The sequence below is a fragment of the Sminthopsis crassicaudata genome, chromosome 2 (assembly GCF_048593235.1).
Source record: "Sminthopsis crassicaudata isolate SCR6 chromosome 2, ASM4859323v1, whole genome shotgun sequence".
NCBI classification, from domain to species: domain Eukaryota; kingdom Metazoa; phylum Chordata; class Mammalia; order Dasyuromorphia; family Dasyuridae; genus Sminthopsis; species Sminthopsis crassicaudata.
Window position 1 is genome coordinate 412,835,407 of NC_133618.1, and position 72,089 is coordinate 412,907,495.

Genomic DNA, 72,089 nt, shown 5'->3' on the forward strand with positions numbered 1-72,089 from the left:
TCATTTATTTATATATTTATTTGTTTGTTCATTTATTTATTTAAGAAAACCAGATCTGAGTTATTAATTAGTTCAATTGTTTTCTTTCGATTTTATTAATCTTTGCTTTGATTTTCTAAATTTCTAATGTGATATTTAACTAGATTTTAAAATTTGTTCTTTATCTAGCTTTTCTTTTTTCTTTTTGGTTGCATTACCACTTCACTGATTTTTCTTTATTTTGTTCAGGCAACTATTTAGAGATAATAATAAAAAAAAATTCCTCTAACAACTCTTTTGGCTGCATTTATTTTTTGTTTGATAAGTTGTTTGATAAATTGTCCCAATATTTGATAAGATGTCTTGCTTAAATTATTGCTTCCTTTGCTGATTTGTTGTTGATCTCATTCTTTAAAATTAGATTATTTAATTTCCATTTGGTTTTTAGTCTATCATTCCTTGACTTTTGATTAAATATAATTTTTTGTTGTATAATATCAAAAAGATGCATTTGCTATTTCTGCCTTTCTGCATTTGATTGCAAGGTTTCCCCTCCCCCCAATGCATGGTCAGTGTTTGTGTAGATGCCATGTACTCCTGAAAAAAAGATATATTCCTTTTTATACCTATTAAATTTTCTCCAGAGTTCATCATATCTTAAGTTTATAAAAATTCTGTAACCTCCCTAATTTTTTCTTGTTTATTTTGTGGTTAGATTTTTCTTAATTCTAAGAGGTGGAAGTTTAGGTCCCTTACTAGTATAGTTTTGCTGTTTATTTCTTCCTGCAACTGGCTTAACTTCTCCTCTAAGAATATGGATACTGTACTACTTAATGCATACATATATTTAGTATCAATATCACTTCATTATCCATGGTACATTTTTACCAAGATGTGATTTCTTTCCTTATATCTTTTAATTAGCTCTATTTTTGCTTTTGCTTTTTCTCAGATCAGAATTGCTATCCATACTTAAGTTTGCTTTAGTTGAAGCATACTGCATTCAATTTTAGCCTGTTACCCTTACTCTATATGTATGTCTCTTTTACAAATGTGCTTTTTATGAACAACATATTTCAGGATTCTGGTTTTTCATTCACCTTGCTCTCTTCTATTTTATGGAGAGTTTACATTTATTCACATTTACAGTTATGTTTATCAGCTTTGTATTTACCTCCATCCTCTTTTCTCCCCTCTATATAAAGTAAAGTTACAAGGGTGGAGGTAAAAAAAAAAAAAAAAAAAAAAAAAGTAAAAGTAAAAAAAAAGTAAAGTAAAGAATAGAATCGTGACCCAAGTGACATAAGGTTACCTGACTAAACTCATAAAGATAAAGAACAGTGAGAAGAAATATTAAATATAGCTTAATTAAATCTTAGCAAAATAGAATTTAAAAAATTAATTTTCAATTTTACAAAACTAGGCCATACGTCTGATTAATTCTAACCTTGATGAGATCAGGAATCCTATGTTATTTATTTTTGTTTATTCCTATCCAACATATATAGAATGTTTTAGAGTGGATACTCAATAAGAGTTTTCAAAGGAAAGAATGATCCTACCCCCAATGTTCAAATTTCTTTTGATACTTTTCAATTTAATTAAAACATATATGAGCACCTACAATTTGCGCAGTAATGTACAAAGTACTGCTAAGATAAAAGAAAAAGAAAAAAGAAAAAAGAAAACTGATCCTGCCCTCAGGGGGCTTATAGTTTACTTGGGTAACAAAATATGGACAAATACAACATAATTTCAGAGGAAATATGTTTATTAAATACTTCGAAAAGTTATACAATTTGCAGATGACAATAAGTTAATATAGATAGTTAAAATATTGCAGTTTTAATTGTTTTTTCAGTCATGATCAACTTATTTTATCTCTCTGTTAATGTTCATTTTTACACTGTGAATGGAAGAGGCAGAATAGCCTTAGCCATAGAATAGTGGTGTGGAAGATAGAAAGATCTGGATTCAAGTTTTACTTCCAAACTTTCTGTTGGACCCTGAGCTCGCCACTAATCCTACTTATGCTCCAGACACTCTTTAAAGCTATAAATTTGAAAGAAGATAATTGATATCAATATAATCAGGCTCCTCATCTGACATCTTGTTATATTCTCAAATGTCAGGATAACTCTACACCATTTATCCCTTATAGTGGAAATAATCATAAGCATAATAATCAGCAACTTAGTTTACTTGGAATGGAAAGTAAAATACATGTAATATAAAGTGAAAATGAAAATAAGTCTACCCTAGAAAAGTCTTATAATAATCAAACCTTAGCAAATTAGCCCAACTTGTTTAATCAGGGGGAAGCATTCATTTATGACAGCCTGAATAATCCTCATATATGTTTAAAGCAGCATGTGTCTCAGACTCTTGAGACATAGCATTTCATGTTTGCCATAGATTTGGGGTCCCCTGTTCCATATTCATATTTTTATTTATAGAACACTGGGATCTGTTTTATTCAAAAGTTTACACAAAAAAAAAATCTTACTTATTTTTAAATGGTTTGTTTGCAGCTGGAGAACACCCCCTGACATATTTTAATTCAGATTTCTTCCTCTATCTCTAGTTCTTAAGGAAAGGAAATGAATTATTCTTGCCTCCCTTTAAGTTTTTATATTCACACTGCCTTCACAACTTCATCGTCTCATTTTATTTGGCAGTAAGTTTGTTCCATTATGTTTAAATTTAGCATTGAATATAAATAGGGTTATTCAAACTCAATAAACCTTAGTAATCTTTCTTTTAGTTTTACAGGTGATTTGCAACCTAATTGTTCCTTAAAATAACATATGCATTCTTATTCATAACTTCATATATGCAGTGCTGTTATTAACACCCCTATGTATAAATGAACACACTGATGGGCTTACTTTTCGCCATACAACAGAGCAGAAAATTATATTTTGCACAAAAAATCATTTAATTGATGAGCTAATTCCTGTTACAATTGAATAATTTTCTAAAAGGATTTGAAAATGTGATTCTAACATATTGTTTGCAAAAAATACTCATTTAACAAAAAAAAAATCATCTGAATTTTCTTAGGAAAATACTTGCCCTTTCCTCTCTTCTCTATACTTTCCATATAAAAATGAGATTTTTGCCTTTTAATGTATAAAATCCTATGTTCCATTAAATGTGTGTTCTAATTTCTAACTATAGCATACTATAGTATATACTACATATTACTACTTCCATCAATTTAGAAAACAAATTATTCATAGTTTACTAGATGTATTTTTGTGTTGCTCTGTTTCATAATTTTTCATTCATATACTTTGATGACTTATCAATTTTGAGAGATGGCAAAAATCACTCACTGAACAGCCTTCTGGCAAAAGTTTTAAATTTTCAGTTAGTTTGATTCTCAGACCCTAATACTACTACTACTTTTTTTTTTTTTACTTAAAATTTTATTTATTACTTTGCTCACTATGGGGTGATGGGGCCCTATCTCAAAATTCAGACTTTTTTGGGGGGATTTTGTTTTCAAAGCTAATTTGGGGTTCTGCAAAATTTTATGTTCAAGGTGGTCTTATTTAGAGATAGTTTTAGTCCCTCATGTTGTTTTCTTCTTTCTGTTCTTTATCCAAGTTGGGTCTCTGCTCTTCGGTAAGTACAAGTGACTGTACTCTCTTTGACATAAGAACTGTGACCATGTATTCTGTTCTCTTATAGTGATAAATACTATACTTTTTTTTTCTCCTTTGAACTGAGATCAGAATCCTTTGTGACTAACTATAAATAAACCTCTTCTCATGGAGCCATAAATTAGATTGTCAACCAAAACCATATACATCCAGTACTAAAAACAAAACAAAACAAAACAAAACAAAACAAAACAAAACAAAAAAAAAAAAAAAAAACCTACTGTACTTTCTTTCTGACTAGTTATCCAATGTCCTTGACTCTGAACTTCCAAAAGTGCTGTACTATTTGCAACCTACTTGAAGGCCCACTGATGGTCTAGCACCAGGTATGCTAAATGCTATAAAGAGCTCCATCTTAGTGTCACAGATCTCTCTTGCTGACCTTTTAAATTTTTGTTATTGTTGTTGTTTAGAAAAATAAATGTTTCACTCTGATCCTCTGTTGGCTCTATCACTTCAAAATTTGATTTGGAAAATAGTTTTAAATTTTTTTAATGGGAATATTGAGGCAGTTCAGTTAGATTGCTATCTCTAATCTGCCAAATTGTCTCTGACTTCTAGAATGCCTATGAAATAATGAAAGTAAAGTAAAACCAAGAAAACAATATACACACTAAACCAATATAAATGGAAAGAAAAACTATACACAATGTCAAAAAAAATATGATTTTTTCCTTGCTAAATAGTATTTCTTGTTACATGGGATGATTGAGAGAATGAGAAGTAGGCAGATACTCAAATAACTATGATGATAAAAGAAAAATAAGACATTAAAAACTTATTAAAATAAGGATGTATATTAAACAAAACATTATTAGAAATTATACAAATTTGCATTGAACTTGCAAAAATTTAGCACCTACAAAATAATGTAACCCAGTAGTATGAATTATAAATTATTTATAAATTATAAATAAAAAAACTTGTTATCTTTCATAAACTAATGAATTTCTAATATTAAGACACATATCTAATGTCAAATATCCAGTACAAATATAAACCTTGACATGTCCACCAAAGTTGAACAAATAAGGAATTGTAAATCACAATGATTCATCCATAACTTGTTTTCATACACATACACACAAAAAAAAATCACGAAACTATGAACATTTTAATAGACATGGCTATAACAAATAATCTTTGACTTTATGACACATACACTGAAAAGCTCTCAAAATATAGAAACCAAACCGAAGAAATAAAAATCATTTATTAACAGACTGAAGCATATTTTATCCCATCTGAGACTAGAAAGATTATTGCAGGGATGATTCATTGAATCTAAAGAACCAAATCTTACTTCCAAAATTCAACTATTTTATTTAATTTATTCAATTAAAAAGTAATTTTTTTTCACCTCTAGGGTAATTTTCATGTATATATATATATATATATATATATATATATATATATATATATATATATATATATATATATATATATACATATATATATATATATATGTATATATATATATATATATATATATATATATATATATATATATATATATATATATTATAGTAATAATAAAATTCATCAATTTTTTTTTGAACAATCAATGTACTTGGGACTTTACATGACTTATGCGCTTCTTTTCTGTATACATAATGACAAGAAAGGTAGAGACAAGATGGTGGGGAAAGGGCACATGCTCACTTTAACTCTCCCAAATTCTCCTTCAAACACTTTAAATAATGCCTCAAAACTAATTCTGGAGCAGTGAAGCTCACAAAAAAAAAAATGGGATGAAAAAATTTTCCAGTCCAAAACAATATCTAAGATTGGCAGAAAAATTCAGTCATACTCAAGTGAAAATGCAGCACAATCCATTCCAAGCTATGTCAATGTAGGCTGTGCCACCACTAGGCCTTGTAGGGGATTGAATCGCCAACAATATCTGTGACTTTGAGAGCTCTAGGCCTCCAAGTTTAAGAGAGACAGGCAAATGGTAAGAAGAATATTAAAGAGTCTCTTTGCTACAACTTTATGCAAGACTCTGTTTAATCACACATATAAAAATTCAGATCATAGTACAGTGTCATAATCCCAGGGAGAAAAGGAGCATTAACACAATAGAGCTTGCATCCATGAGGGACCAAGGATCAATCATAATTCCAAGGCAGAAAAGAGTATTTGTCATCACTCACAGACTAGAAAACAGGACAAGATTAGTAAACATAACTTTCCTAAGATAATATCACCTTGGAAGAACTGAAAATAGTAGACTTTCAAAACTAACTCTGGAAATAGCTACACAAAAATCCTAAAGTTTGGAACAGTGTCCATGCACCCAAAAGTTCAACATAAACACAAAGATAAAATTCAGTAGGAAGTCTGAAAAAAATGAACAAATAATAACAACAAAAGAACCTAATAATAGAAAGGTACTATAATGATAGGGAAGATCAAGCCACAAACTCAGAAGGAGATCACAAAGTCAAAACTATTGCTGAGCTTCAAAGAAAAAAAAATGAATTTGTCTCAGCCTTAAAAACAATTCCTATAAGAACTTAAAACAGATTTGAAAAAAATAAAACAAAAGTGGTAGAGGAAAGTTCTGAAAAATAAGTCAATAATTAAATAATTAATAAGTGAGGGGCAAGGAAACAAAAATCCAATGAAGAAAATAAGAACTTTAAAAATATGCTTGACTGGTAAAAGAGCCACAAAATTACTGAAAAGAAAAACTGCTTAAAAATCAGAATTGTCTATATATACAAAAGAGGTAAAAAAATTATTGAAAATAATTCCTTCAAAATTTTAATTGGGTAAATGGAAGCTAATGACTTAATGAGATATCAAGAAGCAATTAAAGTCAAAATTGTGAAAAGGAAATTAAATAAAAGAAAAGAGGAAAAATGTCTTTGTATAAGGAAGTAACCTGGAAAGTAGTTTAAAAAGAGACAATTTAAGAATAACTGGGATACCTGAAAGTCATAATCAAAATGTGTCTAGACAACATCCTTCAAGAAATTGCCAAGGAAAATTACTCTGAACTTTCTAAAACCAGAGGGTAAAATAGAAATTAAAATGAATACACTGATTATCTTCTGAAAGCTGTCTTTAAATGATAGTCAAATTGTAGAGTCCCCACATTAAAAAGAAAATATTACAAACAGTCTGAAAGAAACATTTCAAATATAGAACCACAATCAAAATGACAAAAGCTTTAGCATATTCTGCATTAAAGTAAAAGAGAACAAAAGGGGAAAAATGAGAAAGAAAAATTTTTTAAAGTGAAAATAGTATGTTTCTTTCCACATTCAGATTTGATTTTCTTTCTCTGAATATGAATAGCATTTTTTCATCATGTGTCTTCTGGAATTGTTTTAGATCATTGTATTCCTGGGAAGAGCAAAGTTTTTCAAAATTGATTATTTAAACAGTATTGTTGTTACTGACTCACTTCAATCAGCATTAGTTCATATAAGACATTTCAGGATTTTGTGAAATCAGCCTGCTCATCATTTCTTCTAGAACAAAGATATTTTATTAAATTCATATAACACAATTTCCTCAGCCATTCTTCCAGTTGATGGATGTCCCCTCAATCTCTAACTCTTTGCCACTATAACAAGAACTGCTATAAATATTTTTGTACACATGGCTTTTTTCCCCCTTTTGTATGATTTCTTTGAAATACAGATTCAGTAATGGTATTGCTGGATCAAATGATATGTTCAGTTTTATAGTTTTTTGGGCATAGTTCCAAATTGCTATTCAGAATAATTAGACCAGTTCAAACTTCACTAACAATTTATTAATGTCCTTATTTTTCCACATCTCCATAATTTATCATTTTCCTTTTCTATCATATAAGTCAATCTGATGACTATGAGGTGGTGCTTCAGAATTGTTTTAGTTTGCATTTCTCTAATCAATAGTCATTGGGATCACTTTTTTACGTCTACAAATAACTGTAATTTCTCCATCTGAAAATCCTGTTTATATGCTTTCAATGTTTTTCAACAGGGAAGTGACTTTTATTCTAATAAATTTGACTCCATTTCCTATATATTTTAGAAATGAATCACTATTCAGAAACCTTTATCAGAAATCCTGGCTGTAAAAATTGTTTCCCAGCTTTTTGCTATTCTTATAATTTTGGTTACATTGGTTTTATTTATGTAAAAAAAAAACCTTTATTAATTTAATGTAATCAAAATTATTTATATAACATTTCATAATGTTCCCTATCTCTTGTTTGGTCATAAATTCTTTCCTTCTCCATAGATCGACAGGTAAATATTCATTGTTTCCCTAATTAGCATAAGATATTATTATTTATGTCAAAATCATATACCCATTTTGACTTTATCTTGGCATAGGATGTGAAATTTTGGTCTATGCCTAGTTAATGCCATATTAGTTTCTGGCTTTCCAAGTTTTTGTTAAATGGTGAGTTCTTCTCCTAGAAGCTGGAGTCTATAGGTATCAAACAATTAATTACCTAAATCATTGATGATTGTGTCTTGTGTATGTAACTTTTCCAATGATGTACAACTTATTTCTTAATGTTTACCATCTAGTTTTGATGAATTCCACTTTATAATGTAGTTTCAGATCTCATGTCTAAGACCCTTTCTTTTGCATGTTTCCTATTAATTCCCTTATTATTCTTGACCTTTTGCTTTTCCAGATGAATTTTGTTATTTTTTTCTAACTCTATAAAATATTTGTGGAATTTTGGTATGACATTAAATAAATAAATTAATTTTGGTAGAATTGTCATTTTCATTATATTAGCTTGGTCTATAAGACATGAGACTTCATTTGCATGAAGTGTTTTGTAATTTTATTCATATGATTCTTATATTTGTCCTGGCAGGTAGACTCTCAACCAAATAATTTATATTATCTACAGTTATTCATTTTATTTTTAAATAATTAATTAATTTACTTATTTAATTAATTTTTACAAAAATTTTATCCATAGGTAATTTTCCAGCATTGACAATCGCAAAACTTTTTGTTTCAACTTTTCCCCTCCTCCAGCCCACCCCTTTCCCAAGATGGCATGTTGACCAATACATGTTAAATATGTTAAAGTATAAGTTAAATACAATATATGTATACATATCCAAACAAGTTATTTTGCTGTACAAAAAAGAATTGGACTTTGAAACAGTGTACAATTAGCCTGTGAAAGAAATAAAAAAATGTAGGCAGACAAAAATATAGGGATTGGGAATTCTATGTAGTGATTCATAGTCAACTCCCAGAGTTCTTTCACTGGGTGTAGCTGGTTCAGTTCATTACTGCTCTGTTGGAACTGATTTAGTTCATCTCATTGTTGGAGAGGGCCTCATCCATCAGAATTGCTCATCATGTAGTATTGTTGTTGAAGTGCATAATGATCTCCTGGTCCTGCTCATTTCACTCAGCATCAGTTCATGTAAGTCTCTCCAGGCCTTTCTGAAATTATCCTGTTGGTAATTTCTTACAGAATAATAATATTCCACAATATTTATATACCACAATTTTTTCAGCCATTCGCCAATTGATGGGCATTCACTCAATTTCCAGTTTCTGGCCACTACAAAGAGGGCTGCCACAAACGTTCTTGCACATACAGGTTCCTTTCCCTTCTTTAAAATCTCTTTGGGACATAAGCCCAGTAGTAACACTGCTGGATCAAAGGGTATATCTATAGTTATTTTAAATGGTATTTCTTTATCTACTGCTACCGGACTTTTTTGGTAGTATATAGAAATGCTGACAATTCATATGGATTTGTCTTATGTCTTGAAACTTCGCTAAAGTTGCTAATTATTTCAAGCCAGTTTTTAAAATTCTCTGATTCTCTATCCTATTATCTACAAAGTATGATAGTTTTATTTCTTCATTGCCTGTTCTAATTCATTCTTTTTTATCTTCTCATATTACTAGAGCTAACATTTCTAGTACTATATTAAATAATTGTGTTGATGATGGACATGTTTGCTATACCCCTGATCTTATTTGCAAAGCTTCTAACACATCCCAATTATATATAATGCTTCCTACTTGTTTTAGATAGATATTGCTTATAATTATAAGGAATGTTCCATTTATTCCTATGCTTTCCAGTGTTTTTTAAAGGTTTTTTCTGCATCTTTTGAGATAATTGTTTGATTTTTGTCTATTTTGTCATTGATATACTTCATTATGATGATAATTTTTCTAATACTGAACCAATCTTGCTTTCCTGGTATAAATTGGATCTGGTCAGTATGTATTATCCTATGGATACATTGCTACAATTTATTTGCTAATTTTTAGTTTAAAATTTTACATTAATATTCATTAGGGATATTGGTTTGTAATTTTCTTTCTCTTTTTTGGTCCTTCCTGGTTTCAGTATCAACACCACATGTGTATTATAAAAAGAATTTGGTAGGACTTCTTTGGCAATTGATTCAAAGTAATTTTTATATTATTAAAATTAATTGCTCTTTAAAAGTTTAGATTTATATATTGGATCTATATGTGAATCCATTTAGCCCTGGAATTTTTTTCTCAGGGAGTTCATTATTGACATGTTTGATTTATTTTTGTAAAATGAGTTTAATATTTTATTTCCTCACATGTTAAGTTAGGGAACTCATAATTTTTAAATAAATATTCATCCATTTCACTTATATTGTCAGATTTATCTGCATAAAGTTGGACCAAATAGCTCCTAATGTTTTAATTTCCTCTTCAGTGGTAGCAAATTCACTATTTTAATTTTTTATTGGTAGTTTGGTTTTCTTCTTTTTTTTAAGAAATAAAATTAACCAAAGTTTTATATATTTTATTGGACTTTTTTCATTATTCATTTTAATTATTCATTATTGTTCATTTATTCATATGTTCTCATTATTATAATTCTCTAGAATGAAATTATTGATTGATTCTATGATTTATTATTTGGCCTGCTCATTGTTTAAGATTAGATTGCTTAAAAAGTTTACCTCTTAGATACATGGAGAAGGAAGGAATTTGTGACCAAATAAGAACTGGAGTACCTTATTGAATACAAAATGGCTAATTTTGAATATATTAAGTTAAAAAGTTTTTGTGCAAGCAAAACAAATGCAGACAAAAATTATAAGGGAAGCAATAAATTTGGGGGGAAAATTACTTTCAAGAGTTCTCACAAAGGGTTCATTTCCAAAATTTATAGAGAATTGGCTCAAATTTATAAGAATTCAAAGCATTCTGAAACTTATAAATGGTCAAAATATATGAACAGATAATTTTGAGATGAAGTAATTAAAATCCTTTCTAGTCATATGAAAAGGTGTTCTTAATCACTAGTGATCAAAAAATTCAAATTAAGACAACTTTGAGATACCATTATACACCTCTCAGATGGACTAAAAAGATAGGAAAAGATTATGACAGATCTTAGAGGGGATGTGAGGAAACTGGGACACTGATATATTGTTGGTGGAGTTGTAAAGTGATCCAACCATTCTAGAGAGCAATTTGGAATTATGCCCAAAGGGCTATCAAAACGTGTATACCCTTTATCCAGAAGTGTTTCTACTGGGCTTATATCCCAAAAAGATTATAAAGGATAGAAAAGGTCCCACATCTTCAAAAAGATTTGTGGCAGTCTTTTTTGTAGTGGCAAGAAACTGGAAACTGAATGGATGCCTAGCAATTGGAGAATGACTGAATAAGTCATGCTATATGAATGTTATGGAATATTATTATTCTATAAGAAATGATCAGCAATATGATTTTAGAGAGGCCTGGATAGACTTCATGAATTGATGCTAAATGAAGTGAGTAGAACCAGGAAATCAATATACATGGCAAGAGCAAGATTATGTGAATCAATTCTGATGGATGTGGATCTTTTCAACAATGAAATGATTCAAGCTAGTTGCCATGGTCTTGTGCTGAAGAGAGCTAATATTATTGTTGTTTGCTTGAATTTTGTTTTCTTTCTCATTTTTTTCCCTTTTTTACCTGATTTTTCTTGTGCAAACATATTTGTGGAAATATGTATAGAAGAACTGTACATGTTTAACATATGTTGGATTACTTGTTGTCTAGGAGAGGAAATGTAGGAAAAAAATTAGAATTCAAGATTTTGTAAGGGTGAATGCTGAAAATTATGCATTTATTTATTTTGAAAATAAAAAACTTTAATTAGAAAAAAAAGATTAGATTGTTTAATTTCCAATTAGTTTTTAGCTTGTCTTTTCATAAACATTAATTATACACAATCTGAAAAGGATGGATTTAATATTTCTTCTTTTCTGCTTTGGTTGTGGGGTTTTAATGGTAGAAAACAAGGTCAATTTTTGTGTATGTGCCATAGAATGCTGAAAGTAAGAAATATTATTTTTCTATCCCCATTCAATTTTCTCTAGAAGTGTATAATATTCATTTTTTTTTTTTAATTTGTATTTGGCGGAGAAGCCGGGAAGAAATTTTTAAGCTCTCTCTCATTCCCTTTCTACCAACTATTTAATTCAGCCTCGAAAACAGTGTTTGACTGGTAAAACCCACAAAGTTTGGAAGAACAACAACTTACCAGCAGAAGAGAATCTGGAATATTGCCAGAAAAAGTTTGACCTGAGGAAATGGGAGTAGACCAGCACAGAGCAGGGATAGAAATGGGAGCCGGGTGGCCTCTGTGGTTGGAAGGTTTACATAGAGCTCTCTGCCATAGCTTGACTGCTTTGCTTTCATTGGTAGAGTAGTGGACCAGCTGGGAAGTTGGAGTCTAAGGAAGTGGGTGCTCTGAGGGACGCTAGTGCCTGACAGGATCTGGCTGCACCCACCCAGGACCAGAAGTGACTCAGCACAGACCATAACACAGATGTTTGGGGCATTCTGCAGCAAGGGGCTTGTGGTGGGGGGCAGTCACACACAGCAGGGGCACAGCTCAGGACAGCCTCTTATCTGCACAGTGAGGGGCTCGGCCAGGGGTAGTGGGGATTTCTCCAGCTTGACTACACTCCTCAGGCAAAGACACTTCCAGCGTAGTGAGGGATAGGATGACTGCCAATACTCAAAGTGGGGTTTTGTGGGGGGGCAGTAATACCTTTGCTCCTTAATCACTAGCCCCAAGGCGGTCACCAATCCTCATAGCTGGGCTCCTAGCAGGGCACTTACCCACCCGCCCGTGATACCCAGGCATACTCACTTCTGTGTGGAGCTTTTCCCAGAGCCCTCCCCCAGCTCAGCTGTTCCTTGCATCCCATTGAGAGGACAGATACTGTTCTATATCCATCCTTGCTCTGTAGAGGAAGCTGGTAACCTCCTTGCACTGAAGGCAGACACTGAAGGCTTTTAAAAAAAAAAAAAAAGTAAAAAAATAAAGAAAACGATTGACAGCTTCTATGCAGAAAAAGAGTGGTTTCCAACCCCCAGGAGACTAACAGCAGACAGGCTCCAGACAATACCCCAAATAACATTCTCCTAAAGAGACTATTAAAAAATCTAAAAAGAATTAGAAGAAAAATGGGTTAAGTAAAGAGAAGCTATGCAAGAGAATAACAATGTCCTAAAATGTGAATTAGAAAAGGTAAACGGCTTCCTGAAATGTGAATTGGAAAAGGTAAAGAATTCACAGAAGTGCAGGAAAACAGAATTAGGGAATTGGAAAAGGTAAAGAAATCACAGGAAAGTAGGATCTGTGGATTTGAAAAGATAAAGAATTCCAAAGAAAGTATGATTTGTGAATTGGAAAAAGAAAATAAATCACTTAGTGAAATGGAAAAAAAATTCCATGGAGCAAAACAACTCATTTAAAAACTCAATTGGACACATACAAAAAGAAGTTTAAAAAAGGTAATGAAGAAAATAACTCATTAAAAATCAGAACTGAACAAATATAAATGAATGATTCATTGAGACACCAAAAATCAGTCAAGCAAAACCAAAAAATGAAAATCTGGAGAAAAATGTCAACTATCTACATGCCAAAATGACAGACTTGGAAAATAGATCTAGGAGAGACAATCTGAGTATTATTGGATTTCCCAAAAAATATGATGAAAAAAAGAGCCTAGATACTATTTTACAGGAAATCATCAAAGAGAACTGCCTGGAGGTAATAGAACCAGAAGGTAAAATAGGCATTGAAAGAATTCATCAAATACCTTCTGAAAAAGACCATTAAAAAACAAACAAACAAACAAACAAAAACAAACAAACAAACAAACTCCACAGAACATGGTTGCCAAATTTCAGAACTATCAGACTAAATTACAAGCAGCCAGGAAAAAACAATTTCAAACACCTAGGTGCCACAATAAGGGTCACTCAAGATCTGACTGCTTCTACATTAAAGGATCAAAGGGCCTGGAATCTGATATTCCGAAAGGCATAAGAACTTGGAATGCAGCCAAGAATAAACTTCCCAGCTAAGTTGAGCATTTTCTTCCATGGAAGAAGATGGACATTTAATGAAACAGAAAAATTCCATATGTTTCTAAGGAAAAAACCAGATCTAAACAAAAAATTTGATCTCCAATTGTAGGACACAAGAGAAGCAGAAAAAGGTAAAATGAACTCTTGAGAACTGTATTTCTATTGTGGATATACATTAAGACTGCATGTATAATTTGATTTTAATGATATAACAAAAATATTTTTAAAAATTTAAAAAAATAAAAAAAATTGTATTCATTTCCTTAAGTTTTTTTGTTGCTTATGTTGTGATTGAATTTATCTAATTCTGAGAGGAGAAGGTTGAGGTCCATTACCAATAGAGTGTTGCTTTTTATTTCTTCTTGTAACTCACTTAACTTTTCCTATAAAAATTTGGTTTCTATATCACTAGATTCATATATGTTTATTATTGATATTACTTATGTAGTCTATGGTACTTTTTAGTAGAAGGTAATTTCCTTTTGTGATGTCTTTTCATTATTATTATTATTATTTTGCTTTTTTCTATGACATCAGTATTTGTACTATTATTATCATTATTGTTGTTGTTATTGTTATTTTATTATTACTTAACCTGAAGCATAATATATTCTGGTGTATCTATCTTTTTTGCTTCAGATGTGTTTATTGCAAACAAAATATTTAGGATTCTGGTTTTTTACCTACTCCGCTTACAATTTCAGTTTTATGGGATAAATTAGGGATAAAATTAAGCCATATCAAAGTTCAGATGAGAAAAGGGTAAGTTAATTATCAAAACATTATTTTATTTGAGCCTAATAATGATACTTATTTTCTAATAAGAACCCTATGTTTTAATTAGAGCAAAAAATGTCCTCAATATACAGTTAGTTAGGAAACTAATAAGGCTTGAATAACTTACTTTGTCAAATACTCCCAGGTAGTAAGAACTGCCTAGTTCTACCCATATAAAATAAAGTTCCTCAAGAATGTGATTATCTATTATTTTCTTTATAAAATCCCTAGAAACTCATGAGTGACTAGAGCCACTGTTAATACCAGGCAAATTAGCACACCATGTCATGTATACTCCAGCCTTTATATCCTTATTTCATTTGCTTTACAACCTTAGATTCTGCCTCCTGAGATATTGGGCTCTAAAAGAGAGATTTCATTTTATATTTCCAAAACCATTTGTCTGATTAATTTCCTAAAATCTTGCCATCTCAATATCCTGTTGTCTTCCTTTGCACTCCTCTTTGCACGCCATATATGTTGCCTTTTCCCATTAGAATGTAAGTGTCATGATAGCAGAAACAGCGCTGCTTATATTTGTATCCACACCATTTAGCACAGTGACTGGCACATAGCTAACCTTTAGTAAAGTTTCTATCTATGTATCTATCTATCCTACTCTATCTACCTATGAGTATGATAGCTATTGAAGACTGGGCAAAAACCAAAGATGACTCAAGAAAACATTCCAGTATACAATTAACAAAGCTTCCTATGATGTGATTTATGGAACTTAGAAATACATTTGAGATGAGGTGGAATACTTAAGATTCTTTTTCATTCATTGTACTGTATAATATCAGAGGGAGATCAATGAACTTGTTTTCAAAGTGAAAAATTAAGTCAGATTAGAATTCTATTTTCATTATCACAAAGCACTGAATTAGGCTTTGATGCTACTGCAATTGTTATCTTCAATGTCTCTGGCAGAGAAATAGAGGAACAAAGATCACATTCCATTCACTAAACATAGAAAAAAAGTGGTTTGGTATATAATCTTATCTATTGTCTAGAAATTCACCCTTATCTAATTTCCCCATTTATTAAAAACCAGACTGTTAATGTTAAATGAAGATAACAACAATGGACATTATGTAAACATCTAATAAAACAATTCAGATAGCTAAATTATACCAAATAGTAGAACTTGGAAGGCTGAAAGTAAATTTCAGATATAAAAAGGAACAGAAGGAAGAACCCCCCCCCAAAAAATCTATTAATTAGAGCAAAAAATGTCCTCAATATACAGTTAGTTAGGAAACTAATAAGGCTTGAATAACTTACAGGGAGACAGGGCTCAGAATCAAAATACCTCATAATCTAGTTGTTCAGAAGTCAAAAGTTGTTCACCCAATATGCATTAATTACCTCATCATTTGGAACTTAGGTAAGATAACTGGATTCTAGGAGTTGATTTTTTTTCACTTTCCTATTTTCAGGAAGAAGAAATCTTTTTAGTCCTTCTTCAAATGCCATTAAGTTCATAAAAAGAAAGGTACTTTTGTTGAATAGATAATTGAAACCAATTACATTTTGATTGATCTAATTTGGCATTAGAAGCACTGAGATAGAATTTATTTTATGCTTGCAGAAAGGATGAGATAAGGTGGAAGAATTTATACTGAGGAAATTATGCCCTCTCCTGTAGTGATTTTTTTATCAAAAACTCGGAAGAAGGCATATGTTTCTTGCTTATCACATTTATAGAATACAAAAAGCTAGGAAGGAGGATTCACATGTTGACTGATAGGTAGGATATAAAAGGTACTCAACAGGGTAGAACTTATTAAGATGAAATTTCAAAGGGATAAATGTAAAATAATTTTCTTAGTTTGAAAAAAAAATAAAAGCTCCAACTAATGATGGCATGGCTTGACAAGTACTTCATAAAAACAAAATCTCAGTAGTGTGGAAGATTCTGGAAGACTAACACCATGACAGGTTAGGCAAAAACAAACAAACAAACAAACAAAACAAAAGAAAACTAATTCAGCCTTCATTTGCAGAATGAGAGAAATGGTAGTCTTTCTGTGTCCTGTCTCATTTAAATACATTTAGAGTATCATGTAAATTGTAAATTTCTATATTTTAAAATATGTCCAGAGGAAGACAACTATTCCATATGAAAAAAATGGAGATGTTTATTTTTTATTATAGCTTTTTATTTATAAAACATGGGCATGGGTAATTTTTCAACACTGACCCTTGCAAAACTTTGTATTCCAACTTTTCCTCTCCTTCCTCCTACCCCCTGCCCTAGATGGCAGGTAGTCCAATACTTGTTAAATATACTAAAGCATATGTTAAATCCAACATATGTACACAAAATTATACAGTTATCTTGCTGCACAAGAAAAATTGGAACTAGAAAGAAAAAAATTGAGAAGGAAAACAAAAATGCAAGGAACAATAACAGAAAAAGTTGGAAATGCTACATTGTGTTCCCCCCTCATTTCCCATAGTTCTCTCTTTTCATTGCTGAACAATTGGAACTGGTTTGAATCATCTCATTGTTGAAGAGAGCCACATTCATCAGAGCTGATCATCATACAATATTGATGTTACCGTGTAAAATGATCTCCTAGTTTTGCTTATTTCACTTAGCATCAATTCATGTTAAGTCTCTTCAAGCCTCTCTGAAATTACCCTGCTGGTCATTCCTTACAGAAAAATAATATTCCATAGCATTCTTATACCACAGTGTATTCAGCCATTCTCCAATTGATGGGCATCCATTCAATTTCCAGTTCCTAGCCACTACAAAAAGGGCTGCCACAAACATTTTTGCACATGTGAGTCCCTTTCCATTCTTTAAGATCTCTTTGGGATATAATCCCAGTAGAAACACTGCTGGATCAAAAGGTATGCACAGTTTGATAACTTTTTGAGTATAGTTCCAAACTGCTCTCCAGAATGGCTGGATTCATTCACAATTCCACCAACAATGTATCAGTGTCCCAGTTTTCCTGCATCCCCTCCAAAATTTGTCGTTATCTTTTTCTGTCACTTTAGCTAATCTGAGAGGTGTGTAGTGGTATTTCAGAGTTGTCTTAATGTACATTTCTCTGATCAATAATGATTTGGAGCATCTTTTTTATAACTAGTCATAGTTTCAATTTCTTCATCAGAAAATTGTCTGTTCCTATCCTTTGATCATTTATCAATTGGAGAATGGCTTGATTTCTTATAAATTAGAGTCAATTCTCTATATAATTTGGAAATGAGGCCTTTGTCAGAACTTTTGAATATAAAAATGTTTTCCCAGAATGGAGATGCTTAGAATACAAAATAGAAAATCTAAGTGTTACATTGTAGCTAACTTTAAGCATTTGAAGGGTTTAAAATAGAATTAGATTTTTTCTACTTGGTTCCAAAAAGCAGAGCTATAAGCAATGGGTGACTGTTTCAGAGATACAGGGGAAAAATCTTTTTTACTGGTTAGATATTTCCAACAATGAAGAAGCATACTTTAAGAGATTGCTTTCTCCTAGTCAAGGGTTTTAAGAAAATTTTAGCATTGTCTTTTATAAGTAAATTCTTATCAGTGTATTCAAACTAATACATTCTTCATTATATAAAGTAAATTTTAAAAATATGCATTTTTCCAGTTTCCAATATTTTATCAATTTCATTTACAGAAGCAGATTTTAAATCTAGCCTTTTATGTATCACAGGTGATGTTGGGAATAGCTTTAAGCCTTTTTTTTCTCTCTCTCTCCATCTAGTCTATCTTTTATGGTGCTTTTAAAAAAGCAGTCTTCAATAATTTGAATGCTCTAGTACTGCTACCCTGGAAGCAACATTAATAGATGAAAGAAAATTCCCCTAAAACCTCAAGAAAAAGTATTGAATGACTGGATGTACTTCATTAGGAATTTATGGGGGATAATTGAATAGATTCTCACTAACTGTGACAGTACTGAAAAATGAAATTCTATTCTGCAAGAGGTTGTGAAAGCCCTTTAGACTTTAAATTAGGAGTAATATAATAGAAAAGAATGCCTAACCTGGAGACATTTAAATTGGAAAACAACAAATATACTGATAGAAGGAAAACTGACTAAAAGGAAAAAAACAATTTGTGATATTTTTAAAGAAAGGTAGTCCACTAAAACTCCTACTACTCAGATATTGTTTTTCAAGAAAGTGATACTATGATTGCAAGTGAATTGGATATAAATGAAGCAGACCTATGCAAAGTCACTAGCCTCACTCCATCCTCCAGCCATAGATCAGAGATGGCCCAATGGTCAGTGTGAGATCTTGCTGACTCTCATTGATTGACCAACAACTTTATCATTGTTTGGACCCTAACGGCTAATAGAGTGTCTAAATAGCAATTGTTTCTGTTTTGGCCAGAAACCATGAATTTTTTCCCCATCCTGATTGATTTTTTTTTCTTTTAGGTAAAAAGGCCCTCATTTCTTATCTGTCCTTAATCACTGGATAGATACTACCTAAGTGATTCTGAGACTTGGAACAGATCTTAACTTAAAAAGGTTAAGGTCTCCCATTGCATTCATGGCCATCTCCAGTTATCCTGATGTATATCTTTTTTTTTTTTTTTTTTTTTTTTTTTTTTTTTGCTGAGGCAATTGGGGTTAAGTGACTTGCTCAGGGTCACACAGTGAGGAAGTATCCTGATCTATATCTTGCTACTGAATGCAGATAACTCCGGAGGAGAAAATGCAGCTGATGACTTTTCACAGCCATCCCTCACTTACAATCAATTCACTTGCTAGTCATGGCATCATCTTCTTAATATCATGGTCCATATTGAGAATGGAGGACAAGCAACAACAGCATCAGTCCACTGTGTGATGTAAAGGGAGATGGTGCTATAGTAGTCATAGAGGTGGAAGTAAGTTTTTACCTCATTCTTTACTGAATTCTTACTGAAGTCACCTGTGACTTGGCAAAAGTCACAAATAAAAAGGAATGGTAAATAAGGATAAACTTTCAATTATTTATTTGATCAGTGAGTAAACTTGTTTCTGTGAAAATACAATATATCCTATATTTTAAAGCTCTAGGATACACTTCTATGAACTTCATTATGCCTTAGCAAGCTCATAATCCTGGATGAAATCAGTCCTGGAATTTATACGTCAGAAATACCCTCTCCCCTTGGGGCCTCACCCCTCTAAAATAATAACTCCTTCAAGAACCTCTATTTAAGGAGTATATAATCTTTTCATTTCCCATCAAATAATATTGTTCTGGACTTAGATCATTCTATAAGCAAGTCTTTTTCTTGTAATAACATTTCAGTTCTGAAAATCACACCTCAAAAGTGAAAGCCCTTCCATTTCATAAAAGGGTAGAGAATACCTTCCAGAAACTCAGTTTTTAGAAGGCAACTAGTTACCTTTTCATGTCCCACCAGATTGCCCTCCTTTAAAATTCACTTTCATTTTATTGTACCATTTCTCCAACTCCTCCCTACTTCCTTTTTTATGTGTTGTCTTCAACCATTTTAAAGCAAATTGTTTAATGAGAGGGCTTTCTTTGTATTCCTAGCATTTAGAACAGTAACTGTAATAAGAGAAATTAGCAGATTTTTGTTGAGTGATTAATAATAAGCTTTGTGAGGGGAATTAATGGTAACAGTTGGGGGAGCACCATATATGGTTGTTTCCATGTTTTGTCTGAGTGAAAGCAATTGAGCCATAGATGAGAAATCTCCAATTTTGCTTTGGGGTCTTCACATGAGAAAGTAGTACATGAGTTTATGTGCAAGTGAATATCTATTCTCAGTTTAATTGGATTCAACTTGTGTTTAAAGTGAATATTGGGTCTTGAAAAGGTAAGGTTATATTGTTGTATTTTCTTTTACAGTTATCTATTTTTAGGTCTCAAAACAAACTTCTTAAAAGTCAGCTAGTTAATCCACAACTTTTTCAAGAATGAATATCCTTTTTACCATATATGTCAGTAATTTCATACATGTCACAGTGTACAATTCATTTGATAGAAAAAAATAAATCAACATAAATACATAATAGGTAGAATGATATAGTGGATAAAGAGTAGGAGTAAAAACAGTCCTGGATTTAAGTCCTATGTGTGATCTTAGATAAATCATGTAACCTAAATCCCAGAATATTCTCTAAATTAATCCAGTGAGAAATAGAACTGCATTAGTGGAGAGATTGGAGAGATATTTTTTCCCCCTAAGGAGTTCTCTATATTAATTAAATGACAGGTCTGAAAACCTCTTCCAAAGTAATGATTGCAAAAGGCTACTATGAATTCAGAAAACTAAATAAATGATTTATAAGTTTTAATCACAATAGATATTTGATTTACAGAATGAGGGTTGGGGTAAGTGAGTGAGTATAGGAATGTAAGATATTTATTAACTTACACAAGACTTTTTTTTGTTTGTTTGTTTTCAGTGCAAGCCAACTATAGAACAAATCGACAATGTTTGGTGCAGATGGATTCCAAGAGCTCTTTGCAATAATTCTGAAACCTTCTAAAAGCTAACAACCCACAGACTGGGCAATTAAGACACAAATCATGTTACTACTTTACCTGATCTTTCACATCTAATAATTTAGCAAAATCAGGATGGGAGTTCAGAATGCCCAGACATCCCAGCCCAACATGTTTTCTTGTGCAAATGAAGATCTAATGAATAGCTTTCTGGTTAAGTGGCCCATGCCCTGAAAATGTTGCCTTGGATTTGGCAATTGTAGGAATCCACTAAGATCTTATTTTAAAGGAAAAACAGGTTACAGAATATAATTTCTTTGTCAAGTAAGAAAAATCTCAAAAATATTCCTGGCCCTGAAAAAAACATAAATATTAGTTGTCATTTTATCTATTTCTCAATTTTTGGTTTTTGGAGAATATTTGCTGAGTGGCAGGATATTTGTCTGTAGTAACTGTTACCACTGTTTGTTCTTTGCTGGAAGTTGTTATATGGACCAACAAAATACTTTAACTGTTTTACCTATACAACATATTTTCTAACTTTCTCTTTTATTTTATTTTGTTTGGTACAGCTATATGGTATATAGACAAGAGCATGAATCTTCACTGTCTCCAAGAAAGTTCTGAAATACCCACGTCCTTTTTTTAAAAAAAATTATTTAAGCATGGATTTAATACCTAAACTCCACATTATGTAAATTTACAGCCTCCTAAATATACAACTTTGAAAACAATTGTAATTGACATTGTTACTTCATCATGATGGTGATTTAAAAAATAAATGTGCTTGATAAACAATCAACAATATGTCTGATTCATGGGACCTTTGAAATGACTATGTTTGTTTAGTACCATGTGCAAAACAAAAAGAGAGAAGATAAATAATAATAAAGCCATATAGTATAAAAAGATCCCCTGAAACATAGGGAATTTATTTTAAAACTTTTTGGCTTTGTTCATCCTCAGATTTTTAGGCTTATCCTTTAAAGAATATGAACATTCCTGTATGAAGAGGAATTTTGATGGAAGTGAATATCTTCAACATAAAGAAGATCCAACTCACTTCCAGTTGATCAATGATGGACAGAAATAACTACACCCAGAGCACTGGGAAGTGAATGTAAATTGTTAGCACTACTGTCTATCTACCCAGGATACTTATACCTTCAGAATCTAATACTTAATGTGCAACAAGAAAATGGTATTTACACACATATATTGTATCTAGGTTATATTGTAACACATGTAAAATGTATGGGATTGCCTGTCATTGGGGGGAGGGAGTGAAGGGAGGGGGGATAATTTGGAAAAATGAATACAAGGGATAATATTATTTAAAAAATTACTCATGCATATATACTGTGAAAAAAATTCTAAATAAAAAACCTAAAAAATAAAAAAAAGAATAAATATGGTTGTTCAGCAAAAAAAAAAAAAAAAAAAAAAAAAATAGGGGATAAAGGAGTCCTACCACACTCCTTTTATGACACAGACATGGTACTGATACCTAAACCAGGTAGATTGAAAACTGAGAAAAGAAACTATAGACCAATTTCCTTAATGAATATTGATGCTAAAATTTTAAATAAGATATTAGCAAAAAGACTTCAGAAATTCATCCCCAAAATAATACACTATGATCAAGTAGGATTTGTATCAGGAATGCAGGGCTGCTTTAATAATAGGAAAACTATTAGTATAATTGACCATATTAATAATCAAATTAATAAAAACCATATGATCATCTCAATAGATGCAGAAAAAGCATTTGACAAAATCCAACATCCATTCCTACTAAAAACTTTTGAGAGTATAGGAATAAATGGACTATTCCTTAGAATAATCACAGCATATATTTATGACTGTCAGTAAGCATAATATGCAATAGAGATAAACTGGAACCTTTCCCAGTAAGATCAGGAGTGAAATAAGGTTGCCCACTATCACCATTACTATTCAATATAGTACTAGAAACACTAGCCTCAGTAATAAGAGCCGAGAAAGAGATTCAAGGAATTAGAGTAGGAAATGAGGAAATCAAACTATCACTCTTTGCAGATGACATGATGGTATACTTAGAGAACCCCAAAGACTCTGCTAAAAAGCTATTTTAAATAATTCAGAATTTTAGGAAAGTTGCAGGATACAAAATAAATCCACATAAATCTTCAGCATTTTTATATATCATCAACAAAATGCAACAGGAAGAGATGCAAAGAGAAATTCCATTCCAAACAAATGTTGAGAGTATAAAATATTTGGGAATTCATCTACCAAAGAATAGTCAGGAATTATATGAGCAAAATTACAAAACACTTGCCACAAAAATAAAGTCAGATTTAAATAATTGGAAAGATATTCAGTGCTCTTGGAAAGGCCGAGAGAATATAATAAAGATGACAATACTCTCCAAACTAATCTTTTTATTTAGTGCTATACCAATCAGACTCCGAAGAAACTATTTTAATGATCTAGAAAAAATAACGGGCGGAGCCAAGATGGCAGAGAAGAAACACACGACTCTATGAATGTCCTCACTCCCTCACAAACAATTAGATAAATTAAGCCTCAGAAAAATCCCTGGACTGATAGATACCACAAGGACTGGAAGCACAACTTACCAGCTGAAGAGAATCTGGAATTTAAACAGAAAAGGTCAGTTCCCAGGGGAGGAAGAAGAGAGGCCAGCACAGACAGCTGGATGCTCGCATACTGCGCCGATTGCGCTGGGAAGGGCTCTGGGATCAGAGAAGCCACTGAGATAAAAGAATCTGGCACAGGCTGTTAGCTCTTCTCTGCTTATTATATAGCAGTTCAGAAGAGAAAGCTAAAATACGTTAAAAATTCAGATAGATTAGATTTTCCAGGACCCTGGGGGTGACTCAGCAGATCTCGGCACCAGGAAGCGTGGCCTCAGCTACCTCCTGAGAATAGTTAAGAGATTGACAAGGGGGTGGATACAGCCCAAGGCAACACACACTGCCTAGTTTAGCTGGAGGGAGTGGAACTCAGCTCCAGGAAGTCCCAGAGAAGCGGAACCTTTGAACTAGGGACAGCAGTTTCTGGCAGACACTTCCAGTTTGAGTGCAGGGGCTTTTCACGTCACCTTCTGCAGACATCCACACCCCACTGGGACACATAGGCTAGGCTTTGTGCTGCCTTTACTGTTCAGTCTCAACCTCAGGGAAGCCGCTAAAACACAGCGCCCTCGGGGCATAGCAGTGATAGTCACCTCTGAGGCACTTCCAGGGAGGGGGGTGGGGAACTCTCTCCCAGAGCTCAATCTTAGCTCAGGCGCTAGAACCGCTGCATCCATCCAGTCTGGGAGGAAGCTGGTAAAGAAGTAAATAAATAATTTCCTACCCCAGGGACAGACCCCAAAAGATTTTTAAAATATGAACAAAAAAGCCAGAAAAACCATAGATTCCTTCTATACAGAGAAAGAGGGGGTATCCAACCCCGAGGAAGTTAACAGCAGAGAGATACAGCAGATAACACCCTAAAGGGGAATGATTCCTGCCCCCAATCACATAACTCTCTCCTTGAAGAGACTATTAAAAAATTAAGGGAGTTTGAAGAAAAATGGGGAAAGGAAAGGGAAGCTATGATAGAGAATAACAACGTCCTGAAATTGGAGTTGGAAAAAATAAAGAATTCACAGGAGATGCAGGGAAACAAAATTTGTGAATTAGAAAAGGTTAAAAAATCACAGGAAAGTAGGATTTCTGAATTGGAAAAGATAAAAAAGTCTCAAGAAAATAGAATTTCTGAATTGGAAAAAGAAAATAATTGTCAAAAAATATTAGGGAAATGGAAAAAAATTCAATAGAGAAAAATAATTCATTTAAAAATGAAATTGGGCATTTACAAAAAGAACTAAAAACTGTGAAAGAAGAAAATAACTCCTTAAAAGTCAGGATGGAACAAATAGAAATGAATGATTCACAGAGAACCCAAGAATCAGTCAAACAAAACAAAAAAAAAAAATGAGAAGCTGGAGAACAACGTCAAATACTTACTGGGAAAATCTGTAGACCTGGAAAATACATCTAGGAGAGATAATCTGCGGATCATTGGACTTCCAGAAAACTATGACCAAAAAAAAGGGCCTAGATTCTATTTTACAGGAAATTATCAAAGAGAACTGAACTGTCCAGAGATAATAGAAACAGAAGGGAAAGTAGATGTGGAAAGAATTCATCGAACTCCTTCTGAAATAGACCCTAAAAAAAGAACACCACGGCATATTGTGGCTAAGCTGCAGAATTACCACACAAAGGAGAAAATCCTGCAAGCAGCTAGAAAAAAAACAATTTAAATACCAAGGTGCCACAATAAGGGTCACTCAAGATCTGGCTACCTGCACATTAAAAGATAGAAGGGCCTGGAACCTGATATTCCGTAAGGCAAAAGATCAAGGACTGCAACCAAGAATGAACTACCCAGCTAAGTTTAGCATCTTTTTCCATGGAAGAAGATGGTCATTCAATGAAATAGAGGAATTCTATATGTTTCTAAGAAAAAAACCAGACTTAAACAAAAAATTTGATCTACATCCACAAGACTGAAGAGAAACAGAAAAACGTACACAGAACCCTTGAGAACTGTAACTCCGTTGTGGGTATATAAAAAGTACTCAAGGATAATTTGATTTTACTGATATAAAAGAAAAAAAGGGGGGTGTAGTAAAGGGAAGGAGGTCGTTTCAGAAAAAGGGGAAGGAATGATAAAAAGAGGGAAACTACATCCCAGGAAGAGGCATAGAAAATACACCATATCTGAGGGAACTTAGTGAGGGGAAGAATCATTGTGTGAATCTTATTCTCATCAGGAGAGGCTCAAAGAGTAAATAATTAACATATTTGTTTTTCAGAGAATTTTCTCTCACCTCATTAAAAGGGGGGAGAGGAAAAGGGAAAAGGAAAAGGAGAATAAGTGAAGGCACTTGGAGGGAGGGGGGAGGGATACTAAAAAAAAAGGGAGGGTTGCGCGTCACAAGGGGGGTCTGTAAATTAAATATCGGGGAGGGGGATCAGGGGGGTCAAGGGAAAAAGCATAATCTGGGGATAATTTGATGGCAGGAAATACAGAATTAGTAATTTTAACTGTACATGTAAATGGGATGAACGATCCCATCAAACAGAGACGGATAGCAGATTGGATCAAAAATCAGAACCCTACAATATGTTGTCTACAGGAAACACACTTAAAGCAGGGAGATACATACAGAGTAAAGGTAAAAGGTTGGAACAGAGCCTATTATTCTTCAGGTAAAGCCAAAAAAGCAGGGGTAGCTATCCTTATCTCAGATCAAGCAAAAGCAGAAGTAGATCTCTTTAAAAAAGATAAGGAAGGAAACTATATCCTGCTGAAAGGTAGCATAAATAATGAAGCCATATCAATACTAAACATATATGCACCAAGTGGTATAGCATCTAACTTTCTAAAGGAAAAGTTAAGAGAATTGCAAGAAGAAATAGACAGTAAAACTATAATAGTGGGAGATCTCAACCTTGCACTCTCAGATTTAGACAAATCAAACCACAAAACAAACAAGAAAGAAATTAAAAAAGTAAATAGAACATTAGAAAAACTAGGTATGATAGACCTTTGGAGAAAACTGAATGGCAATAGAAAGGAATACACTTTCTTCTCAGCAGTTCATGGATCCTATACAAAAATTGACCATATATTAGGACATAAAGATCTCAAAATTAAATGTAGGAAGGCAGAAATAATAAATGCCTTCTTCTCAGATCACAATGCAATAAAAGCTACATTCAGTAAAAAGTTAGGGGTAAATAGACCAAAAAGTAATTGGAAACTGAATAATCTCATCTTAAAGAATGACTGGGTGAAAGAGCAAATTATAGAAACAATTAATAATTTCACCCAAGATAATGACAATGATGAGACATCATACCAAAATCTTTGGGATGCAGCTAAAGCAGTAATAAGGGGAAATTTATATCTTTAGAGGCTTATTTGAAGAAAATAGAGAAATATAAGATTAACGGATTGGGCTTACAACTTAAAAGGCTAGAAAAAGACCAAATTATAAACCCCCAACCAAAAATTAAACTCGAAATACAAAAATTAAAAGGAGAAATCAATAAAATTGAAAGTAAAAAAAAACTATTGAATTAATAAATAAAACCAAGAGTTGGTTTTATGAAAAAGCCAATAAAATAGATAAACCTTTGGTAAATTTGATCAAAAAAAAGAAAGAGGAAAATCAAATTGATAGTCTTACAAATGAAAAGGGGGATCTTTCCACCAATGAAGAGGAAATTAGAGAAATAATAAGGAGTTACTTTGCCCAACTTTATGCCAATAAATTTGATAACTTAAGTGAAATGGATGACTTCCTCCAAAAATATAGGCTCCCTAGATTAACAGAGGAGGAGATAAATTGCTTAAATAGTCCCATTTCAGAAAAAGAAATAGAACAAGCTATTAATCAACTCCCCAGGAAAAAATCCCCAGGGCCAGATGGATTCACATGTGAATTCTACCAAACATTTAAAGAACAATTAGCCCCAATGTTATATAAATTATTTGAAAAAATAGGGGATGAAGGAGTCCTACCAAACTCCTTTTATGACAAAGACATGGTACTGATACCTAAACCTGGTAGATCGAAAACTGAGAAAGAAAATTATAGACCAATCTCCTTAATGAATATTGATGCTAAAATCTTAAATAAGATATTAGCAAAAAGACTTCAGAAAATCATCTCCAAGATAATACACTATGATCAAGTAGGATTTATTCCAGGAATGCAGGGCTGGTTTAATATTAGGAAAACTATTAATATAATTGACCATATTAATAATCAAATTAATAAGAACCATATGATCATCTCAATAGATGCAGAAAAAGCATTTGACAAAATCCAACATCCATTCCTACTAAAAACTCTTGAGAGTATAGGAATAAATGGATTATTCCTTAGAATAATCAGGAGTATATATTTAAGACTGTCAGTAAGCATAATATGCAATAGAAATGAACTGCAACCTTTCCCAGTAAGATCAGGAGTGAAACAAGGTTGCCCACTATCACCATTACTATTCAATATAGTACTAGAAACGCTAGCCTCGGCAATAAGAGCCGAGAAAGAGATTCAAGGAATTAGAGTAGGAAATGAGGAAATTAAACTATCACTTTTTGCAGATGACATGATGGTATACTTAGAGAACCCCAAAGACTCTGCTAAAAAGCTACTAGAAATAATTCAAAATTTCAGCAAAGTGGCAGGATACAAAATAAATCCACATAAATCCTCGGCATTTTTTATATCACTAACAAAATGCTACAGCAAGAGATACAAAGAGAAATTCCATTCCAAACAAATGTTGAGAGTATAAAATATTTGGGCATCCATCTACCAAAGAAAAGTCAGGAATTATATGAGAAAAATTACAAAACACTTGCCACAAAAATAAAATCAGATTTAAATAATTGGAAAGACATTCAGTGCTCTTGGATAGGCCGAGCGAATATAATAAAGATGACAATACTCCCCAAACTAATCTATTTATTTAGTGCTATACCAATCAGACTCCTAAGAAACTATTTCAATGACCTAGAAAAAATAACAACAAAATTCATATGGAAGAATAAAAGGTCAAGAATTGCAAGGGAACTAATGAAAAAAAACTCAGAGGAAGGTGGTCTAAGTGTACCTGATCTAAAGCTATATTATATAGCAGCAGTCACCAAAATCATTTGGTATTGGCTACGAAAGAGACCGGTAGATCAGTGGAACAGATTAGATACAAAGGACAAAAAAGGGTACATCTATAGCAATCTAATCTTTGACAAACCCAAAGATTCCAACATTAGGGATAAAAATTCATTATTCGGAAAAAACTGTTGGGAAAAGTGGAAATTAGTATGGCAGAAATTAGATATGGATCCACACTTAACATCATATACCAAGATAAGATCAAAATGGGTCCATGATTTAGGCATAAAGAGGGAGATAATAAATAGATTAAAGGAACAGAGTATAATCTACCTCTCAGACTTGTGGAGGAGGAAGGAATTTATGACCAGAGGAGAACTAGAGATCATTATTGATCACAAAATAGAAGATTTTGATTACATCAAACTAAAAAGTTTCTGTACAAATAATACTAATGCAAACAAGATCAGAAGGGAAGTAACAAATTGGGAAAATATTTTTAAAAACAAAGGTTCTGACAAAGGTCTCATTTCCAAAATATATAGAGAACTGACCATAATTTATAAGAAACCGAACCATTCTCCAATTGATAAATGGTCAAAGGATATGAACAGACAATTCTCAGAGGAAGAAATTGAAACTATATCCACTCACATGAAAGAGTGTTCCAAATCACTACTGATCAGAGAAATGCAAATTAAGACCACTCTGAGATACCACTACACACCTGTCAGATTGGCTAAGATAACAGGAACAAATAATGACAAATGTTGGAGGGGATGTGGGGAAATTGGGACACTAATACATTGCTGGTGGAGTTGTGAAAGAATCCAGCCATTCTGGAGAGCAATCTGGAATTATGCCCAAAAAGTTATCAAACTGTGCATACCCTTTGACCCAGCAGCGCTACTACTGGGATTATATCCCAAAGAAATACTAAAGAGCGGAAAGAGACATATATGTGCCAAAATGTTTGTGGCAGCTCTTTTTGTTGTAGCTAGAAACTGGAAGATGAATGGATGTCCATCAGTTGGAGAATGGTTAGGTAAATTGTGGTATATGAAGGTTATGGAATATTATTGCTCTGTAAGAAATGACCAGCAGGAGGAATACAGAGAGGCCTGGAGAGACTTAAATCAACTGATGCTGAGTGAAATGAGCAGAACAAGAAGATCACTGTACACTTCAACAACAATACTGTATGAGGATGTATTCTGATGGAAGTGGAAATCTTCAACATAAAGAAGATCCAACTCACTTCCAGTTGATCAATGATGGACAGAGGTAGCTACACCCAGAGAAGAAACACTGGGAGGGGAATGTAAATTGTTAGCACTAATATCTGTCTGCCAAGGTTGCATGTACCTTCGGATTCTAATGTTTATTTTGCAACAAGAAAATGATATTCACACACATGTATTGTACCTAGACTATATTGTAACATATGTAAAATGTATGGTATTGCCTGTCGTCGGGGGGAGGGAATAGAGGGAGGGGAGGTAATTTGGAAAAATGAATACAAGGGATAATATTATAATATATATATATATATATATATATATATATATATATATATATATATATATATATATATATATATATATATATATATATATATATATATATATATATATATATATAAAGAAATAGAACAAGCTATTAATCAACTCCCCAGGAAAAAATCCCCAGGGCCAGATGGATTCACATGTGAATTCTACCAAACATTTAAAGAACAATTAGCCCTAATGTTATATAAATTATTTGAAAAAATAGGGGATGAAGGAGTCCTACCAAACTCCTTTTATGACACAGACATGGTACTGATACCTAAACCAGGTAGATCGAAAACTGAGAAAGAAAATTATAGACCAATCTCCTTAATGAATATGGATGCTAAAATCTTAAATAAGATATTAGCAAAAAGACTTCAGAAAATCATCTCCAGGATAATACACTATGATCAAGTAGGATTTATTCCAGGAATGCAGGGCTGGTTTAATATTAGGAAAGCTATTAATATAATTGACCATATTAATAATCAAATTAATAAGAACCATATGATCATCTCAATAGATGCAGAAAAAGCATTTGACAAAATCCAACATCCATTCCTACTAAAAACTTTTGAGAGTATAGGAATAAATGGACTATTCCTTAGAATAATCACAGCATATATTTAAGACCTTCAGTAAGCATGATATGCAATAGAAATAAACTGCAACCTTTCCCAGTAAGATCAGGAGTGAAACAAGGTTGCCCACTATCACCATTACTATTCAATATAGTACTAGAAACGCTAGCCTCGGCAATAAGAGCCGAGAAAGAGATTCAAGGAATTAGAGTAGGAAATGAGGAAATCAAACTATCACTTTTTGCAGATGACATGATGGTATACTTAGAGAACCCCAAAGACTCTGCTAAAAAGCTACTAGAAATAATTCAAAATTTCAGCAAAATGGCAGGATACAAAATAAATCCACATAAATCCTCGGCATTTTTATATATCACTAACAAAATGCAACAGCAAGAGATACAAAGAGAAATTCCATTCCAAACAAATGTTGAGAGTATAAAGTATTTCAGAATCCATCTACCAAAGAAAAGTCAGGAATTATATGAGCAAAATTACAAAACACTTGCCACAAAAATAAAATCAGATTTAAATAATTGGAAAGACATTCAGTGCTCTTGGATAGGCCGAGCGAATATAATAAAGATGACAATACTCCCCAAATTAATCTATTTATTTAGTGCTATACCAATCAGACTCCCAAGAAACTATTTCAATGACCTAGAAAAAATAACAACAAAATTCATATGGAAGAATAAAAGGTCGACAATTGCAAGGGAACTAATGAAAAAAAACTCAGAGGAAGGTGGTCTAAGTGTACCTGATCTAAAGCTATATTATATAGCAGCAGTCACCAAAACCATTTGGTATTGGCTAAGAAATAGACTGGTAGATCAGTGGAACAGATTAGATACAAAGGACCAAAAATGATACATATATAGCAACCTAATCTTTGACAAACCCAAAAATACCAACACTAGGGATAAAAATTCATTATTCAGAAAAAACTGTTGGGAAAACTGGAAATTAATATGGCAGAAATTAGATATGGATCCACACTTAACACCATATACCAAGATAAGATCAAAATGGGTCTATGATTTAGGCATAAAGAATGAGATCATAAATAGATTAGAGGAACAGGGATTAGTCTACCTCTCAGACCTGTGGATGAGGAAGGAATTTATGACCAGAGGAGTATTAGAGATCATTATTGATCACAAAATAGAAGATTTTGATTACACCAAACTAAAAAGTTTTTGTATAAACAATACTAATGCAAATAAGATTAGAAGGGAAGTAACAAATTGGGAAAATATTTTTAAAAACAAAGGTTCTGACAAAGGTCTCATTTCCAAAATATATAGAGAACTGACCCTAATTTATAAGAAACCGAACCATTCTCCAATTGATAAATGGTCAAAGGATATGAACAGACAATTCTCAGATGAAGAAATTGAAACTATCCTTTTCTTGTTTCTTCTCCCCACTTTTACCGAGGTGAGAGAGAATTCTCTGAAAAACAAAAATGTCAATTATTTACTCTTTGAGCCTACTCTGATGAGAGTAAGATTCACACAATATTTCTCCCCCTCTCAAAATTCCCTCAGATATGGTATATTTCCTGGGATGTTGTTTCCCTCTTTTTATTACTCCTTCCTTTTTTCTGATACTACCCCCTTCCCTTTACTACTCCCCCCTTTTTTATATTATATCAGTAAAATCAAATTATCTATGTTGACTTTCTGTATATCCACAACAGATATACAATTCTCAAGAGTTCTTTTTACCTTTTTCTGTTTCTCTTCAGTCTTGTGGATGTAGATCAAATTTTTTTTGTTTAAGTCTGGGTTTTTTTTTTCTTAGAAACAAATGGAATTCCTATGTTTCATTAAACTACCATCTTCTTCCATGGAAGAAAATGCCAAACTTAGCTGGGTAGTTTATTCTTGGTTGCAATCCTTGTTCTTTTGCCTTTCGGAATATCGGGTTCCAGGCCCTTAGATCCTTTAATGTGGAGGCAGCCAGATCTTGTATGATCCTTATTGTGGTACCTTGATATTTGAATTGTTTTTTCCTAGCTACTTGTAATATTTTTTCTTTAGTTTGGTAGTTCTGCAGCTTAGCCACAATGTTCCGTGGAGTTCTTTTTTTAGTGACTTGTTCAAAAGTTGTTTGATGAATTCTTTCAATGTCTATTTTCCATTCTGTTTCTATTTTCTCTGGACAGTTCTCTTTGATGATTTCCTATAAAATAGTATCTAGGCTCTTTTTTTGATCATAGTTTTTGGGAAGTACAATGATCCTCAGATTATCTCTTGTAGATCTATTTTCCAGGTCTATAGATTTTCTCAGTAAGTATTTGATGTTATTCTCTAGCTTTTCATTTTTTCTTTTTGCTTTGATTGACTGATTCTTGGGTTCTCAATGAATTATTAATTTCTATTCCATCCTGATTTTTAATGAGTTATTTTCTTGATTCACATTTTTTAATTCTTTTTGTATATGCCAAATTGAATTTTTAAATGAATTATTTTGCTGTGTTGATTTTTTTCCATTTCACTAATTTCTTTTTTTTGTAGAGAGTTATTTTCTATTTCCAATTCAGAAATCCTACTTTCTTGAGACTTTTTTATCTTTTCCAATTCAGAAATCATACTTTCCTGTGATTTTTTAACCTTTTCTATATCACAAATTATGTTTCCCTGCATCTCCTGTGCATTCTTTATTTTTTCCAACTCAAATTTCAGGATGTTGTTATTCTCTATCATAGATTCTCTTCCCTTTCCCCATTATTCTTCAAACTCTCTTAACTTTTTAATAGTCTCTTCTAGGAGAGAATTATGTGATGGGAGGCAGGTATCTTTCCCCTTTAGGCTGTTATCTGCTGACTCTCTGCTGTTAACTTCCTCAGGGTTGGATACCCGCTCTTTCTCTGTGTAGAAGGAATCAATAGTTCTCTTTAGCTTTGTACTCATTGTTAAAAATCTGTTGGGGTCTAACCTTGGGATAAGAAGTTTATTTATTTATTTATTTAACAGCTTCCTCTCAGGCTGGATGAATGCAGGGGCTCCTGTGCCTGAGGTAAGAGAGAGCTCTGAGAGCGAGTTTCCCACCCCTCCCCGGAAATGCCTCAGAGATGATTAGCACTGTGAGGGTTGCCCAGTGAAGGACCCCACTGTGTGTTCTAGTGACTGCCCTGAGGTTTAAGACTGAACAGTAAAAGCGACACAAAACCCAGCCAATGCATCCCATGGGGTATGGATATCAGCAGCTGACGTGAAAAGCCCCTGTGCTCAAACTGGAAGTGTCTCCCCAGAAACAGTGGTCCCTATTTCAAAGGTTTCACTTCTCTGGGAATTCTGTGGCTGCTAGATTTCCATTGCTTCAGTCTAACCCCTGCACTATGTGCATTAGATGTTGCCTAAGGCTGTGTCTCCACTGTTCAGGCTCTTAACTACCCCAAGGTGAAGCCTTGGACAGCAGAAGGTGTCTTCACAGCCATGGCGAAATCTATTAGGTCACTTCCAGATTGGGGTGGTTCTAGGATCTGGCTTTATATTTTAAAGTGGCTTGATTTCTCTTCTGAACTGCTGTTTTATAAGCAGAGAAGAGCTAACAGCCTAACAGCCTGTGTCAGATTCCTCTATCTCAGTGGCTTCTCTGATCCCAGAATTCTCCCCAGCCCGATCAGCACAGTGTGCTAGCACCCAACCGTCTGTCCTGGCCTTTTTTCTTCCTCCCCTTGGAACTGACCTTTTCTGTTGAAACTCCAGATTCTCTTCAGCTGGTAAATTGTCCTTGTGGTTTCTATCAGTCCAGCGTTATTTTTGAGGCTGATTTAACTAATTGATAATGGGGGAAGAAGGGAGCTTACAAATTCATGTGTATCTTCGCCATCTTGGCTCTGCCCCGGCCAGGTCCTATTTTTGATGGTAATTCAAAGGCAGATGGCCTTCTAACCATGTTGGCTAACACTCCTTTATTTCAAGAAGCACAAGAATCTCGTTCTAAATATCATCAGGTTGCCTGAACTTTTCATTTATAATTTGAAATAACAAGAGAAGAAGATAGGAGCATAGTAAAAGCCTGTACAGCTTGCCTTCCTTTCCATGCTCCTACACTCCCTTCAGGGAAGAACCCTTGTGGTTTGAGACCTAATGAAATTTGGAAAATGGATGTGACCCATTATAAATCTTTTGATTGTCTATCTTTTATCCACATTGTGGTAGACACCTTTTCAGGATTCACATTTGCAATGCCAGCCCCATAAGAGACAACTCGAGTGGTCACCGAATTCCTTATACAAGCATTTGCCATCATGGGTTTGCCATAAGCAATAAAAACAGACAATGGAGCCATAAGCAATAAAAACAGAAATGGACCTGCATATATGTCTAGACATTTTGCACACTTTTGTGCACAGTATAAGATTTTACATACCACCGGCATACCCTTTAATCCTCAAGAGCAGGCAATAGTAGAGAAAAGAAACAGAGATATTAAGATACTTCTCCAAAAACAAAAGAAAGGGGAAGCTATGGGTAACCCTAAAGAACTTCTAAATTTAGTTCTCTATAGCATTAATTTTTTTAAATTTTTGACAAAGATGCATTGGCTCTGGCAGACATGTTTTATAACCCACCCGAAGGACAGTGTCCAGTGCAAGCAGCTCCACTATTTTTAGATAATAACCAGGTGATGTGGAGAGAACCATAAAGTGGTGAATGGAAGGGACCAGATGGGTTAACTGTTTGGGGGAGAGGGTTTGCTTGTATCTCCACAGATGGAGAAGGAATCAGATGGGTGCCAACAAGCTGTATTGTCCTTGTCCATTAGAGAGAGATGGAGTAGACACTTAAAACGAAGGAGAAGACCCAAGAAACATCTGGTGGTTCTGTTGCTGACTGTGCCCACCACTGAAAGAAGCTGACAGTTATGGCATTCGACTCATGGACATCAAAAATTGTTGGACTTGAAAATCCTCAGAAATCTTTGGATTCTCTGAGGCATGATAAGACTTGTAGGACTTGAGAGTCTTCAGTAATCATTGGATTCTCTGAGGCATCATAAGACTATTGTAGGACTGAAAGTCCTCAGGAATCATTGAATTCTCTGAGGCATGATAAGACTGTTGTGGGACTTCAAAAACTTGTGGGGATCACTAGATTCCCTAACATGTGAAGCAATGGACAATAGATTGGTTTTGGAGTATGTCTTGGTTGCTGAAGAAGGCATGTATGTGACTGATGTTTGCATACCCTCCTTCTCTAGGACTTCTGAAAATCTTTTACAAAACCATGTTGATTTATATTGTTTGTTATATCACTAACTTGCATGTACAATTCCTGTTTGTTACCCCACATCAAGCCTGCACTGACTGTGGGGAGAGTCATCACTAATAGCCTCTGTGTTATTGCTATGTACTTGTGTAATAACTCCCATGCTGATGGGTTTGTGCATACTTGTCTCTAATAAGGCCCTTCAACCCAGAAACCCACTAGCAATCCCTACTTCCCTTTGTTGCTTTTCATCTCCCCTGTTGAGAAGTCAGGGGGGCGTGATCACCTCTTTTTTGGGGTTCTCACCTCCCTGAAAAGTCAGGGATGGTGCAACTACCTGTGGTCTAAAACAAAAGAAAGTGGGAGATGTAAAGGGCTAGAACTGAGCAAATGCACTTGGATAATGAAGCATGTGAGACTAATTGCCAATTAGAAGGTTCCCTATTAACTTGTTTGAAGGTTGACCCTCCCCAGCTATTCTGTGCTGACTTGATTGGTGGGACAAAGAGGGGAAGTGATGTGTGGGGGAGGAGTAGGAGGAAGAGGAAATTGAGATGCTCATGCTCAGTCTCTTGTGGTATTGGAGCAAGGAAGGTGTGTGGGGAGATTGCTAGATTTAATCCCCTGACCTTGACTGTAAAAGATCAAGAATAAAGACATTTGGTGATCCTGACTCCAGCTGATTTCTGGGAAAACAGAATTCCAGCACCACGGTTCTCTCTCTCTCTCTCTCTCTCTCTCTCTCTCTCTCTCTCTCTCTCTCTCGCTCTCTCTCTCTCGCTCTCGCTCTGTAGATGGCTCTCTTCATCACTGAACAACTGTAATTGATTTGAATTATCTCATTGTTGAAGAGACCCACATCCAACATAAGTGATCATGGTATGATCTTGTTGTTGTCATGTATAATGATCTCCTGGTTCTACTGATTTCATTTACTATCAGTTCATATAAATCAGTCCAGGTCTCACTGAAATCATCCTGCTGGTTGTTTCTTACAAGAAAATTATATTCCATAACATTGATAAACCATAATTTATTCATCCATTCTCCAATTGATGGACGTCCTTTCAGTTTCCAGTTTCTTGCCTCTACAAAAAGGGCTGCCACAAAGATTTTTGCACATGTGGGTCCCTTTCCCTCCTTTAAGATCTCTTTGGAATATAAGCTTAATAAAAATACTGCTGCATCAAAGAGTATGCACAGTTTGATAACTTTTTGACCAAATTGCTCTCCAGAATGGTTTGATCCATTTACAATCCCACCAACAATGCATCAGTGCCCCAGTATTCTGATGTGGTATTTCAAAATTTTCTTAATTTTTCTTAATTTGCATTATTCTGATCAATAATGATTTGGAGCACCTTTTCATATGACTACAAATAGTTTTGATTTCTGCATCTGAAAATTGTCGGTTGGAGAATAGATTAAATTCTTATAAATTTCAGTCCATATATATATATACATATATATGTATATATATATACATATATATATATATTTTTTTAAATGAGGCCTTTATTAGAACCCTTAAATGAAAAAAAAATTTTCCCAGTTTACTGTTTCCCTTCTAATCTTGTCTGCATTAGTTTTATTTGTACAAAACCTTTTTAACTTAATATAATCAAAATTTACCATTTTGTGATCAATAATGATCTCTAGTTCTTTGGTCACCAATTACTTCCTGCTCAACAAATTGAGAGGTAAACTATCCTATGTTCTTCTACTTTGTTTATAATATCATTATGTCTAAATGAACCTATTTCAGCCTTATCTTGGTAGTTGCAGGATACAAAATAAACCCATATAAGTCATCAGCATTCACATATATCATTAACAAAAACCGTTAGAGTCACAAAGAGAAATTCCATTTAAAGTAACTGATGATAGTATAAAATATTTGGGAATCTATCTGCAAAGGGAAAGTCGGGAACTAAATGAGCAAAACTACAAAACACTTTCCACACAAATAAAGTCAGACCTAACCAGTTGGAAAAATATTAAGTGCTCTTGGATAGGATGAGCCAGTATAATAAAGATGACAATACCACCTAAATTAATCTATTTATTTAGTGTTATACCAATCAGACTCCCAAAAAACTATTTTAATGACCTAGAAAAAAATAACAACAAAATTCATCTGGAAGAACAAAAGATCAACACTCTATAAAGTGAGAGAAGTTTCATGGTGAAACCAAATCTGATGAGAGTAAGATTCACAGTTTTCATCCCTCTCTTTTTTCCCTCAATTATTATAGGTTTTCTTTGACTCTTCCTGAGATGTAATTTTTCTCATTTTAACTCTACTTTCCACTTTTCAGTACATTCCCCTTTCCACCTTTAGTTTCTTTTTTATATTTTAACAATAAAATCAAATTATACATACAATCTCTATGTATATCCATAACAGAAATACAGTTTTCAAGAATTCTTTTCTTTTTACCTTTTTATGCTTTTCTTTAGTTCTATATTTGGAGGTCGCACTTTTTGCTTAGTTCTGGTCTTTTTATCAGAATTATATGGAATTCACCTGTTTCATTAAATATATATATATATATATATATATATATATATATATATATATATATATATATATATCTTTCCTTGGCTGCATTCTGAGTTCCTTTGCTTTTCAGAATATCAGATTCCAGGCCCTTCTTTTTTAATTTTTATTTAATTTTTTATTTTATAATTATAACTTTTTTTTTGACAGTACATATGCATGGGCCATTTTTTACAACATTATCACTTGCACTTACTTCTATTCCGATTTTTCCCTTCTTTCCCTCCACCCATTCCCCTAGATGGCAGGCAGTCTTATACATGTTAAATATGTTATAGTATATCCTAGATAAATATATGTGTGCAGAATCAAATTTCTTGTTGCACAGCAAGAATTGGATTCAGAAGGTAAAAATAACCTGAGAATAAAAACAAAAATTCAGTTTGAATTAATTTCCCAGTTCCTTCTCTGGATGTAAGTGATTCTATCCATCATTGATAAATTGATTCCAGGCCCTTCTATGCTTTAAGGTGGAAGCTGCTAGGTCCTGGGTAATCCTTAATGTGGCTCCTCGGTATTTGAATTTGTTTCTTTCTGGCTGCTTGTATTTTTTTTTTCCCTTGGCCATATAGTTCTGAAATTTAGCCACAATATTCCTTGGAGTATTAATTTTGGGGTCTCTTTCAGGAGGTGTTTGGTGAATTCTTTCAATGGCTCTTTTACCTTCTTATTCTATGGCATCCAGGCATTTCTCTTTGATGATTCCCTGAAAAATGGCTCTTTTTTTTTTTTTTTTTTTAATCATGGTTTTCAGGAAGTACAATAATCCTTAGATTGTCTCTCCTAGATCTATTTTCCAGGTCAGTTGCTTTCCCAATTAAGTATTATACATTTTTTTTCCTATTTTTTCTTTTTCTTTTCTTTTCTTTTCTTTTTCTTTTCTTTTTTCTTTTCTTTTTTTCTTTCTTTCTTTTTTTTTTTTTTTTGGTTTTCTTGACTGATTCTTGATGTCTCATTGAGTCATACATTTCCATTTGTTCAGTTCTAATTTTAGTGAATTATTTTCTTCATTTACTTTTTTACTTCTTTTTGTATTTGTCCAATTGAATTCTTAAATAAGTTGTTTTGTGCTATGCATTTTTTTCATTTTACAAATTCTGCTTTTACAAGGAATTATTTTCTTTTGCTGTTTCACAAACACTGTGCTTTTTTTTATAGTTGTTTTATTTTTACATTTTGTCAAGTCTATCTTTTAAGGAGTTATATGCTTTTTCTATTTCATTTTGTGTTGCCTTTCCCTAACCCTCTTTCAAAGTTTTCATTTTCTTTCCCCATTTTTTTTTTTTTTTTTGCAGCTCTCTTTTAGGATCCTTTTTTAATTTCTTCTAGAAGAGCCTTGTGAGATATTGACCAATTTATATCACCCTTTGGGGCTTCATCTAGAGATGATCTGTTGTTAGTCTCCTTAGGGTTTGAAATCTGTTCTCTTTCACCATAAAAATTATCTATGGTCAGAGCTCTTTTTGCTTTTTTACTTTTTTTCTTTTTTTTTTAAGTTATGATCTGCTTTTAGGGCAGGGAAGTTTGTCCAAGCTTCCTCTACAAGCAGTAATAGTTGCACTGGGTCAATGATGACTGTGCTGAGTCCGTGTTTACTGACTTCTATTGCTGGGTGGGTGTGGCCAGGTTCCATGAGATTCTGGTGTTTCAGGGTTCACTATTTACTTTTTGTGTTTGTGTTGGATGTTTTATAACTTCTCGGCTGATCTATAGACTTGCAATCAGGGTAGAATATCCAACACTGCTGTTAAGTCCTCCCCATAGATTCTCAGGCATGCAGAGCCCATATCACTCCATAGATCTGGCATTACCCTGGGTCTGCACTACCTGTGCTGGCATCCAAAGCTTGTGCTTTGACTGCCTCATTCCAAGCTCATTTGAAAGAGACCTTTTCTGGTGATCTTAGAACTTATCTTGGGCTGATAATTTGTTAAATTCTCAATATTTGTGGATTCTGCCCATCCAGAGCTAATTCAGAGGCTGGATTTGGTAATTAATCTGAAAATCATGGGAGAAGATAAGAAAGAAACATGTATCTTCACAGTCATCTTGGCTCTGCTTTTCTTTGCAAAAAAAAATTTTTTTAAAATTTCTTTGATTACAATTACATATTTTCTATTTTTTTTCCTTGATTTATCGGATTATTTATTTATTTATTTTTTCTGAGGCAACTGGACTTAATTGACTTGCCCAGGGTCACACAGCCAGGAAGTGGTAAATGTCTGAGATGACTCAGATCCTCCTGACTTCAGGGCTGTGCTCTATCCACTGTGCCACCTAGCTGCCCCTTTTATCTTATTTTTTAAAGTCTTTTAAGTTCTTCTAATTAATATTTTTGTGTTTGGGACCAATTAACAATTAGTAATGAAAAAGAAGAAACTTTTGACCTCCATTATCTTCCTCTAAATATGAAACCATATCTTTTTTTATCTCTATAATAACTATTTTTTTTTGGTTCCTTTCTCCTTTGCTTACTTATTTTATTTTATTTGGGGGGATTATTAAATCAAGTTCCAATTCCAAGGTATAGATATTTATATCCCAAGGTTCAGTTCCTTCTTAATGATATTTCCTGTGATCTGTCCTGGGATTCTATTATGGTGTCGCCTTTTCACTTCTAGGCCATGGCTGGAGCACCCACTCATGCTCCTCTGCTTGCAACGTTACTCCCTACTCTCCCTCTGGTGGCTAAAAACTATAGTTGTCCTGTCTTTCACTGTAAGTGAAACTGCAAGTACCCACAGTCAACAGTGTTCCTATCCCTCCATTACTACACTTACCAGATATTTGATACCTTCTTTTTTTCCCCAGTGGCATCCCAGCAAGGGTTGAGTCTGGTCAGCACAGTTGTGCTTGGCATTCTTTGCCAGTCAAATGTCTTTCAATGTCCTCTTACGCAACCATCAGAACCCCACACTGTCCTTGATGTGAAAGTTTCTTACATTAAGGCCACCTCCCAATACTCACTATCGCAGGGCTTGCTGTTTGTTGATTCTATAGACTTAGAGGTGTTTGTACTTCACTGAAGATAAATCTCTTCCCCTGGAGTTCAAGTCTTTCCTGAGATCTTCTTTGATTGCTTCAAGAGAACAATGGCTTTATCTTGGCTTTTGTTTATTTCTGCTGTTTCTCCTTTTCTCTAAAGCAGTGTTTTGTTTTGTATTTTTTTCTACTGAGGAAATTTGGAGAGCCAAACATTTTCTACCCTTCTCTGCCATCTTCCCAGAATCCTCTCCACCAAAACATTTTTAACCTTTGATTAGACACTCTTAATCACATAATTTGAAATCTTTACTTTTATTTTTAGTTTGGTATGTTCTTTCTCCTTTGCTCCATTTAAAAAAAAAAAAAAAAAACCTTTCCTTTCTTTTAAGAACAGCTCAAGTCTAATTTCTTTGCCTTAACATATTCTGACTAAATTTATCCCTAGGTTTCTCCTTCCTTTGAACTCTGGTAAATTCATTTAGTCTGTACCATTCATACAAAACAAAATACATAGTTCCTGGATAGGCAGTGTGGCATGAGGAATAAACAATTGAATTCAGAAGTAATAAGGTCTTGATTCCTGTCCTGTCCTGTCACACATCAACTACGTAACTTGAGTCAATTAAGTCATTTAACTTCTCACTGTATAGGTGATTCTTTTTTTTTTTTTTTTTTTTTTTTAATTTTTTTTATTATATATATATATATATATATGTTTTATAATATTATCCCTTGTATTCATTTTTCCAAATTACCCCCCCTCCCTTATTCCCTCCCCCCGACGACAGGCAATACCATACATTTTACATGTGTTACAATATAGTCTAAGTACAATACATGTGTGTGAATATCATTTTCTTGTTGCACAATAAACATTAGAATCCGAAGGTACATGCAACCTGGGCAGACAGATATTAGTGCTAACAATTTACATTCCCCTCCCAGTGTTTCTTCTCTGGGTGTATCTACCTCTGTCCATCATTGATCAACTGGAAGTGAGTTGGATCTTCTTTATGTTGAAGATTTCCACTTCCATCAGAATACATCCTCATACAGTATCGTTGTTGAAGTATACAGTGATCTTCTGGTTCTGCTCATTTCACTCAGCATCAGTTGATTTAAGTCTCTCCAGGCCTCTCTGTATTCCTCCTGCTGGTCATTTCTTACTGAGCAATAATATTCCATAACCTTCATATACCACAATTTACCCAACCATTCTCCAACTGATGGACATCCATTCATCTTCCAGTTTCTAGCTACAACAAAAAGAGCTGCCACAAACATTTTGGCACATATATGTCTCTTTCCGCTCTTTAGTATTTCTTTGGGATATAATCCCAGTAGTAGCGCTGCTGGGTCAAAGGGTATGCACAGTTTGATAACTTTTTGGGCATAATTCCAGATTGCTCTCCAGAATGGCTGGATTCTTTCACAACTCCACCAGCAATGTATTAGTGTCCCAATTTCCCCACATCCCCTCCAACATTTGTCATTATTTGTTCCTGTCATCTTAGCCAATCTGACAGGTGTGTAGTGGTATCTCAGAGTGGTCTTAATTTGCATTTCTCTGATCAGTAGTGATTTGGAACACTCTTTCATGTGAGTGGATATAGTTTCAATTTCTTCCTCTGAGAATTGTCTGTTCATATCCTTTGACCATTTATCAATTGGAGAATGGTTTGGTTTCTTATAAATTATGGTCAGTTCTCTATATATTTTGGAAATGAGACCTTTGTCAGAACCTTTGTTTTTAAAAATATTTTCCCAATTTGTTACTTCCCTTCTAATCTTGTTTGCATTAGTATTATTTGTACAGAAACTTTTTAGTTTGATGTAATCAAAATCTTCTATTTTGTGATCAATAATGATCTCTAGTTCTCCTCTGGTCATAAATTCCTTCCTCCTCCACAAGTCTGAGAGATAGATTATCCTCTGTTCCTCTAATCTATTTATTATCTCCCTCTTTATGCCTAAATCATGGACCCATTTTGATCTTATCTTGGTATATGGTGTTAAGTGTGGATCCATATCTAATTTCTGCCATACTAATTTCCAGTTTTCCCAACAGTTTTTTCTGAATAATGAATTTTTATCCCTAATGTTGGAATCTTTGGGTTTGTCAAAGATTAGATTGCTATAGATGTACCCTTTTTTGTCCTTTGTATCTAATCTGTTCCACTGATCTACCGGTCTATTTCTTAGCCAATACCAAATGGTTTTGGTGACTGCTGCTATATAATATAGCTTTAGATCAGGTACACTTAGACCACCTTCCTCTGAGTTTTTTTTCATTAGTTCCCTTGCAATTCTTGACCTTTTATTCTTCCATATGAATTTTGTTGTTATTTTTTCTAGGTCATTAAAATAGTTTCTTGGGAGTCTGATTGGTATAGCACTAAATAAATAGATTAGTTTGGGGAGTATTGTCATCTTTATTATATTCGCTCGGCCTATCCAAGAGCACTGAATGTCTTTCCAATTATTTAAATCTGATTTTATTTTTGTGGCAAGTGTTTTGTAATTTTTCTCATATAATTCCTGACTTTTCTTTGGTAGATGGATTCCCAAATATTTTATACTATCAACATTTGTTTGGAATGGAATTTCTCTTTGTATCTCTTGCTGTTGCATTTTGTTAGTGATATATAAAAATGCCGAGGATTTATGTGGATTTATTTTGTATCCTGCCACTTTGCTGAAATTTTGAATTATTTCTAGTAGCTTTTTAGCAGAGTCTTTGGGGTTCTCTAAGTATACCATCATGTCATCTGCAAAAAGTGATAGTTTAATTTCCTCATTTCCTACTCTAATTCCTTGAATCTCTTTCTCGGCTCTTATTGCCGAGGCTAGCGTTTCTAGTACTATATTGAATAGTAATGGTGATAGTGGGCAACCTTGTTTCACTCCTGATCTTACTGGGAAAGGTTGCAGTTTATTTCTATTGCATATTATGCTTACTGACGGTCTTAAATATATACTCCTGATTATTCTAAGGAATAATCCATTTATTCCTATACTCTCAAGAGTTTTTAGTAGGAATGGATGTTGGATTTTGTCAAATGCTTTTTCTGCATCTATTGAGATGATCATATGGTTCTTATTAATTTGATTATTAATATGGTCAATTATATTAATAGTTTTCCTAATATTAAACCAGCCCTGCATTCCTGGAATAAATCCTACTTGATCATAGTGTATTATCTTGGAGATGATTTTCTGAAGTCTTTTTGCTAATATCTTATTTAAGATTTTAGCATCAATATTCATTAAGGAGATTGGTCTATAATTTTCTTTCTCAGTTTTCGATCTACCAGGTTTAGGTATCAGTACCATGTCTGTGTCATAAAAGGAATTTGGTAGGACTCCTTCATCCCCTATTTTTTCAAATAATTTATATAACATTGGGGCTAATTGTTCTTTAAATGTTTGGTAGAATTCACATGTGAATCCATCTGGCCCTGGGGATTTTTTCCTGGGGAGTTGATTAATAGCTTGTTCTATTTCTTTTTCTGAAATGGGACTATTTAAGCAATTTATCTCCTCCTCTGTTAATCTAGGGAGCCTATATTTTTGGAGGAAGTCATCCATTTCACTTAAGTTATCAAATTTATTGGCATAAAGTTGGGCAAAGTAACTCCTTATTATTTCTCTAATTTCCTCTTCATTGGTGGAAAGATCCCCCTTTTCATTTGTAAGACTATCAGTTTGATTTTCCTCTTTCTTTTTTTTGATCAAATTTACCAAAGGTTTATCTATTTTATTGGCTTTTTCATAAAACCAACTCTTGGTTTTATTTATTAATTCAATAGTTTTTTTACTTTCAATTTTATTGATTTCTCCTTTTAATTTTTGTATTTCGAGTTTAATTTTTGGTTGGGGGTGTATAGGTGATTCTTAAAGAATTTAAGATGATGATGTTGGAATTGTGAACTGATCTAATCAATGTAAAAAATTTTAAAGAACTTTAAATAACAAATTAGGCTAAATGTTAAAGGAAATGAAAAAAAAAACATCCAAAAAACAGTGAGGAGAAGAATGCCATAAAAAAGCAGAATTGGCCAAATGGAATATGAGGCACAGATATTAGTATTTGTATGATTAATATAATGTAACTCAAAGACAAGAACAGTGGATAGAATTCTGGACCCAGAGTCAGGAGAACCTGAGTTCAAATCCAACTTCAGACACTTAATACCTTATTTTAAGATTGGTTTATTTATTTTTTCTGCTTATACATGTATGTTAACTTTTAAAAATACAGATTTCTTTATGAATCATGTTGGGGGAGAAAAATCAGAAAAAAAAGGAAAAAAATCACAAGAGAAAAAAAAAACAGAAAAAAGAAGAGAACATATCATGTGTTGATTTATATTCAATTTCATATTTTTAGAAGCAAATAACGAACTTTTTAATCCAAAGTTTATTGGGATGTCCTTAGATCACTGCAACACTGAGAAGAACCAAATCTTTTATAGTTGATCATCACACATTCTTGTTGTCATTGTGTACAATGTATTCCAGGTTCTGCTTCTTTTACTCAGCATGAGTTCATGTCTTTCCAAATCTTACTAAAATCAGCTTGTTCATAATTTTTTATAGAACAATAAGATTCCATCACCTTCATATACCATAACTTATTCATCCATTCTCCACTTGATGAGCATCTACTTATTTTCTAATTCTTTGCTAACACAAAAAGAACTGCTTTATACATTTTTGCACATATGGGTCCTTTTCCCTCCTTTATGATTTCTTTGGGATTCAGATCCAGTTGTGATACTGCTGAGTCAAAGGTTATACACTTTGATAGCCCTTTGGCAATATTTCCAAATTGCTCTCCAGAATAGCTGAATCATTTTACAACTCTACCAACAATACATTAGTATACCAATTTCCCCACATCTCCTCTAACATTTAGCTTTTTCTTTTACTGTCATTTTAGCCAAACTGAGAGGTGTGAGGTAGTATTTCAGAGTTGTTTTACTTTGCATTTCTCCAAACAATAATGTTGTTGAGAACATTTTTATGTCTATAAATGAGTTCAATTCCATCATCTGAGAATTGTCTGTTCATATCATTTGACCATTTATCAGTTGGAGAATTAATTGTATTCTTATACATTTGACATCTTTTTTATCCATTTTAGAAATGATAACTTTATTTGAAACCCTGGTGATAAAAAAACTTTTTCCCAGCTTTGTCCTTCCCTTTTAATCTTGTTTCTGCTTATTTAGTTTGTGCAAAACCTTTTTTAAAATTTAATGTAATCAAAGTTGCCCATTTTTCATTTCATAATGTTCTCTAGTTCTTCTTTGGTTATAAATTCCTCCCTTCTTGAAAAATCTGACAGGCAAATTATCCCATGACTTTTTAATTTGCTTATGGTATTACCTTTTTTGCTCAAATCATGTACTTATTTTGACCTTATTTTGGTATGGGATAGGTCCATGCTGAGTTTCTAAAATATTATTTTCAAGTTTCCCCAGAAATTTGCTTGAAACACTCAATTCTTATATCAGAAGTTGTCATTTGAGAGTTTATCAAATGCTAGATTACTATAGTCATTTATTATGGTGTTATATGCATGTAACCTGAAATTCCACTGATCCACCACTCTGTCTCTTAGCCAGCACCAAATAGTTTTGATGACTGCTACTTTACAATAGAGTTTTTGGGTGTGGTACTGCTAGGCCACCATCCTTTGTATTTTTTGTTATTAATTCCCTTGATATTCTTGACCTTTTTTCTTCTAGATGAATTTCATCATTATCTTTTCTAGCGCTTTTTTGGGGCAGTTTGATAGATATGCCACTGAATAAGTAGACCAATTTGGGGAGAATAGTTATTTTTATCATATTAGCTCACCACCTGTGAGTAATTGATATTTTTCAAATTGTTTAGATATAACTTTATTTGTGTGAGAAGTGGTTTATAATTGTGTTCAAATAGTTCCTGCATTTGTCTTGGCAGGTACACACTCACACATTTTCTTTTGTCTACAGTCATTTTAAATGGAATTTCTCTTTGTATCTCTTGTTATTGGGCTTTGTCAGAATAAATACAAATACTGATGATTTGTGTGAGTGATTTTTTTATCCTGCAACATTTCTAAACCTGTAAATTATTTCAAATATCTTTTGGGATGATTTTCTAGGATTCTCTAAGCATATCATCATTTGCAAAGAGTGATAGTTTTATCTCCTCTTTGTGTTTCTAATCCATTTAATTTCTTTTTTTTTCTTACTGCTAAAGGCAACATTTCTAGTACAATTTTGAATAATAGTGGTTATATTGGCCATTTATGTATCACTCTTGAGCTTATTGGAAATGTGTCCAACTTCTCTCCATTACAAATTATGTTTGCTGTTGGTTTTAGATAGATATTGCTTATTATTTTAAGGAAACTTCCTTTATCCCCATGTTTTCTAGTGTTTTTTAATCAGAATGTGTGATATATTTTGTCAAAGTATTTTTGGCATATATGATGATCATATGATTTCTATTGGTTTTGTTATTGATATGGTTCATCATTACAATAGTTTTCTTCATGTTGAAACATCATTTGGTCATAGTGTATTACCCTGCTGTTAGATTGCTGTAATTTCTTTGCTTATATTTTATTTCAGTTTTTTGAATTATATTCATTGGAAAGATTGGTCTATATATATATTTTTTCTCTCTTTTGCTTCTTCCTAGTTTAGGTATCAGTAACATATTTGTGTCATAAAAGGAACTTGGCAACACTCCTTCTTTACCTGTTTCTCCAAATATTTTACATATTATTGGAATTAATTGTTATTTAAATATTTTGGCAGAATTTTGAATCCATCTGGCTCTGGAGATTTTCTCTTGGGGAGTCCATTTTCCTAAAATGGGATTAGTTAAATAGTTTACTTCCTCTTCTGTTAATCTGGGCAATTTATGTTTTTGTAAATATTCATTCATTTTGATTAGATTGTCAGACTTGTTGGTATACAGTTATACAAAATAGCTCCTGAGTGTTTTATTTATTTTCCATTGGTGGTAATTTCACTATTCATTTTTGATGCTGATGATTTGGCTTTATTTATTTTGTTGGTTTTTCATAAAAACAACTCCTCTTTTTATTAATTAGTTCAATTGTTTTCTTAGGTTCAGTTTTATTAATCTCTCCTTTGAGTTTCAGAATTTCTAATTTGGTATTTAATTATAGCGTTATTTTGTTATTTTTCTAAATTTTTTAGTTTTATGCCCAGTTCATTGATCTCCATTTTTTTTTTCCATTTTACTCATGTAACTATTTAGAGATATAAAATTTCCCCTATGAAATGTTTTGTCTGTATCCCATAGGTTTTGGTTTGTTTTCTCATTATTGTCATTTTTTTGAATGATATTATTGATTGTTTCTGTGATTTGTTGTTTTACCCACTCATTCTTTAGAATTAGATTATTCAATTTCTAATTGGATTTTAGTCTATCTTTCCCTGGCCAACAATTTGATATAACTTTTATTGCACTGTGGTCTGACAAGAAAGCATTTACTATTGCTGCATTTTATTGTGAAATTTTTATGCCCTAATACATCATCAGTTTTTGTTTAAGTGCCATGTTCTGCTGGAAAAAAGGTGTGTTCTTTTCTATTGCTATTCATTTTTCTAGAAGTTGATCATATCTAAGTTTTCTAGGATTCTATTATACTCCTTCATTTCTTTCTTGTTTATTTTGTGGTTAGATTTATCTAATTCTGAGAATGGAAGGTTGAAGGGTCCCACTAAGAATGTTTTGCTGTTTTTTTTGTGTGTTTTTTTTTCCCCTATAACTATCTTAATATCTTCTTTAAGAATTTTTATGTTCTACCACTTGGTACATATACATTTAGTATCCTTATTACTTGATTGGTTATGATACCGTTTAACAAGATGTAGCTTCCTTCCTTAGCTCTTTTAATCAGATCTATTTTTACTTTTGCTTTATCTGATATCAGAATCACTATTCCTGATTTTTTTTTTTGCTTCAGTTGAAGCATTATTCTGCTCCAACCTTTTCCCTTTACTCCATATGTATCTCTCTGTTTCAAATATGTTTCTTGTAAATAATATATTGTAGGATTCCATTTCTTAATCCATTCTGCTATTTGTTTTCATTTTATGAGAGAGTTCATCCCATTTACATTTACAGTTATGATTCCCAGTTTGTCTTTCCCTTCATCCTATTTTCTCCCCTGTATATAATTTTGTTCTCTTTCCACTATATACCTGCTTAGTAATGTTTTGTTTTTAACCCACCCCACCTCTATCTTCTATCACCCTTTCCACCTTTTTTAAACCCTTTTTCCTACTGTGTGCCTTCATTTCTATCCAGCTCCCTTTTTTCTTTCATCTTTCTCCACCTATTTTTACATAGGGTAAGATAAATTTCTAGAGCCAATTGAAGGATTAAATTATTCCTTCTTTGAGCCAAAACTGATGAGATCAAGCTTCAGACAATGCTCATCCTCTCCCTAATTTCCTTCTATTGTAATAGGTCTTTTATGCCTTCTCATGTGATCTAATTTGTCCCATTCTACTTCCCCTTTCCTCTTTTTTCAGTATGATCCTTTTCTATACTTTAATGTCTTTTTCTTTGATATCACATCAGAGTCCATTCACAGCTACACCCTCTATCTATGTGATGCCCTCTCTGATTAAATAACAGATATAATTCTCAAGAGTTACTTATATCATTTTCCCATCTAGGGATGTAAACAGTACAAACCTTTAAATAATCGAATTTTTTCCTCATTTACCTTTCTATGCTTCTCTTGAATCCTGTGTTTGAAGATTAAAACTCTGTTTAGTTCTGTTTTCTTTTTTTTTCTTCTTCTTCTTCTTCTTCTTTTTTTTTTTTTTTTTTAGTAGAAATGACTGAAAGTCTCCTATTTTATTGAAGATCCATCTCTTCCCCAAAAGTTGATGCTCTCTCTCCCTGGATACTTAATTCTTGGTTGTAAACTCAGGTCCTTTGCCTTACAGAATATGGTATTCCAAGCCCTCTGATCCTAGATGTTGCTAGATCTTGGGGTATCCTGACTGTTGCTCTTTGATATTTGAAATGCTTTTGTCTGGCAGCTAGTAGTATTTTTTTCCCCTTGAGATTGCAGTTCTGGAGTTTTGCAACAATGTTCCTTAGTATTTTCTTTGTGGGATCTCTTTCCAAGGGTGATTGATAGATTCTTTCAATGACTATTTTCCCCTCGTTTCTGGAGTATTAAGGCAGCTTTCCTTGATAATCCTAAAAGAATGATATCCAGGCCCTTCTTTTGGTCATAGTCTTCAGTTAGACCAATAACTTCTAAATTGCCTCTCATGGTTCTATTTTTCAGGTTATTTTGTTTTTTTGTTTTGTTTTTGTTTTTCCAATGAGATATTTTACATTTTCTGTTTTTTTGTTTTGTTTTGTTTGTTTTTTTACTTTTTAAAATTTTCTTTGAATGACTCTTGATGTCTAATAGAGTCATTGACTTCCATTTACTCTCTTTTTAGTATTCAATTTTCTTCCATTAGCATTTGTATCTCTTTTTTCCATTTGATAAATTCTACTTTTGAAAGTTTTGTTTCTTCAGTGGATTTTTTTTTTTAAATTTGGCCATTTCTAATTTTTTTTTTAAAGAAAGTGTCTTCCTTTTTCAAGCTGCAAGCTGTTGACTCTGTTGCATATCTCTCATTTCTTTTCTTTTCTTTTTTTTCATTTTTTCTTTTCTCTCTCTTCTTTATCTTTTAAAGTGCTTTATTAGCACTTCAAAAAAGCATTCTTGAGCTTTTGACCAATTCATATAACTCTGCAAAATTTTCCTCTGTGGACATTTTGTTGTCATCTGAATTGGTGTTTTGGTCTTCCCTATCACCAGAGTAGCTTTCTATGGTCAAGATTCTTTTCTGTTTCTTCTTCATTTTCTTTCCTTTTATTTTTGTATTTCCCTTTAAAAAATTTTTTTTTTTATGGTTGAGCTCTTCTCCTGAGGTAAAGGGGCCACTGTTCCAAACTTCCTGTGCAATTCTGAGCTTTGGCTTGGAGCACAGGGGCCTTTGTGTTTGGGTTTTGCTCCAAGAAGAGGGTGGCTTAACCTGCCCTTTACTGGAAACAGACTGGTTTCCCAGAATTTGCTTTCTGATACTGGGGGTTACTTCATTAGTCTACTCCTCTACTGAGTCAAGCCTGATGGTCTTAGTTGTTGATCCTGCTATGTTTATGATCTCCTTACTAACTTTTTCAGACTCTGAGCTAGGCTGAATACCTTTTTCATCCCAGTGTGACTGGATGTTCTTGAAGATTTTCTAATCTATCTTGAGTGGAAGTGGTTTAATTGCAACAGACTCTATTCAGAGACTTGATTGAAAATCCCAATATGAAAATCCCAAACGGGATCATGCAGAGTTTGTCATAATTGATTATACAACAACCAAAACTCAATATATATTCTTCACATTGTATTAAGTTCTTTAAGGGTTTAATGGATTTTTTAAAAAATTCCTTTAAACATAGGCATATAGCTTATGCTTTAAGATTTTTATATAACTTTAGACATAAGAAATCTAATGATAATATAAATCAAATGTTGAGAATTATAGCACAGACTAACTTAAGTTGAAAAAAAAGTTATTTGTTGAATATTTCTGTCATACATTCTCCTTACTTTTTGTCTTAGATTAGTATATATTTCATGATAGCAAGATAAAAATATTCACTTAAATCACATATGTAGAAAACTGTCTGGGGGGCAGCTAGGTGGCACAGTGGATAGAGCACCAGCCTTGAATTCAGGAGGACCGGAGTTCAAATCTGATCTCAGACACTTAACACTTCCTAGCTGTGTGACCCTGGGCAAGTCACTTAACCCAAGCCTCAGGGGGGAAAAAAAAAGAAAAGAAAACTTGTCTGAACAAATATCTTAAAACTGAGAATAAAGCAAATGGACAATGAAGAATATTCTTTAAGGATTGGTAGAACTGGGGTATTCTTAATTGCTTTGACAAGTCAGCAAACATAATTCCCTCAAGACACTATGAGCTATAATGAAAACCCCACCTCTTGTTTAGATAAACATATACAATATCAACACATATAGAATAATTTGTAATTTATGTTCCTTAACCATGGGATCTCAGCAGAGTAAGGTTTACTTACTTTGTGTGTGTGAGTAATTCAACACACACACACAAACACAAACATACACAAGCACACACACACACACAGATAAACACACACAAACTATAGTTTACTACAAGTAAAAGTAAAAATTTTAGTCCATCGCTATAAATTCCTCTGAGAGTTTTCTTAATCTCCCACAATACTTGTCAAAGTAATATACAAGGTTGATGAAGTCAAGGAGAATTCTAACAGTATTCTAACAGTAATATTGATGTATCATTTTGTCATTAGAACTCTCAGGGTGATATAGCCCTTTAAGATTAATGTCTACATGACATAAAAAATTTAACATCTTAATTCCCTCTGTGGGAATTTCTATGTTGGAATTTTCAAACCTATTAATTGTGAGAAATCTAATGCACAGGAATATTTGAAATGATTTTCAACAATCACAAGTTGTTAAATTCAACTGCTCTCCACTATGTGGTAGTGAAATGGATTTAGATGCAGAAAACCTGAATTTTATTTCTGTTTTTTTAATTTTAATTTCCTGTTAATAATATAAATGCATATATATTATATGCATCATACACATCTGAATATATTTACCTTGTATTTATCTATGAAAATTTGATTAACCCTTGAAAGAATATATGCTTTTTAGGGGGAAGAATATTATATTTGTATTTTTGTATTCAGAAGCGTAATTGTAGTATATAATAAATATTTTTGATTAATTTAAAATTTCTGGGGTTCACTTTTCCCATTTTAAAAAAATGAGGATTATATAAAATCAACATAAAAATCTAATATTTGATGTAATACAGGACATCATAGATCCATGAAGTTCACCTTATCCAGAAAATATTGTTAATCTCTGTGTTCCAACCAAGCTGGCCCTCAAGATTGTAGTTAATCATTTCCCCAAGCTTTAGGTTCCAAGAAAAAAAGATTTTTCATGAAAGGAGTACAGAAAGGCAGACATGAGAGCTCTTTCTTCAGAAAATCCCTTTCCAGGGGCGGAGCCAAGATGGCGGAGAGGAAACACACGACTCAGTGAACGTCCTCACTCCCTCACAACCAATTAGATAAATTAAGTCTCAAAATTAGCTCAGGACTGATAGATACCACAAGGACTGGAAGCACGACTTACCAGCTGAAGAGAATCTGGAGTTTCAACAGGAAAGGTCAGTTCTCAGGGGAGGAATAAGAAAGACCAGCACAGACAGTGGGGTAGGGGCACACTGCGCCCATTGCGCTGGGAGGGGCTCTGGGATCAGAGAAGCCACTGAGGTAAAGGAATCTGGCACAGGCTGTTAGCTCTTCTCTGCTAATTATTTAGCAGTTCAGAAGAGAAAGCCAAAATATTTTAAAACTCAGATTAGATTTTCCCCGGACCCTGGGGGTGACTCGGCACCAGGGGGTGTGGCCTCAGCTACCTCCTGAGAATAGTTAAGAGACTGACAAGTGGGTGGATACGGCCCAAGGCAACACACACTGCCTAGCTTAGCTGGAGGGAGTGGAACTCAGCTCCAGGAAGTCCCAGAGAAGCGGAACCTTTGAACTAGGGACCGCAGTTTCTGGCAGACACTTCCAGTTTGAGTGCAGGGGCTTCTTACGTCACCTGCTGCAGACACCCACTCCCCACCCGGACACATAGGCTGGGCTTCCTGCAGTCTTCACTATTCTACGCCCTCGAAGCACAGCAGTGCTAACCACCTCTGAGGCACTCCCAGGGAGAGGGTGGGGAACTCTCTCCCAGAGCTCTCTCTTAGCTCAGGCTCAGGAGCCGCTGCATCCATCCCATCTGGGAGGAAGCTGGTAAAGAAGTAAATAATTTCCTACCCCAGAGACAGACCCCAAAAGATTTTTTTTAAGTATGAGCAAAAAAGCTAGAAAAACCATAGATTCCTTCTATACAGAGAAAGAGCGGGTGTCCAACCCCGAGGAAATTGACAGCAGAGAATCAGATAACAACCTAAAGGGGAATGATTCCTGCCCCCCATCACATAACTCTCTCCTAGAAGAAGCTCTTAAGAAATTGAGGGAGATCAAAGAAAAATGGGGAAAAGAAAGGGAAGTTATGATAGAGAATAACAATGTCCTGAAATTGGAGTTGGAAAAAATAAAGAATTCACAGGAGATGCAGGGAAACAAAATTAGTGAATTAGAAAAGGTTAAAAAAACACAGGAAAGTAGGATTTCTGAATTGGAAAAGATAAAAAAGTCTCAAGAAAATAGAATTTCTGAATTGGAAAAAGAAAATAATTCTCAAAAAAAAAAATTAGGGAAATGGAAAAAAACTCAATAGAGCAAAATAATTCATTTAAAAACGAAATTGGGCATTTACAAAAAGAACTAAAAACTGTGAAAGAAGAAAATAACTCCTTAAAAGTCAGGATGGAACAAATAGAAATGAATGATTCACAGAGAACCCAAGAATCAGTCAAACAAAACAAAAAAAATGAGAAGCTGGAGAACAACGTCAAATACTTACTGGGAAAATCTATAGACCTGGAAAATAGATCTAGGAGAGATAATCTGCGGATTATTGGACTTCCAGAAAACTATGACCAAAAAAAGAGCCTAGATTCTATTTTACAGGAAATTATCAAAGAGAACTGTCCAGAGATAATAGAAACAGAAGGGAAAGTAGATGTGGAAAGAATTCATCGAACTCCTTCTGAAATAGACCCTAAAAAAAGAACACCACGGAATATTGTGGCTAAGCTGCAGAATTACCACACAAAGGAGAAAATCCTGCAAGCAGCTAGAAAAAAACAATTTAAATACCAAGGTGCCACAATAAGGGTCACCCAAGATCTGGCTGCCTCCACATTAAAAGATAGAAGGGCCTGGAACCCGATATTCCGAAAGGCAAAAGATCAAGGACTGCAACCAAGAATGAACTACCCAGCTAAGTTTAGCATCTTTTTCCATGGAAGAAGATGGTCATTCAATGAAACAGAGGAATTCTATATGTTTCTAAGAAAAAAACCAGACTTAAACAAAAAATTTGATCTACATCCACAAGACTGAAGAGAAACAGAAAAAGGTACACAGAACCCTTGAGAACTGTAACTTTGTTGTGGGTATATAAAAAATACTCAAGGATAATTTGATTTTACTGATATAAAAGAAAAAAAGGGGGGTGTGGTAAAGGGAAGGAGGTCGGTTCAGAAAAAGGGGAAGGAGTGATAAAAAGAGGGAAACTACATCCCAGGAAGAGACATAGAAAATACACCATATCTGAGGGAACTTAGTGAGGGGGAGAATCATTGTGTGAATCTTACTCTCATCAGAAGAGGCTCAAAGAGTAAATAATTAACATATTTGTTTTTCAGAGAATTTTCTCTCACCTCATTAAAAGGGGGGAGAGGAAAAGGGGAAAGTAAAAGGAGAATAAGTGAAGGGACTTGGAGGGAGGGGGGAGGGATCCTAAAAAAAAAAAAAAAAAGAGGGAGGGTTGCGCGTCACAAGGGGGGTCTATAAATTAAATATCGGGGAGGGGGATCAGGGGGGTCAAGGGAAAAAAGTATAATCTGGGGATAATACGATGGCAAGAAATACAGAATTAGTAATTTTAACTGTAAATGTAAATGGGATGAACGATCCCATCAAACGGAGACGGATAGCAGATTGGATCAAAAAGCAGAACCCTACAATATGTTGTCTACAGGAAACACACTTAAAGCAGGGAGATACATACAGAGTAAAGGTAAAAGGTTGGAACAGAGCTTATTATGCTTCAGGTAAAGCCAAAAAAGCAGGGGTAGCTATCCTTATCTCAGATCAAGCAAAAGCAGAAGTAGATCTCGTTAAAAAAGATAAGGAAGGAAACTATATCCTGCTGAAAGGTAGCATAAATAATGAAGCCATATCAATACTAAACATATATGCACCAAGTGGTATAGCATCTAACTTTCTAAAGGAAAAGTTAAGAGAACTGCAAGAAGAAATAGACAGTAAAACTATAATAGTGGGAGATCTCAACCTTGCACTCTCAGATTTAGACAAATCAAACCACAAAACAAACAAGAAAGAAATTAAAAAAGTAAATAGAACATTAGAAAAACTAGGTATGATAGACCTTTGGAGAAAACTGAATGGCAATAGGAAGGAATATACTTTCTTCTCAGCAGTTCATGGATCCTATACAAAAATTGACCATATATTAGGACATAAAGATCTCAAAATTAAATGTAGGAAGGCAGAAATAATAAATGCCTTCTTCTCAGATCACAATGCAATAAAAGCTACATTCAGTAAAAAGTTAGGGGTAAATAGACCAAAAAGTAATTGGAAACTGAATAATCTCATCTTAAAGAATGACTGGGTGAAAGAGCAAATTATAGAAACAATTAACAATTTCACCCAAGATAATGATAATGATGAGACATCATATCAAAATCTTTGGGATGCAGCTAAAGCAGTAATAAGGGGAAATTTTATATCTTTAGAGGCTTATTTGAAGAAAATTGAGAAAGAGAAGATTAACGAATTGGGCTTACAACTTAAAAGGCTAGAAAAAGACCAAATTATAAACCCCCAACCAAAAATTAAACTCGAAATACAAAAATTAAAAGGAGAAATCAATAAAATTGAAAGTAAAAAAACTATTGAATTAATAAATAAAACCAAGAGTTGGTTTTATGAAAAAGCCAATAAAATAGATAAACCTTTGGTAAATTTGATCAAAAAAAAGAAAGAGGAAAATCAAATTGATAGTCTTACAAATGAAAAGGGGGATCTTTCCACCAATGAAGAGGAAATTAGAGAAATAATAAGGAGTTACTTTGCCCAACTTTATGCCAATAAATTTGATAACTTAAGTGAAATGGATGACTTTCTCCAAAAATATAGGCTCCCTAGATTAACAGAGGAGGAGATAAATTGCTTAAATAGTCCCATTTCAGAAAAAGAAATAGAACAAGCTATTAATCAACTCCCCAGGAAAAAATCCCCAGGGCCAGATGGATTCACATGTGAATTCTACCAAACATTTAAAGAACAATTAGCCCCAATGTTATAAAAATTATTTGAAAAAATAGGGGATGAAGGAGTCCTACCAAACTCCTTTTATGACACAGACATGGTACTGATACCTAAACCTGGTAGATCGAAAACTGAGAAAGAAAATTATAGACCAATCTCCTTAATGAATATTGATGCTAAAATCTTAAATAAGATATTAGCAAAAAGACTTCAGAAAATCATCTCCAAGATAATACACTATGATCAAGTAGGATTTATTCCAGGAATGCAGGGCTGGTTTAATATTAGGAAAACTATTAATATAATTGACCATATTAATAATCAAATTAATAAGAACCATATGATCATCTCAATAGATGCAGAAAAAGCATTTGACAAAATCCAACATCCATTCCTACTAAAAACTCTTGAGAGTATAGGAATAAATGGATTATTCCTTAGAATAATCAGGAGTATATATTTAAGACCGTCAGAAAGCATAATATGCAATAGAAATAAACTGCAACCTTTCCCAGTAAGATCAGGAGTGAAACAAGGTTGCCCACTATCACCATTACTATTCAATATAGTACTAGAAACGCTAGCCTCGGCAATAAGAGCCGAGAAAGAGATTCAAGGAATTAGAGTAGGAAATGAGGAAATCAAACTATCACTTTTTGCAGATGACATGATGGTATACTTAGAGAACCCCAAAGACTCTGCTAAAAAGCTACTAGAAATAATTCAAAATTTCAGCAAAGTGGCAGGATACAAAATAAATCCACATAAATCCTCGGCATTTTTATATATCACTAACAAAATGCAACAGCAAGAGATACAAAGAGAAATTCCATTCCAAACAAATGTTGAGAGTATAAAATATTTGGGAATCCATCTACCAAAGAAAAGTCAGGAATTATATGAGAAAAATTACAAAACACTTGCCACAAAAATAAAATCAGATTTAAATAATTGGAAAGACATTCAGTGCTCTTGGATAGGCCGAGCGAATATAATAAAGATGACAATACTCCCCAAACTAATCTATTTATTTAGTGCTATACCAATCAGACTCCCAAGAAACTATTTTAATGACCTAGAAAAAATAACAACAAAATTCATATGGAAGAATAAAAGGTCAAGAATTGCAAGGGAACTAATGAAAAAAAACTCAGAGGAAGGTGGTCTAAGTGTACCTGATCTAAAGCTATATTATATAGCAGCAGTCACCAAAACCATTTGGTATTGGCTACAAAATAGACCGGTAGATCAGTGGAACAGATTAGATACAAAGGACAAAAAAGGGTACATCTATAGCAATCTAATCTTTGACAAACCCAAAGATTCCAACATTAGGGATAAAAATTCATTATTCGGAAAAAACTGTTGGGAAAACTGGAAATTAGTATGGCAGAAATTAGATATGGATCCACACTTAACACCATATACCAAGATAAGATCAAAATGGGTCCATGATTTAGGCATAAAGAGGGAGATAATAAATAGATTAGAGGAACAGAGGATAATCTACCTCTCAGACTTGTGGAGGAGGAAGGAATTTATGACCAGAGGAGAACTAGAGATCATTATTGATCACAAAATAGAAGATTTTGATTACATCAAACTAAAAAGTTTCTGTACAAATAATACTAATGCAAACAAGATTAGAAGGGAAATAACAAATTGGGAAAATATTTTTAAAAACAAAGGTTCTGACAAAGGTCTCATTTCCAAAATATATAGAGAACTGACCCAAATTTATAAGAAACCGAACCATTCTCCAATTGATAAATGGTCAAAGGATATGAACAGACAATTCTCAGAGGAAGAAATTGAAACTATATCCACTCACATGAAAGAGTGTTCCAAATCACTACTGATCAGAGAAATGCAAATTAAGACCACTCTGAGATACCACTACACACCTGTCAGATTGGCTAAGATGACAGGAACAAATAATGACAAATGTTGGAGGGGATGTGGGGAAACTGGGACACTAATACATTGCTGGTGGAGTTGTGAAAGAATCCAGCCATTCTGGAGAGCAATCTGGAATTATGCCCAAAAAGTTATCAAACTGTGCATACCCTTTGACCCAGCAGCGCTACTACTGGGATTATATCCCAAAGAAATACTAAAGAGCGGAAAGAGACATATATGTGCCAAAATGTTTGTGGCAGCTCTTTTTGTTGTAGCTAGAAACTGGAGGATGAATGGATGTCCATCAGTTGGAGAATGGTTGGGTAAATTGTGGTATATGAAGGTTATGGAATATTATTGCTCTGTAAGAAATGACCAGCAGGAGGAATATAGAGAGGCCTGGAGAGACTTAAATCAACTGATGCTGAGTGAAATGAGCAGAACCAGAAGATCACTGTACACTTCAACAACAATGCTGTATGAGGATGTATTCTGATGGAAGTGGAAATCTTCAACATAAAGAAGATCCAACTCACTTCCAGTTGATCAATGATGGACAGAGGTAGCTGCACCCAGAGAAGAAACACTGGGAGGGGAATGAAAATTGTTAGCACTAATATCTGTCTGCCCAGGTTGCATGTACCTTCGGATTCTAATGTTTATTGGTGCAACAAGAAAGTGATATTCGCGCACATGGATTGTACCTAGATATATTGTAACATGTAAATGTATGGTATGGTATCGGGCGTCTGGGGAGGGAGTAGAGGGAGGGGGGGTAAATTGGAAAAAGAATACAAGGGATAATATTATAAAATATATATATATATATATAATAAAAATAAATAAATAAATAAATAAATAAATAAATTATCCCTTAAAAAAAAAAAAAAAAAAAAAAAAAACAAAAGAAAATCCCTTTCCTGGGAAGGGTAGAGGGATAAATTTTAACTATGAATGTGATGGAATGATTCTTCATAAAATGGAAATGGATAGTAGACAGATTAAAAGCAAGTATCTACAACATGTTGTTTATAATGATTATAAGAAGCACATTTAAAGCAGAGTGATACATACAGAATAAAAGTCAAAGCCTGGAGAAAATCTATTATGCTTCAGCTTAAGTTAAAATAAAAAATGAAAGCAGCGATAGTGATCCTGCTCTCAGACAAAAGCAATAATAGATCTAATTTTAAAAAAATATAAGGAAGAAAGCTATGTCTTATTAAAAGGTACTATAGATAATGAAATACTATCAATAGTAATCATATGTGCATTAAGGCATATAGCATCTAAGTTCCTAGAAGAGAAAGAAGTTAAGAGAGCAATAAGAAGAAATAGACAGCAAAACTAGACTACTCAAGTGTCTCAACTTTGCTCTCTCTGAACTAGATAAATTGAACAACAAAATAAAAAAAGTTAAAGAAATAAATAGATTTTTTAAAAATTAGGTACGATAGATCTTTGAAGAAAATTGAATGAAGACACATAAGAATATACTGGTTTTTTTTTTTTTCAGCAGTACATGGATTTACACAAACATTGACAATGTATTAGGGCATAAAATTCTCAAAACTAAATACAGAAAAGCAGAAATAGTAAATGAATCATTTTTTAGATCATGATGCAATAAAAATTACATATAATAAAGGCCCAGGAGAAATAGACTAAAATTTAATTGAAAACTAAATAATCCAATCGAAAAGAATAGTTGTGTGAAACAACGAATCATAGTAACAATTGGTAATTTCATCCCAAAGAATGACAATGAGACAACAATACAGAATTTATGAGATACAACCACAGCAGTTCATAGGGGAAGTGTTATATCTCTAGATGCTTACTTAATATAGAGAAAGAGATAAATGAATTGGGTAATCAACTAAAAAAGCTAAAAAGAAAACAAATTCAAAACTCCCGATTAAATACCAAATTTGAAATTACGAAAATAAAAGGGGAGATTAGTAAAATTGAAACTTAGAAAACTATTGAACTAATAAGCAAACGATGTTTTTAATGGGAAAAAAAAAACACCAAAATAAATGAACATTTAATTAATTTGGTTAGAAGTAGGAAAGAAAAAAAATCAAATTGTTAGTACCAAAAATAAAAAGGATGAACTTTCCACCAATGAAGAGGAAATTAGGGCAATAATTAGGAGGTCTTCTGCCCAACTATATAATAATGAATCTGATAATTGAAGTGAAATGACTGAATATTACAAAAATATAGAGTGACCAAATTAAGAGAGGAGGAAATATATTGCTAAAATAGTCCCATTTTTTGTTAAAAAGAAATTGAACAAGTTATTAATTCCTAAGGAAAAAATATTTTTTTCTAAGACAAAAATCTCCAGGACCAAAGGAATTTACAAGTAATTTTTTTCAGACATTTAAAGAAAAATGAATTCTAATACAGTGCAATTTTTTTTGAAAAATAAGGAAATAAGGTGTCCTATCAAATTATTTTATGGCACAGATATGGTGCTGCTACATTAACCAAGTAGGATGAAAATAGAGAAAGAAAATTATAAGCCAATTTCCCTAATGAATACTGATGCAAAAATCTTAAAGTATTAGTAGAGATTACAGCTAGTGATCACCACCAGAATAATAAACCAAAGTCAAGACAGATTTATACCAGGAATTCAGGGGTTGTTCAATATTAGGAAAAATTTTAGCATAATTGACTTTATAAATAAGCAAACTAACAGAAATCATATCTCAATAGATGCATAAAAAGCATTTGATAAAATTTGATACCCATTCCTATTCAAAACAATATATAGTATAGGAATAATTGAAGTTTTCTTTAAAATGATAACTAGCATCTATTTAGAATCATCAGCAAGTATCATATGTAATGGGGATAAACTAGTACTATTCCCAATAAGATCAGGGTGAAACAAGATTGCCCATTATCACCATTACTATTCAATATTACATTATAAATATTAGCTTTAGCAATAAGTGAAGAAAAAGAAATTGAAGGAATTACAGAAGGTAAGCTTCTCTAATTCTTTGAGAATTTGAGAACCTAAATTACAATTCTTTGCAGATCATGATGATGATGATGATACAGATGATGCAGAAGATGATATACCTAGAGAATCCTGGAGAATCAACTAAAAACCTACTATAATTTCACAACTTTAGCAAAGTTATAGGAAACAATATAAGTCCACAAAAATCATTATCATTTCTATATGTTATCAATAAAGTCCAGCAGCAAGAGATACAAAGAAAAATTAAATTTAACATTATCATAGCTAATATGAAATATTTGGGCATCTACTTGCCAAGCCAAAGTCAGGAACTATATAAACACAAATTACAAAACACTTTCTACACAAATAAAGTCAGATCTAATTAATTGGAAGAATATCAAGTGCTTATGGGTAGGCTGAGCTAATATAAAAAAATGACAATTCTACCTAAATAATCTACTTATTCAGTGCCATACTAATCAAACTCCCAAGAATTTATTTTATAAAACTAGAAAAAATAATCATAATGTTCATCTGGAAGAATGAAAGATCAAGAATTTCTTTATTTTAAATAAACCCTTTTTATTTTCAAAACATGCATAGATTATTTTCAACATTCACTCTTGAAAAACCTTGTGTTCCAAGTTATTTCCTCCTAACTTTCTTCCCCATCTTCTTTCCTAGATAACAAGTAATTCAATATATTAAAGTGCAATTCTTCTATACATATTTCCTCAATTGTTATGCTGCATAAGGAAAAAAAAAACAGATCAAAAAAGGGGAAAAAGGTAAAGAAAAAATGCAAGAAAAATCAGATCCAAAAAGGAAAAAAATGAGAAAGAAAACAAAATACAAATAACAAAGAAAGTGAAAAAAAAATCTATGTTGTTATCCTCTCTCTGGGTGCAGAAGGCTCTTTTCATCACCAATCACCAGACAATTGGAACTGGCCAGAATCAGCTCTTTATTAAAAGAGGCACATCAGAATTGATCATTGCATAATCTTGTTTTTTGCTATGTCCAATGTTCTCCTTGTTCAGTAGAACAATTTTATTCAGTATCAATTTATGTAAGTTTCTATAGTCCTTTCTTAAATTATCTTGCTTATTCTGTCTTATAGAGCAATAATAATTCATAACATTTATATACAATAGCTTATTCAGCCACTCTTCACCTGATGGACATCCACACAGTTTCCATTTCCTTGCCATTACAGAAATGGCTGCTACAAACATTTTTGCACATGTGGGACCTTTTCCAAGGTCAATAATCTTAAGGGAATAATGAAAAAAAATGCAAATGAAGGTGGCCTTGCTATACCAGGCCTAAATCTGTATTATAAAGCAGCAAGTTTTAAAGTCCTTTAATACTGGCTAAGAAATTGAATATTTGATCAGTGGAATAGGTTACATTCACAAGACACAGTAGTCAATGGCTATGGTAATCTAGTGTTTGATAAACTCAAAGACTCCAGCTTCTGGGATAAGAACTCATTATTTGAAAAAAATTGTAAGAAAATTAGAAATTAGCATGACAGACACTAGACATTGACTCATACCTAACACCTTATATCAAGATAAAGTCAAAATGGATTCATGGTTTAAACATTAAATGTGATACTATAAGTAATTTAGAAGAACAAAGGATAGTCTATCTCTCAGATCTCTGGAGAAGGAATGAATTTGTGGCCAAAGAAGAAGTAGAATACATTATGGAATACAAAATGAATACTTTTTATTATATTAAGATAAAATAATTTTGTACAAACAAAAACAGCTCAGACATGATTAGAAGAGAAGCAGTAAATGGAAAAAGTTTTACATCCAAGGGTTCTGCTAAAGGCCTTATTTCTAAAATATATAGAGAATTGACTCAAATTTATTAGAATTCAAGCCATTCTCCATTTGAAAATGGTCAAAATTATGAACAGACAATTTTCTGATAAAGAAATTAAAACCTTTTCTGGAAATATGAAAAAAAATGCTCTGAATCACTACTGATCAGAGAAATGCAAATTAAGAAAACTCTGAGATATCAGTACACATCTCTCAGGTTGGCTAAGATGACAGAAAAAGATAATGATCAATGTTGGAGGGAATGTGGGAAAACTGGGACATATATACACATTATTAGTGAAATTGTGAACTTATACAACCATTCTAGAGAGCAATATGGAACTATGTTGCAAGGGGTATCAAACTGTGTTTACTCTTTTATCCACCAATGTCTTTACTGGGATTGTATCCCAAAGAGAGTATAAAAAAAGGAAGAAAACACATATGTGCAAAAAAGTTTGTTGCAGCCCTTTTTGCAGTGTCAAGGAACTGGAAACCAAGTGGATATTCATCAGTTGAAGAATGGCTGGATAAGTTATGATGTGTGAATTTTATGGAATTATATTGTTCTATAAAAATGATCAGCAGGATGATTTCAGAAAGGCTTAGAGAGAGTTACATGAATTTATGTGAAAATTAAGTGAGTAGAACCAAGAGAACATTGTGTACAGCAACAACAGGATTATATGATGATTAATTTTAATGAATGAGGTTCTTTTCAATAGTGAGGTGATTCTCAGTCCAGTTCCAATAGTCTTCTGATAGAGAGAGTCATATGCACTCAGAAAGAGGACTGTGGATACTGAGTGTAAATCAAAGCACATTATTTTTACTCATTTATTGTTGTTTGCTTGCATTTTGCCTACTTTCTATTTTTTTTTCCTTTTGATATATTTTCTTGTGCATAATAGTTGCAGAAGTGTGAATGGGGGGGATTGTACATTTATAACATGTATTGTATTGCTTGCCAAGTAGGGGATAGGGGTAAGGAAGACAGGAAAAATTTGGAACACAAGGTTTTGCAGGGATGAATGTTCAGAACTATCTGTGCATCTGATTTGAAAATAAAATGCTTAAAAAAAGATATTAAAACATATTTTGGAGCTAAAAAAAAAAGAAAATAAAATGCTTAAATAAAGAAAAATCCATTGCTTCCTATCTTTTCCTCCTTCCCTCTCTCCCTCCCCCTTCCTTCCTCCCTCCCTCCCTCAGTCCCTCCTTCCTTCCTTCCTTCCTTCTTTCCTTCCTTCCTTCCTTCCTTCCTTCCTTCCTTCCTTCCTTCCTTCCTTCCTTCCTTCCTTCCTTCCTTCCTTCCTTCTGCTTCCACCATATTTTAAAGTTGAGGGAATGCAAATCTTAGAGATGTTAAGTACAATATGTAGCATAGAAACACAAATCACACTTATATTCTCATAATGCAAATATATTGTCTATTCTACTGTGGAGATGAGTTCTGAACAGAAGATTCAAGAATAATAGTAATGAAGTAGAAATGAAATGTCAGCTCCTTTTGAATTTCTTACAAATAAATTATTCTGAATTTTAAGGTTTTTTTTCCCCCAAACTCATCTTTACAAAGTAGAGTAAGAGGATATGATGGAAAAGGATTTTTTTCTTTTAATAAAGTATGATTTATGTACCAACCTAAACCTCAATTTATTGTCATTTTTTAAACTATAAAAATGTCAATTAATATGTGTTGCATTGATGATCTATTTTTTTGACAACCATATTAGAGAGCTCAACTGAGGAATATTAATTCTTAATTGAATTCTGTTTTTATCAGGGTATTTCACATTTTATTTGTCTAATTAAATATACTCTCAATGTATAGTAATGGATTTTTAATGAACAAGGCTGCTGATACATTGTTGTGAACAATGTCACTTACATGTGTAGTGTAGAGTAATTCCTTTAAACACATCATCCTGTGATTCAAAATATAATATTTCTATTTCATTTGCCCTGCTTCTAATGATCCAGAAGTCATTTACAAACCTAAATTTGAGATAACTTCATATTCTTATTTTCCTTTATTACTTGCCAAAGGGTCCTAAGAAAAGGGAAGGGAAAGAAGAAATTTTTAAGAGTCCAACCCACAAATATCTCATGGGTCTAGTTTGAAATACTTTAGAATACTTTGGAATTTTGCAAATATACTTTTATATGTTCTGTATATTCAAAATCAGTAGTCATTATATGTAATTATGTGTATTTTATATGCAACTTGATGCCTTTCCTAGTATTATTCCCCTTAACATATGTTATTATCTAGGCAAACTCATCTTCTTGCTTTTTCTCATATCCAATGTTACATCTGCCCTCTCTCTATCAGCAAGCACATAGGCTGTTTCTTATGCTTCAAATGTATTCTTTTTCAGATTTGCCTCTTGAAATGTCTAGTATTCTTCAAAACTCATTTCATATCTCACCTCTTGAATAAGGATTCCTTGCCACTGAGCTTCTACTGTGATCCACTTCTCCTAGTAAATTATCATCTATTTTGTTTATAAAAACACACATACAATTATGAAGATAGAAAAAGACAGACAGACAGATAGATAAATTATAGTTTTCTCACAAGAAATTTAAAGTTCTTAAAGGCAGAAGGCATTCTTTCCATTTTCATCTCCTTCTTGCCTAGTAAAATACCTGCCACAAAATTGGCCCTTATTAATTATTTCAATATTCTCTGAAGCTAATGCTAATATCTCTGATATGGTTACTGTAAATATTGTCACTTCATAGATACGAAATGAGTTGCTCATGGTGATATAACAATTAAGTATGAGAACGAAAATATAAATTCCTGTTATGACTATAATGCTCATCTTCTTCCTATTATGTCATCTGGGCTTTCAATTTCTGCATTGGTGTTTGCAGTTTGAATTTTCCTTACTTCAGAAAATAACCATTTGGAAACAATATAAATAAAAATAATTGTATTTGCATAATAGTCATTTGATTTAATTTGTTTCATCCACAAATTATCAAAACATTGAAATAGAATTACAAAATTGTGGAATCTTTCAAGAGAGCAATATTGCAGTATAAAGCAAAAAAAAATAATCATACACTGAACAAATAATTCACTTGTTGGGGATATGTTCTGACAATATTAACCAAAAATACCTCTTTCAACAAAAACAAGTTATATATTCCTTGCTCCTTTCCCCCTGTGTGAAGCAGAATTCATACTTCAAGATGATTTTTTTGGTTTTCTGTAAGCTCAGTAGTGAGGGACATCGAAGCAAGGACCTAAGTAGTTATGAAATGAACTATTTCTTTATTACATGAACAGTGAATTTCCCTTTCTTTCTTCAAGAGTTAGAAGCATTATTATTGAAATCATTGGGTGTAGTTACAGGCATTTCATATGCATACTGTGAAAATAAATGAGCTTTTAGTTGAAGAATAATTCAATCTATATGTACCATTACATTAAGCATTACAATATGATAGGAAATGGATAGGCTCTATATGTCACAGAAATTGCTCTCATTTTGAAAATGGAAAAACAAAGAAAATCACAGTAGGATTCCATGGAAGAAGCATCCCACATACAATCTCATTTAAGAAGCTACCATTAAAACTACAGTATCATATAATTATTATGCATTAGCCCAAAGGGACAAGTGGTCAGGACATTGGCCAGTGCTCACAATGGTGAGCTTATAGTTTGGTACTGAAGAAGGAAAGAACCATGGAATCATCATAATGAAATTGTTCAACATTAACATTGTAGTGTGTGGGTATATGTAAATTTTTAAAGAGGAGGAAGAATGGTAGAATTAATTACTTAATGCCTTTAGACACTGTGGGTTAATCACAGAGTAAGCCCTATGTGAGCCTTTGAGCAATTTGCAAGAATATAATTTAACTGCCTGGATTTCTGAGGAGATAAATATCTGAATAAAGTATGATTTTGTGCCTCTTCACTGGTTTACTAATATGATATGAAATAGCAATTAAAGAAGTTTTCAATCTCTTCCCAGGTGTTTTCTATATAGTGGCAGTCATATTACTTTACTCATGTGATTTTCTGGTGCAGACTATGTCTATGATTCCTTTTCATCATTTGTGTTTCTGAAATAATACTTCCCCTGAAACACTATTTTATCATATTACAAGTATAGTTGAGATGAATTCTAGATATCTTAATACTTCTATGGCACCAAATTCTCACATTCTAATGTTACTTTGGTGGACTCAGTGGAAGTAAAGTAGTACACAGGATCATGGTATAAGCTGAGGAACAAAATACATAACCAAAATTATTGAGTCACTGTATTCAGGTCATAGTACTTTCTCTCTAATATGATATGCTTTGGTAACTCAGGCCATGAATGGATCTAATATTCTAAGGTTTTCCAGATTTAAAAAAAGCTGCAGAAGTGCACTGGCTTTTTTTAAATCAACTCAACACAAAGCAAATCCACAGATATTTATTAAATGAGTACTCTTTCCAAGGCACTGTGCTAGGTTACAGGGATGCAAAGGAAAACAACCACAACATCAACTTCACTCTTAACTAGATAGAACAAATAGACATATGACTAAATACAAAGTAATTTGATGAAAGAGAGAATACAAATAATTGTGTGATCAATAAAAAAAAAATAAGAATTTAAATGTCAACTGAGCTGAGCCTTAAGGAAAGATAAGGTATTCTAAAATGTGGGATAAAGGATCAATTGCACTACTGGCATAAAGTACTACATATGTAAATGTGCAGAGATGTGAGATGGAACTTCATGAAGCATAATTAGTAGAACATTTAAATAGCACAACAACTATCTGAAAGATAATAATATGAAATAAGTCTAAATATATAAGTTGAATTCCGAATGTAGAGGGCTTCAAGAAATAGGGAACTCGTGAAGATTTTTGAGAAGTGTTTTTGGAAAGACCTTACTTTAAGAAGGCAGTTTGAAAAATGTGCCAGATTTTAGAAGGCAAATACAAAACTGTAGATAAGAGGAAATGTCTCAAATAAGGGGAAAAGAGCACATAGAAAAAATGGAACAAATTTGATAGAGGATATGGAAGAACATTTAATAAGATACTAATTCCTTGGATATGAGATTAAAGGGGGAAAAGAGATGTAAGAAACATCAGGTTTTGATAATTTTTATATAGTTCAGCTTGAGAGAAGGATGTTGGATGAGAAAACTTCAGAAAGATTTTAAATATGAGAAAGCATATGTCAGGAAGTGAATTGCATTTGGATACAGAATATCTGTTTGAGGTATTCTCTAGGTATTATTTTCCTTGTCTGTAAAATGAAAGACTTAAAAATGTGTCAGAACTAAGCCCATGTTTTCTCAGGTCTAAGACTGTAGTTATAATTTAACATTGGAAGAAAATAGGGTTATAGTTTCTTTACATCTCTTTATAGATATTAATTAATATTAATATCCTTCAAAACTGGGATTCAGATTAGGAGTGATGATAAACATATTTGCTAGTAATTCAGATTGACATATAATTATAAATAAAGCTGGGATCCAAAAACTGTTAATATTAGCAGGCTATTTCAAAAAGTATTTAAACTTCTCTTTCAACACCAAACTCTTAAAACATTATTTATCTGGATTTTATTTAGCACTCAGCATTTTCCATTATTTTCTTCAAACAAGTCTACCAACTGAGTCTTTACTCTAAGAGATATTTATTTTTCCTCAAAAGAGTAAAATTTAAGCCTCCTATTTGGATGTAACCCTGGAGAATATAGCTAATATGTTTTAAGTCTTCATAGTTTAGTTTGCAAGGATGAATTAGTATGCTAGCTAATTGAAGTTTTTCAAAATCATCTAATCATATTCTTGGTATTATGGGCCATTTCAGAAGCCTAGCAATCAATGATTTTGTAATATCTAAGTAAAAAGTGAACTAAATGTGATATAAATTGGTTAAAATCATTTGTGATTACTTGTAAAATTATTGGACAGAGAACAGTCTTATAAATCTATGGAAGATGAAGTGGGACAATCTTAAAATGATTGCAGCTGAGTATCTTTCTACAAAAATTTAATAGCAAACAGAAGTAGTCATGTTTCCTCACCAAATATGATAGAATTCCCCCATAGACTTCACTTTGATAGTTCAGTTAAAAGTAAACATCTCATTGAAAACTGAATTCTTGATTTTGTCTATATTGTACTTGTGCTTTTCCTACAACCATCGATTACTAAGATATTAGAAATATTGATGGAATTTCTTCTTATTTGTAAGACTAATTTCTTAGGTTCAATTTTTAATAAACATGATATTTTTTTCTATTTCTTGACTTTTATGGGGGGGTTATTTTTAAAGCTTAGGAACTTTTAGCTCTTCTTTAAAACCTTCTAATTTAATTCACTAACAAGCAAAATATTTCTTTTAAGGGACTCTCTATTAAAATGCAAATAACAAAATAACCCACTAATACATTGGAGCATGTTTTGATTTCAGTGAGTACACAAGTAAAATGGAAAAAAAAAAGCAAGACTTTTTTTAAAATTTGAAAGTCAATTTACATACCTTATTTCATATATCAATGTTTGGTGAATTGAATTAAGAGAGAAAAAGCTGCATGTTCTCTTGATTTTCTTATTATCTTGAATTTCTCCTCTCTATTAAGGATTTTTGAGCTAAATTTTCCTGTTCACAGTTATTATATTTCAATAAAAATATTTTGAGTATAATTAACAAAGAAAATGAGATTTTAAATTTATATTTATTAGTTTATATAAATTTGAACAACAACAAAGAACCAACACTAACACCAATATGACAAATTATTCTGTATTTTATCATTTTCCTCTATGTTAGGTTATAGAAGTATACAAGCTGTTCTGAAACTTTCCATTTCATCATATGTTATGGCACAATAATCTCTTACATTCACATACTAGAGTTTCTTTATCCTATCTCAAATAGAACACCCTCTCCCCACCACTTTTATTTTTTACCACTATAAAAAGAAATTTAATTATATATATATATATATATATATATATATATATATATATATATACATGTATATATATATATATAATATGTATGTATGTGTATGTATATATATATATATACATACACACATATGTTTGTTTATTCATTTTTCCTTGTATCTGACTCTTTTTGATCCCATTTGGGGTTTTGTCAGCAAAAATACTAGAGTTGTTTTCATTTCCTTCTCCAGTTCATTTCACATATGAGGAAACTGAAGCAAGGAGAATTATATTACTTGCTCAGGGTCACATAATTAGTGTCTGAGACAAGATTTGAACTCAGGAAGAAGAACCTTTCTAACTCCAGGTCTGGTACTCTTTTTATTGTACTTAACATTGTAGAGCAAGGTTAATGGAAATGAACAGTTTATTAATTTTTTGGATTATTTACAAAATGTTTTCCAGAATGGCTGGTGCAATTCACATCAATAGCAGAAGTGTACTAGTATATTTGTTTTTCTGAATTC